The sequence below is a fragment of the Bos taurus genome, chromosome 1 (genome assembly GCF_002263795.3).
Source record: "Bos taurus isolate L1 Dominette 01449 registration number 42190680 breed Hereford chromosome 1, ARS-UCD2.0, whole genome shotgun sequence".
NCBI lineage: Eukaryota > Metazoa > Chordata > Mammalia > Artiodactyla > Bovidae > Bos > Bos taurus.
Genome location: NC_037328.1, coordinates 48,219,351 through 48,291,439, shown reverse-complemented (window position 1 = coordinate 48,291,439; position 72,089 = coordinate 48,219,351).

Genomic DNA, 72,089 nt, shown 5'->3' with positions numbered 1-72,089 from the left:
TTTCTCTAGTTGCAGTTAGCAAGGGTACTCTTCGTTGTGGTGTGCGGACTTCTCATTTCAGGGCTTCTGTCTTCGCAAGGTGCAGGCTCTAGAGGTCAGGCTCAGTTGCAGCTCATGGGCTTAGTTTCTCCACTCCACGTGGAATCTTTCCTGACCAGGGACTGAACCAGCATCACCTGTGTTGGCAGGTGGATTCTTAACCACTGTATCACCAGGGAAGTCCCAACTAAGTGGATTTTAAGGGAGAAAACACTTTTATCAAATACTGGCAGCAGAGTTCTAGCTCTACCTACAGGAGAGAAAGTTTGTTTCCAGAAGAGGCAAGGATTCTAGGAACATGTAACAGGGGATTTGTCACTTTAAACAAACTCTAAGTGACAAGTAGGATTTGCACACCTTGATGTAGAGAAAGCCATTCCAGTAATGAGTATATGAGTGATTACTTCATGATGATTAGATTTACCTGAAAGGTAAGGTCCTTGGAATATTGAGTAGTATTGATGAAGAGTAGATTTTTGTCAGGATATTGAAACACTTGATTTAGCCTGAGAATTTCTATTCTAGGTTTAGGACAATGAAACCCCTTCAGATTTTGAACTAAGATGAGCAATGAACACAAATATATTTTTCAGGATATTGAATAGAGCAGTATGTAAGAAATGAACTAAGTCAGGAAGTGACTGAAACTGATGGGATGAGTTGAAAAGCTATTAAAATATCTCAGGTAATAGGTAATAATGGCCTGAACTCTGATAGCAGTAGAGGAAAGGAGAGGTAGGCCAAGGTAAGATAAATTATCCAACAATATATCTCATATTCCAGTCCCATTACTGTCTACCTGCTAAAATGCATGCTGACTTTTTCACACGTCCTCATGTGAAGGCAAATTTGAAGTTAATAACACCCTAACTTTCCATCACTGTTCATTCTTTCATTTTATTATGTGGAAATTATATTGTATTTCTCCATTTTCCTACATGTTAGCAGTTGTAAAACATAAATTGAATAAGAACATTTTACAGCAACCTAAGTATATGCAACAAGCCAAATAGCACAGTTTACAATGATAATGATAAAATGTAGTCTAATTTTTAATCTCCTAATATTGTGGATAGAGGAGACTATGAATTTGTTCTAAATGTTCACAGAATACTTGTCATTTCTAAAATTCACTTTGCATTATATATTTAATGAGATTTATGTTCTATGTGCTCAGTTCAGTTCAGTTCTGTTACTCAGTCATGTCCGACTAGTAGAGACCCCGTGAATCGCAGCATGCCGGGCTTCCCTGTCCATCACCAACTCCTGGAGTTCACTCAGATTCACGTCCATCAAGTCAGTGATGCCACCCAGCCATCTCATTCTCTGTTGTCCCCTTCTCTTCCTGCCCCCAATCCCTCCCAGCATCAGAGTCTTTTCCAATGAGTCAACTCTTCTCATGAGGTGGCCAAAGTACTGGAGTTTCAGCTTTAGCACCATTCTTTCCAAAGAAATCCCAGGGCTGATCTCCTTCAGAATGGACTGGTTGGATCTCCTTGCAGTCCAAGGGACTCTCAAGAGTCTTCTACAACACCACAGTTCAAAAGCATCAATTCTTTGGCTCTCAGCCTTCTTCACAGTCCAACTCTCAGTCATGTCCAACTCTTTGTGGCCCATGGACGGTAGTCTGGCAGGCACCTTTGTCCCTGGAATTTCCCATGCAGGAATACTGGAGTGGATTGCCATTCCATACTCCAGGGAATCTTCCCAACACACATGCAAGAGATTCTACCCACATTTCTTGCATCTCTTACATCTCCTGAATTGGCAGGCAGATTCTTTACCACTAGCACCACCTAGGAAGCCCAATGAGATTTGTCAGTATTGATTGCTTTTTTATTTCCTAGTGTTCTTATTGAAAATATCTATGATTAGCTTCATTTAATTTCCTTGAAAAATAATACCTTGACTCATGCATGCTAAGGGTTTATCATGAACATATAGCACAGACAAATAAAGCAAATGTCAAACTCAAATTGGCAAATAGGTAGAGCTCATTACCCAGATGTGCTCTGGCAACAAACTGTGAAAATTCTTATAAAGATGGGAATACCAGACTACGTTACTTTTTTCCTGAGAAATGTCTATGTGGGTCAAGGAGAAGTAGTTACAGTCTCATATGGAACAACTGACTAGTTTCAAATTGGGAAAGGAATATAACAAGGCTGTATATTGTCACCTTGCTTATTTAACTTATATGTAGAATGTCAGGCTGGATGAATCACAAGTGGGAATCAGGATTGCCAGAAGAAATATCAACAATCTCAAATGAGCAGATGATACCACTCTAATGCCAGAAAGTGAAGAATAACTAAAGAGTCTCTTGATGAGAGTGAAAGAGGAGGGTGAAAAAGCTAGCTTAAACCTCAACATTCAAAAGACTAAGATCATGGCATCTGGTCCCATCACTTCATGGCAAATAGAAGGGGAAAAAGTGGAAACAGTGACAGATTTTATTTTCCTGGGCTCCAGAATCACTGTGGATGATGACTGCAGCCATGAAATTGAAAGATGCTTGCTCCATGGAAGAAAAGCTATGGCAAACCTAGACGTGTGTCAAAAAGCAAAGACATCTCTTTGCTGACAAAAGTCCATATAGTCAGAGCTACGGTTTTTCCAGTGGTCATGTACAGACATGAAAGTTACACAATAAAGAAGCTTAGTGCCAGAGAATTAATGCTTTTGAACTGTGGTGCTGGAGAAGACTCTTGAGAGTCCCTTGGACAGCAAGGAGATTAAACCAGTCAATCCTAAAGGAAATCAACTCTGAATATTCATTGGAAAGACTGATGCTGAAGCTGAAACTCCAATAGTTTGGCCTCCTGATGTGAAGAGGCAGCTCATTGGAAAATATCCTGATGCTGGCAAAGATTGGAAGCACAAGGATAAGAGGGCAGTGGAAGATGAGATATTTAGATAGCATCCTGGACTAAATGGACATTTGATCAAACTCTGGGAGATAATGAAGGACAGGGAAGCCTGGTGTGCAGCAGTCCATGGGGGTCGCAAAGTGTAGGACAGGACCTGACTGATCAACAACAACGACAAATACCCAGATACAAGAGGAATATCATCAAAGTGCACTGCTTATTAAAAATTGTCATGAGAAGATATATTGAGTCTATCTTGATTAATGCCGATGATATATTTGTCCCATCACAGTTTCTGAATTCTTTAATATTTTCAATACAGGCTTTGAAGGTGGCAAAAATGAAAAACAAAACAAAACAGAAGTAACTTGAAAATTGATCTCTCTATGAATATTTTTTAAGTGATTCAGTAACACTTGCCAGTCCAGGTTCGATGCACGATACTGGATGCTTGGGGCTAGAGCACTGGGACGACCCAGAGGGATGGTATGGGGAGGGAGGAGGGAGGAGGGTTCAGGATGGGGAACACGTGTATACCTGTGGTGGATTCATTTTGATATTTGGCAAAACTAATACAATTATGTAAAGTTTAAAAATAAAATAAAATTAAAAAAAAAAAGAAATATACTAATTTGTGGATACCAAGCCTTTTCAAAGTGGCTCATCTACCCTCATTTAACTTTTTTATCCTATACCTTAACTTTTGGCAATAGGTGTAGTGGAGAGTTATTGAAAAGGGAAAGATGGAACATAAAGTTTAAAATGTTTTGCATTTCCTGTTTCTAATTGTTTTAAAATATTTCACAACATTTTTTAGAAATATCTCATCTCAAGAGGGGGCTGAAATGGTTCAGGCGCATTCAGGGATAAAACAGTATAATTTTTTTTAAAAATCAGTATATCCTGAATTTTTGACCATTGGGATAATACTCAATTGAATAATTCCATGAGCAAGAACTGAATTGGGAAGCTTCTGACTCTTTAATTTCTTTATTTTACAGCTATATTTTGCAGCTTCTCATTATGTTTACTTAGCCAAAAAAGGCAGTATGTGTGTGTGTGTGTGTGTGTGTATACATATATATATATGTATATATAAATAAAGATACTCTGTGCAAAAATGTTATTGACGATATCTCTGCCTCAGCCTAAATTGACTCTGAGCATCTTAATAACTATGACAATAAGTTTATGTTGTCATAACTTAAAGTAATAAGCTACTTTAAGTATTGCAAAGTAAAGCATAATGTAGAAATATATAAATCTTTGGTGAATTATATTTTTTTCAAATGTAAAGAAGCTGTGTGAAACATATGTCCTGTTAAAGCAAAATTTAAAATATCATGTCTAAATTTTACATTAAATATTCAGTGAAACCATCAACCCAAAGAAGGCAGGATTTTTGGAGTATTTATTTGCCTCTATATGACTGAAATTTTTAGAAAGCTTATAATGACTATACTTACTGTATTTCCTAGAATATGTTTACCAAGCTTTTTGTTAATTTATTTGAACAGAAATCTCTACTTTATATCTATCCAATGATAATCCAAAGAAAACTCTACATTTAATTATTTTAATTCTACTTCCATTTTTTTCTAACCAATTAAGCCTAAAAATTAACTCATGAAGTCCTTTTAACTTTATTTGTAGGTGGAGGTAATAAAGTCAAATGACTACAAAAAGCAGCTGACAAATAAAATGAAGGATGTACCTGGGATTGTAGAGAAATTAGAGCATAGACACAAGAAGGATAAGTCCCAAATTCATATCTAATTAATTCTTGCTATTTAATATAATTCAGCACTAGTGTTACCAGATACACCATTTTTTTCCAGAATCCAGAAATCCAATCTTTAAAAGTGAAATCTCAAGATTGTATTTTATTTATTTATTTATTTTTAGTCCAAACAAACCTGTTGGGTCAATTTTGTTTTCTCTTGGACAGGCATCTAATCCCCTAGAATATGCAGTGAGTTACTAAAATTTCTGGGTATAAAATTCATGATTAATTAAGTAATGAAGGCTATTGGATATCCAAAACGACAGATACTCCTATTAAAGTGTGGTACAAGGTCAATTAATTCTTACTAGGAAGCCTCTTTACTGAGATTATTAAAGTATTAAATTAGATTTTTTTTTCTTATCTGAAGGATATTAAAGAACTTGGACTTAAAAAGAAATAAAGCAGAGGAAGAAGGTTGTAAGCATAGGGCAGAGCTGTAAAGATTCAGTCCTGCTGTGGTGGTAATGATGATGTGAGACGTTAGGTGGTTGTGAGAAGGAGAGAGGGGGCAAGATTTTGACAGGTGGGGAATGACTGCTGGTGCTTTTATTTTGCTTTACTTTTCCTCGTTTCAGTTTCACAACTATCCATCAGCTAAACATTATATAATCATCATGTGTCTGACTAAATGTTAAGGACTAAAACTATCAATATATAAGTGAACTAGCAAGGATATATGCTACTGGAGATATCTAATATGCTACTGGAGATCAGTGGAGAAATAACTCCAGAAAGAAAGAAGGGATGGAGCCAAAGCAAAAACAATACCCAGCTGTGGATGTGACTGGTGATAGAAGCAAGGGCCAATGCTGTAAAGAGCAATATTGCATAGAAACCTGGAATGTCAGGTCCATGAATCAAGGCAAATTGGAAGTGGTCAAACAAGAAATGGCAAGAGTGAATGTCGACATTCTAGGAATCAGTGAACTAAAATGGACTGGAATGGGTGAATTTAACTCAGATGACCATTATATCTACTACTGTGGGCAGGATTCCCTCAGAAGAAATGGAGTAGCCATCATGGTCAACAAAAGAGTCCGAAATGCAGTACTTGGATGCAGTCTCAAAAACGACAGACTGATCTCTCTTCGTTTCCAAGGCAAACCATTCAATATCACAGTAATCGAAGTCTATGCCCCAACCAGTAATGCTAAAGTAGCTGAAGTTGAACGGTTCTATGAAGACTTACAAGATCTTTTAGAATTAACACCTAAAAAAGATGTCCTTTTCATTATAGGGGACTGGAATGCAAAAGTAGGAGGTCAAGAAACACCTGGAGTAACAGGCAAATTTGGCCTTGGAATATGGAATGAAGCATGGCAAAGTCTAATAGAGTTTTGCCAAGAAAATGCACTGATCATAACAAACACCCTCTTCCAACAACACAAGAGAAGACTCTACACATGGACATCACCAGATGGTCAACACCGAAATCAGATTGATTATATTCTTTGCAGCCAAAGATGGAGAAGCTCTATACAGACAGCAAAAACAAGACCAGGAGCTGACTGTGGCTCAGACCATGAACTCCTTATTGCCAAATTCAGACTTAAATTGAAGAAATTAGGGAAAACCACTAGACCATATAGGTATGACCTAAATCAAATCCCTTATGATTATACAGTGGAAGTGAGAAATAGATTTAAGGGCCTAGATCTGATGGAGTGCCTGATGAACTATGGAATGAGTTTCGTGACATTGTACAAGAGACAGGGATCAAGACCATCCCCATGGAAAAGAAATGCAAAAAAGCAAAATGGCTGTCTGGGGAGGCCTTACAAATAGCTGTGAAAATAAGAGAAGTGAAAAGCAAAGGATAAAAGGAAAGATATAAGCATCTGAATTCAGAGTTCCAAAGAATAGCAAGAAGAAATAGGAAAGCCTTCTTCAGTGATCAATGCAAAGAAATAGACGAAAACAACAGAATGGGAAAGACTAGATATCTCTTCAAGAAAATTAGAGATACCAAGGGAACATTTCATGCAAAGATGAGCTCGATAAAGGACAGAAATGGTATGGACCTAACGGAAGCAGAAGATATTAAGAAGAGGTGGCAAGAATACACAGAAGAACTGTACAAAAAAGATGCTCATGACCCAGATAATCACGATGGTGTGATCACTCACCTAGAGCCAGACATCCTGGAATGTGAAATCAAGTGGGCCTTAGAAAGCTCACTATGAACAAAGCTAGTGGAGGTGATGAAATTCCAATTGAGCTCTTTCAAATCCTGAAAGATGATGCTGTGAAAGTGCTGCACTCAATATGCCAGCAAATTTGGAAAACTCAGCAGTGGCCACAGGACTGGAAAAGGTCAGTTTTCATTCCAGTCCCTAAGAAAGGCATTGCCAAAGAATGCTCAAACTACCACACAATTGCACTCATCTCACATGCTAGTAAAGTAATGCTCAAAATTCTCCAAGCCAGGCTTCAGCAATATGTGAATCGTGAACTTCCTGATGTTCAAGTTGGTTTTAGAAAAGGCAGAGGAACCAGAGATCAAATTGCCAACCTCCACTGGATCATGGAAAAAGCAAGAGAGTCCCAGAAAAACATATATTTTTGTTTTATTGACTATGCCAAAGCCTTTGACTGTGTGGATCACAATAAACTGTGGAAAATTCTTCAAGAGATGGGAATACCAGACCACTTGATCTGCCTTTTGAGAAATCTATATGCAGGTCAGGAAGCAACAGTTAGAACTGGACATGGAACAACAGACTGGTTCCAAAGTGGAAAAGGAGTAGGTCACAGCTGTATATTGTGACCCTGCTTATTTAACTTATATGCGGACTACATCATGAGAAACGCTGGACTGGAAGAAACACAATCTGGAATCAAGAGTGCCGGGAGAAATATCAATAACCTCAGATACGCAGATGACACCACCCTTATGGCAGAAAGTGAAGAGGAACTAAAAAGCCTCTTGATGAAAGTGAAAGTGGAGAGTGAAAAAGTTGGCTTAAAGCTCAACATTCAGAAAACGAAGATCATGGCATCTGGTCCCATCACTTCATGGGAAATAGATGGGGAAACAGTGGAAACAGTGTCAGACTTTATTTTTGAGGGCTCCAAAATCACTGCAGATGTTGATTGCAGCCATGAAATTAAAAGACGCTTACTCCTTGGAAGGAAAGTTATGACCAACCTAGATAGCATATTCAAAAGCAGACATTACTTTGCCAACAAAGGTCCATCTAGTCAAGGCTATGGTTTTTCCAGTGGTCACGTATGGATGTGAGAGTTGGACTGTGAAGAAGGCTGAGCACTGAGGAATTGATGCTTTTGAAGTGTGGTGTTGGAGAAGACTCTTGAGAGTCCCTTGAACTGCAAGGAGATCCCACCAGTCCATTCTGAAGGAGATCAGCCCTGAGATTTCTTTGGAAGGAATGATGCTAAAGCTGAAACTCCAGTACTTTGGCCACCTCATGCGAAGAGTTGACTCATTGAAAAGACTCTGATGGTGGGAGGGACTGGGGGCAGGAGGAGAAGGGGACGACAAAGGATGAGATGGCTAGATGGCATCACTGAGTCAATGGACGTGAGTCTGGGTGAACCCCGGGAGTTGGTGATGGACAGGGAGGCCTGGCGTGCTGTGATTCATGGGGTCGCAAAGAGTCGGACACGACTGAGTGACTGAACTGAATTGAGCAAGGATATAGCTTAGTGTTTTTTAAAGACAGTAGGCACTAAAGAAGTCATGAAAACCATGGGAGGCATTGAGAAAAGAGATCTATTAACTTCTATCACCTTCTCCTACTGTGTCCTGTGGATTATTGTTTGCTATATTTTTCTGGAAATTTGTTGTTACTGTTTTTATGTGTATGTGAAATTTTCTAATTAAAATTAAATAAAGTATAGGCATTTCCACTTGTAATTCTGAATGTAATACTGCTCAAAAACACCCAGCAATCTTTTAAATTTAGTTCAATATCTCAGTATTAGAAGGTTTTTTACAAATTCTGGAAAACTTAATCTTGTTGGTGGGATCATATATGAATCATAAAGCATTTGCTTGGAAGATAATGAGACTTGTTTTCTAAGTTATTTGGAGAGAGAGTAAGATAATTCCCAACCTGATTCTGTTGTGAGTGAGCTCAATCATGTCCAACTCTGTGACCCCATGGACTGTAGCACACCAGGCTCCTCCATGGGATTTTCCAGGCAAGAATACTGGTGTAGGATACCATTTCCTTCTCCAGGGGATCTCCCCAACCCAAGGTTCAAACCCAAGTCTCTTGCATCTCCTGAATTGGCAGGCAGATTCTTTCCCACTGAACAACCAGGAAAGCCCTCAGTAGTCCTCATTTTTAAAACATGTTATCAGATTGTTTCTCCTTACTTTCAGTTTTAAGTGCTTGAACAAAATAGTTCACTAACAAAGTATTTGTAGAATATTTGATTTAACTGAGATTCACTTATGTCTCCAGGCAAAAGCTCTTCTAAGAAGGTGGGTAGGCAAATTAGTTCTGTTTGATTCTCTTTTCTAATACCTTATAGACTTTGCCATATTCTATAAGGACCAGCTGCTTCTTCAACATTTCTTTGCTGTTCTGAAATGTTTACTTCCACCAAAAACTTGATGGAGGCTTAGAACTGCTGCACATTACATTATCTTTCTCAAGTCTAAATCCTTACAAGCCCAGGATTGATGTCGAGTTGAAGCCTTCTGCTCTTCTTATGAAATGTGAGTGGTTCAGTATGTTTTTCCAAAACACTCTCTGCCAGTCCTCTTCTCTTTACTGCTCTGCCTCATCGGAAAAATTTTAACACAGTTTAAGTTGCTTTAAATGATCACTCCTAAGGATGCCCAAGAAGAATCTGTGTATCCTCAAGTCTCTCATTTTGGAGGTATACATTGTTCTTTAACTAGGGGAACAAGCATACAAACATACTAAAGAGTATCCCTACAGAAAGTAAGGAGTGTGTTGGCAGTTACAGGCCACTAGGTATCTTGGTTAAATTCTCTAATGAATCTTACTTTTCTTCTCTGTAAAATTAAAACAGTAAAATATGTTGGGGTGTTGAAGTTGATGCCATTTTAAAATGTGTGGAAATATTTTTATTAAAATACTGTGTCTGTATCATGGAACATTGAAATATTATTGTGACTTTTTATCATCTCATTTACTCTCTGATAATGATGGCTTTGTTATTGAGCAATTGAGGAGCCTTGTTGAATACATATCCCCATTAAAAAAGGCAGTAAGAATTCCAAAAGCAATAGCAATGATACTGGGGTTAAGTGTAATTTGCTTTCCCATCTCACATATTCAGTCCTGTCTTTAGAGGGATGATATGGGGAGGGAGGAGGGAGGAGGGTACAGGATGGGGAACACATGTATACCTGTGGCGGATTCATTTTGATATTTGGCAAAACCAGTACAATATTGTAAAGTTTAAAAATAAAATAAAATTTAAAAAAAAAGGATCTTCTGACATAAGCTAGTTTAGTGTGAAAATTTTGGTAGTTTTTCTTCTTAATTTTGATTCATAGGGATTTGAGAAGTATAATTCCAATGGCATTTGGAGGAAGCCCTATAGACACTGAGTATCATTTAAGATGATAGCATAGCTATTCTGCCTGAATTTTAAAATGTCAACCCACATATATTTCATCAGTATATATTCAGGACCACTTGCTGCCCTTTAAAAAAAATAGACTGGAGCTAGAAATATTGGCAGATCTTGGTATCATATACAACAGCAGAGCACCTCTTATATAATACACATTCACTTGATTGGCTCTTACTCTCTGACGACATTGTGGAGACCTTCAGGCTTTCAGATTTGCTCTACAGAGAAGGCAGTCAGGCCTCCCCCAGCATAAGAACTCTTTGTTTTCTCACTGTACCTTGCTGCTTCTTCAGTTAAGACTGGGAGACCTCATTAGGAGCCATCCTTAAAGCTTCAAAGTACCTGATTCCATTCTTACTCATAACCAGCCATTTCTGAATTAATTATTTATATTTTTTCAAAGGGATGTTTTTCCTCAGTGGTTTATACACAGCAGTTCTATCCTGAATAGCATAGCCACGCTCTGCTATAAACACCAACAGAGGAAATGTTAGAAGTATTTAGTTTACTGTGGTATCATATTCAGCTTTGTCAATTCAACATTTTAGAAAGTTGTACAGCTTCAATTTTCAGAGTACAAATAAAATCTTTAAAAAAAAGGAATCACTATATAATATATGTGAATTGTTCTACTGGTTTTTTTTGCTGTTATTTTGTGGGATTTTTGTGAAGTATTCTTCCAGAGTTTAATCTGCACCCAGTCCAGGACTCAATGCTATGGTAGATCTAAGAGAGACAGTAATAAAAAAAAAAAAAAAAAGAAGAAGAAGAAGAAGAAACAAACACAGAAATAAAAGAAGAAGAAAGAAAGCAAGCAGAGTCTGGCCTAGAAAAAGTTTATCATTTAGTAAAAGAATCCTCAACTTGAGAAAAACCTATCAATGGCTTCTGATTTTTTTTTCCCCCCTGATGTTGGTTTCTTTATTTTCTTCTTGCCTCACTCAAAACTAGACTTTTTGAATTACCATTTTGGAGGGTGGAGTAAAATAAGGAAAGGAACAGAAAGTGGTATTTCAGAAAAAAAGTGTGGCAATAACAGAGATAGGCTAAGTGGAGACAAGTGCTTATTTATAAATGTAATATTTTGTTAATGTATTTTTAAAGTTTGAGATACTGTTATTGTGCAATTATGGTCATTCACTATGTAGGGGGTGTGTGTGTGTGTGCATGTGCATATGTTCATTATATTAACCTTCAATAATAAGAAATATCTTCACAGCACCAAGTAATAGTCTTTGAGTTACTGGTGTTTTCCTTCCCTTGGATGTGTCCAGTCATTCAGGAACAATACAAAATTTTAGCTGCTGGAGTACCCTAGCTATCACTTCTTCAGCAGAGTATCTGCATGCAAAACAAGCTCACTGCTCTCTAATTTTCAGTGACCTCCACCTCCTCCTTTGTCTCTTTATCTGATGTAAGATCTGACTAACAAACTTTATTATTTAGAAAAAGAAGAAGCAATTAACTAAACATATAGACAGTTGTTCAAATGCTATGGAAAAAGATAATCATGATCTTCTCAGGCACTTAAAAGAGTAATTATCAGGATAAGTGCAGCCCTGAGGTGTGGAGGTTTTGCAGAAGCCAGTGTAAATACTCAGGGCCATGGACCAGACAGGAACCAAATCTAAATCCACATCTATTGTAAATATTTTTAGCTAGCCTGCCCCTAATGAGTGTCCTGAATCTCATCTTCAGTGGCCTTGGGCAACTTTTTGTTATTCAATTGGCTGAATGGAATTTAAATAACCCACTAAATAAATAAGGGTTTGTAGTGCTTTGAAAGTCTATAAAAATAAACTAGTCTATTCCCAGCATGAGTCCTAATAATTTTCTTTTCCTGTTTTTGTGATCTTTTGTTTATCAAAATTATCCTTTATTTCTTATAGCCTTTCCTCCATGCCTCAGATGGGTGCAAATCAATCAGTGTATGAATTCAGTGAAAGTGAGTGGGATTTGTATCTATTTTTCTTACTATTATTTCTTCATAATGATTGATTTATTACTTAAATAGGAAAATGGGATTGGAGCACTGATAGCTAGGAGCTAAAGAAAGAGCCAGTAAAGATGATTACAAGATATGGAATTGTCTCCACTGGGTAAAAATTATAAAAGAAACCTAGGTTGGTAAGAACATATGAATGAGACAGTATAGTATGATGGTCTTGGGCTGCCCTGCACAATCCTGAGACCAAAGAAAGAATCCAAAGTCAGTGACAGAAACTTCAATGATTCACAGGACAGGGACTCTTACAAGTCAGAGGCAAGGATCCTGGAGCTACACCCCGTCGTATACTACAGATGGCAGGTAGGACACAGTTGAAATATTTTGTACACATGGGAGGAGGAAGCTGTATGTTACAGAGGGCATAAACTTTCATGCTTTGGAGAAGGAAATGGCAACCCACTTTAGTGTTCTTGCCTGGAGAATCCCAGAGATGGGGAGCCTGGTAGGCTGCCGTCTATGGGGTTGCAGAGTTGGACACGACTGACGTGACCTAGCAGCAGAAGCAACGTCAGAAGACTCCTTGGTTGCCCAGGGGAACTGTGGGAACAGGTTCCACACAACTCTTTTGGGTTAGCAACTGTTGCAAGGTCTACTGTCTCCAGTTGATGACTGAATATACTGGAGCCAATCTGGTCTGAGAGCTAGAACAGTAGCTGGGGATCTGGCCTAACACACAGAAAGTTACTGATTAAACTTTCAGCTTAGAGAGGGGTGTGGGGGGGTGGGGGGGAGGGCGTGGTGTGGGAGCAATCATTCACTTAAGCCTGATGCAGGGCCTGATCAGGCTCTATGCAAGAGGATGCATAGAGAGTGATAGAACAGCCATCTTATGAGGACTGATAAGGCTTTTACTAGAAGAAAAAGAACAGGTCTGAAGGAAACCTTGAATTCTATTATTTTTTAAATCTAAGAATGAAGTGACCTTAGGCAAAACATTTGACTTAGAGACTTGCTTTCTCTTGGCTGCTAACATGTGCCCAACCAGTCTCAATGGTTTATAATAATCAAATGAGATAATGAGGATTGTGTAGTAATTCCCACTATGCCTACACGTTTACTTGCTATTTGTAAGGTTAGAATTGCTTTGAGAAGGTAAGAATAAGGAATTTTGCAGAGAGAGATATGCCTTTTCTTTTTTTAAGTAATGCAGTTTTCTTCACTTGAATCGTGGATAAAAGAAGCTCTTACTCTTTTAAATCCAAGAAAAGTACTGTGGTCATTTTTGCCCTAGTTGTTAATTTCTTATGGCTTCAGCCTAAGTAGTTAGTAGAGAAGGAAAATTCTTTAAAACAATAAAATAGAATTGAGAAGATAAGACATGGATATAACAATTTAACAAAATATTTATGAAAGTTTGTTCTTAAAATTTAGTTTGAAAATTCACATGGACTTCTTTCTCCCCCTTCTTCCTAGAATATCCTTTTTTAACATTGTTCATGTGATCTAGTCACTTTTCCACTGTATATGTAGGCCATATTTCAAAACAAGACTGACAGATTTCTGCAGCATGTAGGCAGAGTTTAAAAGTCCATGAATTCTTTTTGGAAGACTCTCCTGTTATCCATTCCTGCCAGGCACTTATGCCCTGTGTAATTCCCATGGAATTACAGTCTTAGCTTGTTATCCTCCCTGTATTTTCAGATATCACTTTTAAGATTCCTCATAATTTAATAAATAATTCTTGGAGATGGACAATTTATTGAGAGAGACCCGATGAATTCCCAAAGGTGAAATCTGAAGCTCAGTTATAGTAGTTTGAAAAATATTTGGGGAGCAGAAATCATCTCATATACAAAATCTCCAAACTATATCACAAATATCCTAAGGCTTCCCTGCACACGCTGACAGCTGGCTTGTAATTCCTTGTTTATAAGAACATGGTATTTTATCAAGGAAATTAATATTCTTGAGATGATTCCTTTATATAACAATAGATATTTATTGTTGACATTCACATAAATTATAAAGAATGCTGGTGCTTAAGAAATATAATTTATTATTTAATGCAAATTTCATTTAATCTCAGACTAATATCACACATCAAAGTTGCATTTCAGTTGAGATTTAATCTTATTATTTATAACACCTCACATTTGTTCTTGCCCAGTTGCTTGCTTTTATAATATGGCTTCTCCCTGCACTAAGCAAATGTGCAATGTACATACAGAAACTAAATATCCTGATTGGATTCATGTAATGATTTTTGTCCCGTAAACTCTCGAGGACATTATCCATATTAAAGATACCCTGACTACCAATATAAACTACTCTCAGTAGAAAGTCAGCTGGCTATTCGCCTTTAAAGTAGGATAGAGCTCTGTCTGTGACCTTGAATTCCCAATTGACAGTATAATTATTTCAATTAATTTCTTCCTCTCCTTCTTATTCTTTTGTGGTAATTGGATACACGAGGTGGTAGAGACTGCTTTATTTACTTGATAGAAGCTGTTTTTCTTTCATGGTTAAATGTGTATTTAAGATGTTCCATCAAATACTACTTCCTCAGGCTTTAATACACATTGCAGTATATATTTGAAAAGTTTATTTAAAACCACATCATGGTTTCTAACTTACCACATGCTTCTGGCTAAAGAAAATCATTGGGTGCTGACTTCTCTTGAAAATTAACACAATTTCTCTTATAATTTCTGACAATTCATGAACTATGTAGAATTTTTTTAATTTTACTTTATTTTTAAACTTTACAATATTGTATTGGTTCTGCCATATATCGAAATGAATCCGCCACAGGCATACACGTGTTCCCCATCCTGAACCCTCCTCCCTCCTCTCTCCCCATACCATCCCTCTGGGTTGTCCCAGTGCACCAGCCCCAAGCATCCAGTATTATGCATCGAACCTGGACAGCTGACTCATTTCATATATGATATTATACATATTTCAATGCCATTCTCCCAAATCATCTCACCCTCTCCCTCTCCCACAGAGTCCAAAGGACTGTTTTATACATCAGTGTCTCTTGCTGTCTCGTATACAGGGACTATGTAGAATTTTTATGTTATCTTTAGAGATGGAAATCTGGTTGGAGGAAGAGGGTGAAATTTTATCTTGAAGTTATGTTTACATGGAAAAACACATTATTTTTACTTAGAACATATATATAGCTCACTTTAAAACTAGCAACATTTTCTAAAGATACTTTTATTATCACTTTTCAAAAGACTACTCATTAAATGTATTATTTCATTAGGGGTAGCTGTAGCAAAAATGATCAGAACTGGGGGAGGAATAACTAGAGTTTTCTCTCAGTCACCCATCCCCAACCACAAACGGATATGATTTCACTGAAATCCAAATTTTATGTATCTAGCTGATAACCTACTATGCCTTAGCAATTAGGAGATTTGACTCAAAAGGTATGTTGAAAAAGATCTCTTATGAGAGGAAAGAAGTTGTTATTTTTTGATAATATATTTGTATATGTATATATAATAGGTTCTTACTTTTCATTTAATAGTTCATTATGTGACACATGGACATGAGACAATTATATTTTTATTTATGTGAACTATTAAGAGTGTTTTTAATTAGCCAACTAATAGCCTGCAGAGATAGTTCACATAATCTGCATACTTAAAATGAACAATTTAAAGGAAAGTCAATAAAGTCAGTTTGGGGATACTTTTAAATAATATATATAACTTAACTAAATAATAATTTAATTTGTAATTAGTATTGATTTTAGAATGATAATACAGGTGATGCTAGACCTTTTCAATAAATTTTGAAAAGTTCTTTTCCATTAAGTTTTTCTTTTCTAGTAAACTAATCCTTTGGAATACAGTTGATTCTAAGTTCCCAAAGTCCATATTTGTGAATTAGCCCATTTGCTAAAATTTACTTATATCCTCAACAACAATACTCTTAAGGTCTTTTGAGGACATGCACATATGTAGAGTGGTAAAAAGTTTGAGTTGCTACACAAGTGTGAATGAGGCAAAGCTCTGCCTTCTTGCATCAGCTCTCATACTATAAGTAGTGTCCTTTCTGAAGTCTGTTTAGTGCTCCATTGTTTTTATTTTTGTGCACTATGTTGGTGATATTTTGCTGTTTACAGTGCCTTGACAAGTGTAGTGCTGAAATGCTATCTAGTTTTCCAAAGCTCAAGAAGACTGTGGCATGTCTTATAAAGTAATTACACAGTAAGATGAGCTTCTCTCAAGCAGGAGCTATAGTACTATCGACTATGATTTTAATGTTCATGGATCAACAGTATATTAAAATAATTTGTCATTAAACAGAAACACACATGATATAAAGTTTTGTATTGATCATTTGACACTGTGACCCAACAAGGACCTAACTTTCTTTTTCCTAGGGGTAGTGATTCATACAGAGTAGGCAATGGCACCCCACTCCAGTACTCTTGCCTGGAAAATCCCATGGATGGAGGAGCCTGGTAGGCTGCAGTCCATGGGGTCTCGAAGAGTCAGACATGACTGAACGACTTCCTTTTCACTTTTCACTTTCATGCGTTGGAGAAGGATATGGCAACCCCCTCCAGTGTTATTGCCTAGAGAATCCCAGGGATGGCGGAGCCTGGAGGGCTGCTGTCTATGGGGTCGCACAGAGTCGGACACGACTGAGGCGACTTAGCAGCAGCAGTGATTCATATTCCCTAGTTCAGAATTCCATGCAACTTCATAAATCATAACTATGCAAATAATGAGAATCGACTGTCTGTGGCTCACGCTTCTAAGCACCAGTGACTTACATTGGAAGTAGTGCTTTACACAGCTCCCCATACAAGGTCTTTTGTAGAAACATGTTTGGCTTAATCTAACCAAGACATGTAGCTTTACCATTTTTTTCAGGGAAAATAAATGAAAGGAGTTAGTCTATTTTATCTTTCACATCTCTTCACGTTGATCTTTTGTCTTTAAATGTTTCATCATAGGTCAGACTGTAGCTACAAAGTCAAAGAATGGCCTCAATCCTATAAAAATTAGCTGTAGTTTCACCTGGTAGAATAGCTCTTCTGCTGGATTTGGACCAATCCATCACCTAGGAGAAGGCAATGGCACCCCACTCCAGTACTCTTGCCTGGAAAATCCCATGGACCGAGGAGCCTGGTAGGCTGCAGCCCATGGGGTCATGAAGAGTTGGACACGACTGAGTGACTTCACTTTCACTTTTCACTTTCATGGATTGGAGAAAGAAATGCAACCCACTCCAGTGTGCTTGCTTGGAGAATCCCAGGGATGGGGGAGCCTGGTGGGCTGCCGTCTGTGGGGTCGCATAGAGTTGGACACGACTGAAGCGACTTAGCAGGCAGGATGAAAAAGGTCCTTGCTTCTGTTTCACTTCATGATATACCTTGAATGTTTTTATCTGCATGGGGGTTTTCTTCTTTATTTGAGGAATTTTTTTTTTATCAGATTGTAGTTGTGATGAAATTAAAGAATTTCTCCCCACATGGTCAACGTGAAGATTATGTTTACTATATTTTTTCTTTTTTTCCTTCCTTGCATGGCATTGCCTACAGAAAAATTCTCTCTGTAGCTACCTTTTACCATGGAAAAGGAATGAAAAATCATGCCTCTCACTTAAGACTCAGCAATATAAAGCTTATGAAATACAAACCTTAGAAACTCTTTATTAGCTTTGCTTTGGTGATGGAAGCCAACCACCATCAGAAAGAAACCTTTTGTTATTGCTACAAATGATTCATAACTGTAGATCTAAAGGCAGATTTGTGTTTGCGGAGCCATATATGCAGTCAGATTTTATGCTTCCTTTATTGGTACCCACAGATTGGTTTTCAATTTACTGCTACCTTTGCTCTCTTGTGTTAGATGTCTGGAGAGAGGAAATAAGGAGCTTGAGTCATGATTTCTTCTCTAAGATTTTGGAAACAGTTTACATATCCAATATCCTTTTGTTTGACTATAGCACCCATAAAACTGTGAAAAAAAGAGATTATAGAAAAACTGCTGATGTGGCCTCAACCTAAGCAGTATGTGCATAATAACATCCATGCAGCTAGTAAAGCACTCTTCTTTTTTTTTTTTTTGTAAGTTCAATTGTTTCATTCCACAGCCTGGTGGCCCGGTATGGCCCGGGCCCCACGATGTGGTGCTCCATGGGCCCGCACGCCACGGCAGCGACCGGCGCCCATAAAGCACTCTTCTAACAATCATCGGACATATTCTGGTGAAATAAGAAGTTAAGTTATCTGAAATGGCTACATTCTTTTTGAATGAATACTGTCTTCTCAGTTGTTTCTAGATAAAAATTCAATGAGTTATAATTATTTATATTTCCAAGTTCAATAGTGCATTGAACTATACTGTATGATTTTTAAAGAAAGACCCTTTTTAATAGAAGTTAGGATTATTTATTCTAAAATTTTGATTTGTCAATACAAAAATCCAAGGGCAGAGTAGGACTAGGGTAGGAGTCCAATAGATAGCATCTTTTTTTTTTTTTTAATGATTTTTTTACAGATATGTCCCCAAGATGCCAATATGTACAGTAGAGATGCTGACAGTTTCAAAGTAATTCTACCTATAACCATTTTAAAAGTAAATATTCTGCTTTTTAGTTGTCTTTGGCATTCACAAAGCACAGTGAAACTGAATCTTTTATTGACTTCCTTTTGGGGGCAAATATGTATAGTCATCACAGTTGACAACCATGTCCAAAATTTTACCTGTGTATTCAGGGCTTCTCTTGTGGCTCAGCTGGTAAAGAATCTGCCTGCAAGGCGAGTTACCTGGGTTCAATCCCTGGTTGTGAAGATTCCCTGGAGAAGGGAAACGCTACCCACTCCAGTATTCTTGCCTGGAGAATTCCATGGACCATGGGGTCACATGAATGAGCAACTTTCACTTTCATTTTCACTTCAGGTAATTAGAACAAGAGTTTATGAAAGAAGGGGACATATGGACAGTGTATGAAAAGCTATGGATGTTTTAAACAAAAATTGCTATTATTTACACTTCCGTAAAGGTTCGTCTAGTCAAGGCTATGGTTTTTCCAGTGGTCATGTATGGATGTGAGAGTTGGACTGTGAAGAAGGCTGAGCGCCGAAGAATTGATGCTTTTGAACAGTGGTGTTGGAGAAGATTCTTGAGAGTCCCTTGGACTGCAAGGAGATCCAACCAGTCCATTCTGAAGGAGATCAGCCCTGGGATTTCTTTGGAAGGAATGATGCTGAAGCTGAAACTCCAGTACTTTGGCCACCTCATGCGAAGAGTTGACTCACTGGAAAAGACTCTGATGCTGGGAAGGATTGCGGGCAAGAGGAGAAGGGGACGACAGAGGATGAGATGGCTGGATGGCATCACTGACTCTATGGACGTGAGTCTGGGTAAACTCCAGGAGTTGGTGATGGACAGGGAGGCCTGGCATGCTGCGATTCATGGGGTCGCAAAGAGTCGGACACGACTGAGCCACTGATCTGATCTGATCTGAGTGCAGTGTTTTACAAATTTACATCTCTACTTTCTTTCAAACACATGCCCTGTAGGCTGTGATGAGCCTCATTTAAATCCTTTTGCTGAAGCTCTCAGCCAGCAAGACTTCATATTCCTTAAAAATAAGACCTGACTTCAAAATCACAAAGATACCTGGCAAGTCAACTCCCACCTGCAGGGTCTGTGAGTGATTTTTCATCTTCTACTCGAGACTTCAGCCTTTCATACCAGGAGATTTGATGAGGGCTTTGTGTTCTTTGCTCTATAGTTTTGTTTGACATGAGAATAAAGTTCAGTGTTACTGTGCTCCACAAGCCTCAGTGTTTATTGTAGCTCCTGGCTACTTCTTTATCATACTGCTGCTACTGCTGCTAAGTCACTTCAGTCGTGTCTGACTCTGTGCGACCCCATAGACAGCAGCCCACCAGGAGCCCCTGTCCCTGGGATTCTCCAGGTAAGAACACTGGAGTGGGTTGCCATTTCCTGCTCCAATGCATGAAAGTGAAAAGTGAAAGTGAAGTTGGTCAGTTGTGTCCAACTGTCAGCGACCCCGTGGACTATAGCCTTCCAGGCTCCTCCGTCCATGGCATTTTCCAGGCAAGAGTACTGGAGTGGGGTGCCATTGCCTCCTCCATCTTTATCATAAGGTCTTATTAATTTAAACTGTCTTCTTTCTTCAAAGTGTCTTCCTTATTATTCCTTATAGCTTTTGTACCTGTTCTTCCCTCTGTCAAGAAATTCTGCAGATATTTTCATGATTTACTGACTTCATGTGACATCTTTCAGAGGCTTTTTCTTTGACCACCTGTTACTAGCTCTCAATACTCATATAGAATTTTATGTTATTTATTCACAGCAATTTTTGCTACCTCAAAAATATTATTTATCTCTTTGAACATTAGAATATCTCATAAAAGTAGGGACCTAGTTTTTTTTTCCCCCCACTGTGTCCCAAGCACCAAAAATGTGCTTAGTACAACACAGTAGGCACACAATAAATATTTGTTGAATAGATTAAACAATTTCATTCTTATATTTTTCTTTTTATCCTTTCTCTTCATTTTCATCAACAAGTAGGTTAAAGACATTAAAAACTAGGATAAGTAAAGGTGGTTTAAATTGAAAAGGCAGCAGGAATGTAGAGTTTAGACAGCAAACTGCTGAGAGCATATGAGAACCGCACCAGGTTCATCAGTCAGTCAATCAGTTCAGTCACTCAGTCATGTCCGACTCTTTGCGACCCCATGAACTGCAGCATGCCAGGCCTCCCTGTCCATCACCAAATCCCGGAGTTCACTCAAACTCATGTCTATCGAGTCGGTGATGCCATCCAGCCATCTCATCCTCTGTCGTCCCATTTTCCTCCTGCCCCCAATCCCTCCCAGCATCAGAGTCTTTTCCAATAAGTCAACTCTTCGCGTGAGGTGGCCAAAGTATTGGAGTTCAGCTTTATTTATTATTTAAAAAATTTTTTTTAAATATAAATTTATTTATTTTAGTTGGAGGCTAATTATTTTACAATATTGTATTGGTTTTGCCATACATCAACATGAATCTGCCACGGGTGTAAATGTGTTCCCCATCCTGAACCCCTCTTCCACCTCTTTCCCAATACCATCCCCCTGGGTCATCCCAGTGCACCAGCCCCGAGCATCCTGTATCATGCATCAAACCTGGACTGGTGATTCGTTTCACGTATGATATTATACATGTTTCAATGACATTCTCCCAAATCATCCCACCCTTGCCCTCTCCCACGGAGTTTCAGCTTTAGCATCAGTCCTTCCAATGTACACCCAGGACTGATCTCCTTTAGAATGGACTGGTTGGATCTCCCTGCAGTCCAAGGGACTCTCAAGAGTCTTCTCCAACACCACAGTTCAAAAGCATCAATTCTTCGGCTCTCAGCTTTCTTCACAGTCCAACTCTCACATCCATACATGACCACTGGAAAAACCATAGCCTTGACTAGACAGACCTTTGTTGGCAAAGTAATGTCTCTGCTTTTGAATATGCTATCTATGTTGGTCATAACTTTCCTTCCAAGGAGTAAGTGTCTTTTAATTTCACGGCTGCAGTCACCATCTGCAGTGATTTTGGAGCCCCCAAAATAAAGGCATATCCTTGCTTTTATGCTTGCTAACTGAAAATGTGGGTAAATTACTCAATCTCTCTGAACCTCAGTTTCTTTACCTATGAAACACAGTAATCATATGACATGTATCTACCCCACTGAATTATTTTTTTAAACGAGTGGATTAATTTATATAAAGCTTTCCAACAAGTACCCTAGTATATAATCAGGCATTTAGTGGCTTATATACTGGCCACTGGATATGGAGCCTCAGAAAGTAAAGAATCCACTTGTAACGCATGAGACAGGAATTGGATCCCTGTGTCAGGAAGATTCCCTGGGGAAGGGAATGACTACCCATGCCAGTTTTCTTACCTGGGAAATCCAATAGACAGGGGAACCTGGGTGGCTAGAGTCCATGGGGTCACAAAGGGTCAGAAACGACTGAGCAAATAACACTATTTCACTATTGTTAGTATCTGGGTCAAAATATTCAGAAAGGCAAAAAGACCTCATTTATATACACTGCTGGATATGGGATGCTATGGATTGAAAGGAGTTTGATCAAAATATATAGTTAGTTCTTTGCATTTGCTAGTCAGTGAGCTAACAAATGCAGTGAATTTTATTCCAGATCTTCCAAATGCTGCTTCTTATTGAGATGAACCAGTAACTCTAAAATGTCAAAATCTGTCAGCATAAGTTTAGCATTTTTCAGTTCACCTGCACAAATTAGTCATTTATAATGCTTTATCTAGGGATATTTTTCCCCTACTTCAATTTTGGAAGCTAGGATAAATGTAACATATTTACAAGTAGGAAATAAATGAGAGGAGAAATTTCAGAACTTGTTACTCTTTATTTGTGAATAAGCAAGTGCCAATCAATATCTCTGGTGAGACCTAGCTCCCAGCAAAACACAGACATGATGCACAGGTAGACATACAGGTATGTTTCCTGTGTGTGTCGCTGATGTTGCTAAAGATCATGGCTCATCCCATCTGGAGACCTAATTTGGCTCTAGGATTCTTCCTAGAATAGCATTCTAGCCAGTCAGAACTGATTATCTTCTTAATTTATTGCTATATCACCAGAACCTAGAACACTCTTGGCAGAGTAGATGCTCAGCCAATATTTGTTGACTAGGTAAATAAATGAATTTTTCTATTCTTATTTACTTCTGTTGAATTTCAGATAATAAGATCATATTTTTAAGGCTAATGTTGATGCCTCCATATATACATAAGAATCGGGCAGAGGAGGTAACACCCCATGTTCTATTTTATGCCAGACTTTTTAACTCATATATAAAGTTGTTTATAGGACCAATTCACCTCTTACCCTAATCTGCTCACTATTCTGTTTTGTGACAGACTGTTAACAATGCTCAGCTTACATCAATGGAAGTCATTGAAAACCTTTTCTCAGGTCTCTACTTTAGCCCATAATTTCCCATGACCCACATCTCTATTCTGACATGCAAACTCAAGTTTATTTAGCTTTCCTAGTCATTCTCATTCATATCTTTATTTCTCCTTTGTTGCCTCATTCTTATAGATCTGCAAAATCATCCTGGCTCTGATCTAGGGCTTTACTTTCTCTTTTCTCCAGTTTAACTCCCTCTGCTTCCGGAATCTAAGGCCACCTTGCTGAAAGCCGAGTGACCTTGTATATGGACCCGGTCATTCTATCCCAGGAATGTCTCAGCTTTCTTTCTGCATATGACCTGATGTTAGAGTGAGTAAAGTCATCCTCATTGGATACACACACAGATTTTGTTTTCCATATTTGTATTCACCTAAGGCACTTGAGACCAGTACTGTTGCCTGGAGAATCCCATGGACAGAGAAGCCTGGTAGGCTACAGTCCACGGGGTCGCAAAAAGTCAGACACGACTGAGCGACTTCGTTTTCACTAAGGCTCTTGAGAGTCCCTTGGACTGCAAGGAGCTCTAACCAGTCCATTCTAAAGGAGATCAGTCCTGGGTGGTCTTTGGAAGGAATGATGCTAAAGCTGAAACTCCAGTACTTTGGCCACCTCATGCGAAGAGTTGACTCATTTGGAAAAGACTCTGACGCTGGGAGGGATTGGGGACAGGAGGAGAAGGGGACGACAGAGGATGAGATGGCTGGATGGCATCACCGACTCGATGGACATGAGTTTGAGTGAACTCCAGGAGTTGGTGATGGACAGGGAGGCCTGGCGTGCAGCAATTCATGGGGTCGCAAAGAGTCAAACACAACTGAGCGACTGAACTGAATTGACTGAACTGAACTGAAGGGTTAATAATGGCAGTGACATAAGTGTTAAGCTTATGGAGCTCAATTAGTGTACATTTCAATTTGATGCTTTGAGAATTATCCCTTATTAAGAACATTAATATATTTAAAGTGTCACACACTGCAGATACTTCACTCTTTAGTCCCCAAATGGCCCTTTATTTCAAATAGTCCTCGAGTGCTAATAACCCATATTGAGGCATGCTATTCTATAGTAACATTAATTCAATAAATTATTAAAAATATTAACATAGGACATCAAGATATGGTGCTTAGATCTTGCTGTAGTTGATTATGGGTATTTGACATACTTTTGTTCTGAGTAATAAACTATATGGTGCTATATTGAGCAGACATAAGCAGGCACAAAAGAGTGTAAATGAGTTAGTAGTTTTATTGATTAAAAAACCAGAGTGTTTGAAAATTTTCTGTTTATATTCTACCTATTAACACTTAGTAATACTGAATGTAGTTTTCATGTCTCCTCTGTGAAATGAATAACTCTAGGTGTCAGGTCAAGTGATTGTACTTCTTGGTGATTTGGTATCATTATCTAAAATGTTTTGTGAAGATCTAGAAATTGATACAGGTAAAGCACTTAGAAAACTTCCTGACAAACAATAAATATAAATACATATTGGATATTTTTGTAATCATAGTTCTCCTTACTGTATATACATTTTAATCCATATTTAATCCTTGGTTGGCTCTCTGGAATTAAATTTATATAATACAGGTTTGCAGGAGGTAATTTTCTCTAAATTATAATATATAATTCTGTTTCTTAGGGTATAACGAGTATGAATTGAGAGGGAACAAAAAAGGACTGAAAACTGTTTTAAGAGGTACTCTAATTCTTCTCTAAACATATAATTTTGAAAAGATAAAAATCTTATTTTCCATAATTATGCTTAACACAGAAGGGAAAACAAAGGATAAAAGAAGTTCTGTAGCTTGAAATGTAGGAGTGACACTCCTAATATGGTTTTTCTTAGTATATTTTAAGTATGAGAAATGAGCTGTGCCATAAACGTGTGGTTAAAACATTCTAAAATAGTTGATAAAAATAAAGAAAGATTCTTTAGCACTGAGCCACTTGGGAAAAAGATATTTAAAAAAAAAAAAAAGAAAGAAAGAGGGTTATGCCAGATTTACCTGATGGCTTTTAAAACCAGGGTTTATTATTCGTCTTTGTGTAGGAGAAAAAATAAGGCTTCCCTGGTGGTTCAGATGGTAAAGAATCTGCTTGCAATGCAGGAGACCCAGGTTCAATCCCTGGTTTGAGAACATGCCCTGGAGAAGGGAATGGCAACCCATTCCAGTACCCTTGTCTTGAGAATTCCATGGACAGAGGAGCCTGGCAGGCTACAATATATGGGGTTGCAAAGAGTATACGTGACTGAACCACTAACACTATTATGTAAAAAACACACAGAAGACTACATAACTCTTCAGCTACACTTTCCCTATCATCAGTGACAATGAAACATGAAGGGTAACTCCTGTCATAGAGGCTTTTATTCAACTCTGTTTCTGAGCCTGAAAACATAAATGAAACCCAAAGGAAGTATAGAAGTCTTTCTAATAAGTCATAAATTTAGTTTGGCACCCAGAAGTAGTTACATAATTTTCAGGGCCCAGTGCAAAGTGAAGATGAGAGCTCTTTGTTAAAAAATCATGAAGCATTTCAAAATAACAATAACAGTGCTTTAAACCAAGGGTTGCAACCTTTTTCGTGCAGAGTAACTGTGCAGCATATATATACCTGAGACGCCAGCCATGTTTCTACCATAGTGATAAGAAAACTGTATGTAAACTAAACAAAAATCCCAGCATGAAAGACATAACATATGAACTATCTTTGCATAATAAAGCAATGCACTGTATAATTTATTAAATGCATAAAACTGGGACATCATACAATCATGGGAAAAAAATGTGTCTGGATCACTGCAGTTATGATTTTAAAAGGAGAGCACAAAGTCAGTATCTACCCTCCTAACATGCTTCAAACTCATTAGATAATGCCTGCATACATAGTCCCCTAGATGTGAATATCCCTCCATGTATACATCCATTAGTGAAAGTAGATCTCAAAAAGTATGTATGTTCTTAGTACTCTAATCTCAGAGTTAAGTACTTGTAAGTTTTCAGATTTCTGGGCTTTACCTCAAATTTAGAAAGATAAGATCTCTGGAGATGGGTCTAAAACACTCAACTTTACACACATTTCACTGGTGGAACTTATCTATTAAACACACACACGCACATATCTGGGGACTCAGAAACATGGCTAGGAGAGAGGGGGAAAAAAAGCAATAGCTGAAGAAGTCTTAGTACTGATAGAGAATCTGAGGTACCCACTATAGTAATCTGCTAGAGCTGCCATAGCAAAATACCAAGGATGAGTGGCTCAAACAATAACAATTTATCATCTCACCGTTCTGAGGGCTAGAATCCAACATCAGGGTGTAAGTAGGTTTGGTTTCTCCCTCAGCTGCTCTTCTTGGCTTGCAAAAAGCTGTTTTCTCCCTGTGTCCTCACACAATGTTTCCTCTGTGTGCAAGTATCCCCCATGTTTTTCTCATGTGTACAAATTTCCTTTTTCTGTAAAGATATCAGTGACATTGGAGCATGGCTCACTGTAATGGTCTCATTTTAATTTAACTACTACTTTACATGCCCTCGCTCCCAATATGGTTCTATTCTGAGGGTCCTGGAAATTGAGACTTCAACATATGAATTTTGAGGAGAATATGAATCAGTTACCGGGCTTCCCTGGTGGCTCACATGGTAAAAAATCCACTTGCAATGCAGGAGACCAGATTTGATACCTGGGTCGGGAAGATCCTCTGCAGAAGGGAATGGCAACCCATTCCACTATTCTTGCCTGGAGAATCCCATGGACAGAGAAACCTGGTGGACTACAGTCCATGAAATCACAAAGAGCTGGTCACGACAGAACGACTAAGCACAAATTAGCCCTTAACATCAGACACTCCAATTTCTGCAGATGCTGTCAGGTTAGAAAGACTTGATCCTTTCTTACTTCACTGATACCATCCCTCTTAGAGTTCTTCTTTCATCTGGTATTCAGATCTTTTTAATATTCAATTAAAGTCTGTTTATCCAGTTTTTATGAAACTATCCTAGGGTTGAACATGTCTATTTTCAAAACTATTATGCCTTTGCTCTAGCATAAGAATAATGATAGTGATTTCAGGAACCTCTTTGTAAACAAGTTATGCCTATTGGGATTGAGTGGGCAGATATATTGTAACAGAATGTTTGGTCAGGGTTTTGTTCCAATCAACATCATTACTCTAGTTCACTAGAATAATATTGTAATCCAACCTTCATTGATCTGTTTTTTTCTTTTGCTTGGATAATCCATCTTCCCATAGCTTAGTATCCTATTTTTTCACTCCTGCCTTTTTCTTCCTCTGCTTATGGATTTAATGGAACTATATCTGTTAAGTATCTAACTTCTATTGGCTAGCCCTATTTCTAGCCAAATTTTAATTTTGCTTTGCATTCCCAAATGATATGACCTTGGTAAATTTCTTAACTTCCCTATTTTCTCTCTAAAATAAGAATGTAGAAAGTTAAGATCTTTCTGCAGCCAATTTTCTTAACAAACTCTAGATCACAGAAGGTATTTTTCACAACCTTATTCTTAGGCTGCTTCTTCTAGAACTGAGAATGCTTAACAGATCTTGTAAATGCACTTTCCTGCACATAGACCAATCTTTCGAAGAAGTGATGACAATTAACTAATATTCATAGAATATCTCTCTCTTCCCACACACAACACTCCCTCTTTCTCTTTTCCTTTTCACCTGCTTAATTGTTTGAGTTTACAACATTTCTGTAAAATATCAGAAATCTAAAGCAATATGATTTTTCCTAATGTATCTTCTGGCCTAGTAGATGTAAAACTTTCCATTTTCTTGATTGCTGTCTGGTGTTCTTATGCAGGATCTCTGAAAAAATGTGGAGATTACATCCTCCACTTTCCCCAAGATAGACAGTACTTTCACTTCTGGGACCAGGGGACTTGGCAAGGTTACTGAACGCCAGAGGTCTTTGTCATCTCCTCTTTCCAAGTTTCTTCCATCCAGAGTCTGAGCTAAATCCTGGTCTATATTTACTATTTGCCTTGTTTTGTTTGAGCACTGAAAAAGAGTAATTAATTAATGCCATTTGACCTGGTGATAATGGGCTTTCCCAGTAACTCAGATGGTAAATTGTCTGCCTGCAATGTGGGAGACCTGGGTTGGAGACTTGGGTTGGGAAGATCCCCTGGAGAAGGAAATGGCAGCCCACTCCAGTACTCTTGCCTGGAAAATTCCATGGATGGAGGAGCCTGGTAGGCTACAGTCCATGGGATCTCAAAGAGTTGGACACAACTGAGCAATTTCACTGGTTCCCTGGCCTGGTGATATTATTTATGATTTCCTCTTCCTTTCTTCTATTTCTTAGAACTCTTAAACTCAGTATAACCTGAGAGATAGCATTTGAGAGATCTGATTCTTTATCTCTCAGCTTCTATAGAAGCTGCTGGGAGCACATGGTTTTCTGATATATCTCCTGGCTAGCATCTGGTTTTATGCATACTTATTTGTCATGGAACTAATAGTACCAAATATTTGAACTTGGGTATAATCTCACTGAGAAAAATCAGGAACCACATCTTAGAAAAAAATTATAAATAAATAAATATCATGCTGCTGCTACTGCTGCTAAGTCGCTTCAGTCGTGTCCAACTCTGGGTGACCCCATAGACGGAAGCCCACCAGGCTCCCCTGCCCCTGGGAATTCTCCAGGCAAGAGCACTGGAGTGGGTTGCCATTTCCTTCTCCAATAAATAAATATCATATATAGTTACAAATAATATATATGAGCACATTTTGTCTATTTGAAAAACTTTTTAATATGAGAACCCTTCCCTCTCACTTCAGTCTATTACACTTCCTAGATTAATGAACAATGCCCTTTTAATCTTCTGGCTTGATAACATGGTCAAAGCTGCAGGTCATTGTTTAAGCTAGCTATAATTAGTTATTTCTGTGTTTCTCTCTACCTTTCTGTATCTCTTCTCTCCCCTCCATATATATCTATACTTATCTATCTCCATCTTTCCCTATCCCTGTCCTTCAATTGTATTTCCTTTTATCATTTATTGGAAAAGTTTGAAAATTAATCAAATAAAATGCTACTAATATTTTTCATACTATAATTGTAGAGATAGATGCTAAGAATTTCTAAAAGGAACAAGAACAATTAGTTTTGTTTCTTGAACTTTAGAAATGTTAGCTCTTTAAGGACATCTAGATTGCTTCCATGTCCTGGCTATTGTAAATAATATTGCAGTGAACATTGGGGTACATGTATCTTTTTGAATTTTAGTTTTCTTAGGGTATATGTTCAGTATTGGGATTACAGGATTTTCTAAGTTAGAACATTTTTATATAATTAGATGTGATAAATATATGCATCTTTGAAAATTTAAAGTGAGTTAGTGATTCTGATTTAAAGACTATTGTTTGTCTTTTCAGGCTTCCCAGGCGGTTCTAGTGGTAAAGAACCCACCTGCCAATGCAGGAGACGTGAGTTTGATCCCTGGGTGGGAAAGATACCCTGGATGAGGACATGGTGACCCATTCCAGTATATTTTGCCCGGAGAATCCCATGGACAGAGGAGCCTGGCAGGTTACAGTCCATGATTTCCCTAAGAGTAGAACACGACGGAAGTGACTTATGGGCACACATTTGTCTTCACTCATTGATCCAGGAATCGAACCCAAATCTCCTGCATTGGCAAGCAGATCCATTACCATTGAACCACCAGGGGAGCCCTAAATTAGCTCTTACACATTTTTAAATGCCAGGGATCATCAAATGGTTAAATGAATTCAGATAATGTTGGTTGTGAAGGAGTTTTTGCAATTTTTAAATTTCTAAAGGTGATATGAAACATGTTTATGAATAAAAACTTTATAACTGTCAGCTGATTGTCTTTTCTTTGTACCAAGAAGAAACAAAAATTAATTATTCTTTTAAGATCAGATCAGATCAGATCAGTTGCTCAGTCGTGTCCAACTCTTTGTGACCCCATGAATCACAGCACGCCAGGCCTCCCTGTCCATCACCAACTCCCGGAGTTCACTCAGACTCACGTCCATCGAGTCAGTGATGCCATCCAGCCATCTCATCCTCTGTCGTCCCCTTCTCCTCCTGCCCCCAATCCCTCCCAGCATCAGAGTCTTTTCCAATGAGTCAACTCTTCGCATGAGGTGGCCAACGTACTGGAGTTTCAGCTTCTGCATCATTCCTTCCAAAGAAATCCCAGGGCTGATCTCCTTCAGAAAGGACTGGTTGGGTCTCCTTGCAGTCCCAGGGACTCTCAAGAGTCTTCTCCAACACCACAGTTCAAAAGCATCAATTCTTCGGTGCTCAGCCTTCTTCACAGTCCAGCTCTCACATCCATACATGACCACAGGAAAAACCATAGCCTTGACTAGATGAACCTTTGTTGGCAAAGTAATGTCTCTGCTTTTGAATATGCTATCTAGGTTATTAATATAATGATTGTGAGTATACTATGTATAATAACTACAGAAAGATATGAATATTTATATTAGTAAATGAATGTGGCATGGCAGTTTAGAGAATTGTTATACTCAAGTTTATATAGTTAAATATATATTATTTTGTTTACTGTGTCAGTAAGTTAAGTAAACTTATAAATCTAAATATATAAGCTCTAATATTATTATATATTTATGTAAATATAAATATATTTGTATATGTTTAGCCATATACATAAAATGATCTTAAGATTATTTTAAAAGCTTATAAATATCAATATAAAAATGAAATTAAAAAACAATACAATGTCTTAAAATATTAAACACAATTAGCTGCTTATTAGTGGGTTTATGTGTAAGTATGAATTTATTAATAATTTTTCTCTAAATTTTTACATGGATGATAAACAAAATGGGAAAGAAAATGGATTTTCCTTCTGTGAGGCAGCAAAGTTATTCTGTTTCAAGACTGCACAAATTCTTCTTTTCAAAATATTTTGTTAACTCCCTCTATGTGTGAAATTCTTTTATTTCAATTTAATGTTTCTCTATTTTTGAAAAAAGTTAAATTCCTGATAAGTTTTACTTACAATTTGGTTTTTAAATTTTGGCTATAACTGTCTCCTAACCTTGAAAAATTATGATTTATTTTCTCGAGTATGTTCTTCCCTCTCAGTTCTTGATATTTCCTTTCTCAAACTCAGTCCTCATATTCAGAATTACAAAACTGACAAGACATTCCTTATGTCTTAAACTATCTTTGAATTGCATAGAATGGCTGTTAGATAATCCCAACCTTTTGTATTTTGAAATAAAGAAAAACAATAGTAATGCAGTTGATTTGAGCAATCTCTAAATACTAATTATCTAGATGCTACTATAAACTTTTTTATTTGCCAAACTTAGGATAAAAGAAAAAAGCTAACATATGAAAAGGAAGTTTCTATCTTTATAGCTTTACTATATAACATGTATTTTATGTATCATAGTTTAAAGGTATATTCCTTTCAGGTTAAAAAAAGCATTTGCCAGAGTAATCCTAAAGACTGTCTACCATTTAATTTTGTTTCTAGATTTCAGCAACTTGTCACTCAGGGAAAAATCAGGCAGCTGTTACTACATGCTTTTGGTCCTGGAGGTTGTCAAGGGTCCTCACTGTTTATAAATATTCTTTCTGTTATGTCATGAACTATACATATCCTAAGTGTGCATTATACAGCAGGGGAGGATTTCATACTATTTTATTCTGATAACCCTTGTTCACAAACTATATCAGCACTAATTATTCTGGACCCAATGGCCCTGGCTCATTCTCTTCTTTTCAGTCCTTTGACATCAAATGGCTACCAGTGGTTGTTTCATGCACACACTGACACTGAAAAAGAACCATGAACTTGAAAGTGCTTTTTCAGTCACTGTGATAAACTTTCCCTGATGCACATACTGTATTCATTTACTTCTGCATTTCCCCTCTTTAACAGTTGTTAAAAGTTGCTTGTAAATGATAATGTGAAATATGAATAAACATTTTTTTTCTTGTAAAAAGCGTAATGCTTTCCATATACTATTTCCAGCCACATGAAACCCTCTTCAGGACACCTATCAAGCAAGTGGATAAAATAAAATTTTGACTTTTTTTTTTTTTTTTTTTATTTACTAGTTGTCAATGATCACTCAATTCAGAAACCTACAGTATTTTTTTAATTGATTACTAATCTTTTTAAATTTTTGTTCTAGGATGAAACACTGCTCTTAGTCACTAGACATTTAAAGGTCAGAGCTGCTGTTTGTACTCAGCTCCTAAGAACTGAAACATTTTACTCTGTTTTTCTGCAACTTTTAGTTCAGTTCAGTTCAGTCACTCAGTCATGTCTGACTCTGTGACCCATGGACTGCACCAGGCCTCCCTGTCCGTCACCAACTCTCGGAGTTTATTCAAACTCATGTCCACTGAGTCAGTGATACCATCCAACCATCTCATCCTCTATCATGCTTTTCTCCTCTTGTCTTCAATCTTTCCCAGCATTAGGGTCTTTTCAAATGAGTCAGTTCTTTGCATCAGGTGGCCAAAGTATTGGAGTTTCAGCTTTAGCATTAGTCCTTCCAATGAATACTCAGGACTGATCTCCTTTAGGATGGACTGGTTGGATCTCCTCGCTGTCCAAGGGACTCTCAAGAGTTTTCTCCAACACCACAGTTCAAAAGCATCAGTCCTTTGACACTCAGCTTTCTTTATAGTCCAACTCTCACATTCATGCATGACTACTGGAAAAACCATAGCTTTGACTAGATGGACCTTTGTTAGCAAAATAATGTCTCTGCTTTTGAATATGCTGTCTAGGTTGGTCATAACTTTTCTTCATAATAGCAAGCCTCTTTTAATTTTATGGCTGAAATCACCATCTGCAGTGATTTTGTAGCCCAAGAAAACAAAGTCTTTCACTGTTTCCCCATCTATTTGCCTTAAAGTGGTGGGACCAGATGCCATGATCTTAGTTTTCTGAATGCTGAGTTTGAAGCCAACTTTTTCACTTTCTCTTTCACTTTCATCAAGAGGCTCTTTAGTTCCTCTTCACTTTCTGCCATAAGGGTGGTGTCTTCTGCATATCTGAAATTATTGATATTTCTCCCAGCAATCTTGATTCCAGCTTGTGCTTCATCCAGACCAGCATATAAGTTAAATAAGCGTATAAGTTAAATAAGCAGGGTGACTATAACTTTAGCTGTTGTAATCATGCGTTCCTACAGAGTAAAGGATAGGGTGGAGTTTTCAACAGATTAGGTACCCACTGTTACTATACAGCACTGAATGATGTTTTTGTTTGCTTTATTATTTATCTATTTATTTAGGGTGTGTGTGTGTGTGTGTGTGTGTGTATACACATGTGTGTTTTCCCTGAAGGATTATTCAGCAATTCAGCATATCTATATTTGTTACTATTTTCCACCTTTAGTTCACTTTTCCTTTCCAAGGAAGATCCTCTCCAGTAGGGCATGGCAAACCACTCCAGTATTCTTGCCTGGAGAATCCCCATGTACAGAGAAGCCTGGTGGGTTACAGTCCATGTGGTTGCAAAGAGTCAGACACAACTGAGCGACTTTCACTTCACTTCACTTCCCATTCTGGTAACTCGATTACAAATTAACACATGCAACATAGTTCTCTGTTATTTCATCAATGAAAAATTCCACTGCATCATGTAACTTTAAAAGATACTCAAAGATATAGAAACGTTCAAAGTAACTGTTTTGTTTTTGTTTCTTGGCAGAAAATCATGTTGAGAAATCTGCTAGATCTAGATAGGACATATTTTACATTCAAGACAAAGCTACAGTAAAATCTTTGAATTGTTTTAGACACCATCAGTTTGCAAACTGTACTTGTGTAATTTACATTGCTGTCCTACTTTCTCCCTTGGTTTCCTTTTATGGCAGTTTCCTTCTTTATGCACTCAGATATGTTGGTTGATTATGATAGACTTTGAACTCTTTGCTATACTACATCCAGGTTCTTAAATTCTTCATCTTCCAAGAGGAAGACACATAGTAATCAGCAAGCCTTAGAAGAGATGAAAGAAAGGTACCATCTATTTAAAAATAGCCCAGGGGACAATTTAAGAAAAAAAAGAATTAAATCCTTCCTTAGGTACAACCAGCTTCAAATCCTGAATTTTCTCCATTAAGCACGTACTATCTATTTTTGGATTTTTCAAAGGTCCTCACACTGTAGGGGCTCTGATATATTCAAATGAAACCTCATGAAAATAATACTTTGCCCTTTCCCTGATGCACCGTAGAATGACAGCCCCAGGTAGATACATGAGTTATGCAGTAAGAGTTTATAAGTCCTTTAATTTGAACTTGAAACATGTTTCCAACTGAGGGGGTGGGAAAACAAAAGTTCAATACAATGTTTAAATCTCCAGGTTACCTCTTTAGAGCAAAATGTAACTGAAGACAAAGTTGCTCTGTTATTTCATTTCGGTGCCTCTTAACATTAACTAAATCAGGCTTCCTTGGTGACTCAGTGGTAAAGACTCTGCTTGCCAATACAGGAGACATAGGTTTGATCTCTAGGTAGGGAAGATCTCCTGAAGAAGGAAATGGCAAGTCACTCCAATATTCCTACCTGGGAAATCCCAGGGACAGAGGAGCCTGGAAGGCTACGACTGTAAAGAGTGGGACACAACTTAGCAAATAACACTTTCATTTTCACTTTTCAGAGTTAATTAACAGTGCTATGTTAGTTTCAGATATACAGAAAAATGATTTTGTTATATACATATAAATATATGTTATAGTTATAGAAACGCTGGACTGGAAGGAACACAAGCTGGAATCAAGATTGCCGGGAGAAATATCAATAACCTCAGATATGCAGATGACATCACCCTTATGGCAGAAAGTGAAGAGGAATTCAAAAGCCTCTTGATGAAACTGAAAGTGGAGAGTGAAAAAGTTGGCTTAAAGCTCAACATTCAGAAAACGAAAATCATGGCAACTGGTTGCATCACTTCATGGGAAATAGATGGGGAAACAGTGTCAGACTTTATTTTTGGGGGCTCCAAAATCACTGCAGATGATGACTGCAGCCATGAAATTAAAAGATGCTTGCTCCTTGGAAGGAAAGTTATGACCAACCTAGATAGCATATTCAAAAGCAGAGACATTACTTTGCCAACAAAGGTTCATCTAGTCAAGGCTATGGTTTTTCCTGCGGTCATGTATGGATGTGAGAGTTGGACTGTGAAGAAGGCTGAGCGCCAAAGAATTGATGCTTTTGAACTGTGGTGTTGGTGAAGACTCTGGAGAGTCCCTTGGACTGCAAGGAGATCCAACCAGTCCATTCTGAAGGAGATCAGCCCTGGGATTTCTTTGGAAGGAATGATGCTAAAGCTGAAACTCCAGTACTTTGGCCACCTCATGCGAAGAGTTGACTCATTGGAAAAGACTCTGATGCTGGGAGGGATTGAGGGCAGGAGGAGAAGGGGATGACAGAGGATGAGATGGCTGGATGGCATCACTGACTCCATGGACACGAGTCTGAGTGAACTCCGGGAGTTGGTGATGGACAGGGAGGCCTGGCGTGCTGTGATTCATGGGGTCACAAAGAGTCGGACACGACTGAGCGACTGATCTGGTCTGATAGTTATACATGTAATTATACATAATCATATATTCCTTTCAAGATTATTTCCCCACATAGATTATTAGAGAGTACTGAGTAGAGTTCCCTGTGCTACACAGTAGGTCCTTATTCACACTTTATATATGGTAGTGTATATATGTTAATCTCGAACTTGCAATTTATTCCATCCCCCACCTTACCCCGTTAGTAAACTTAAATTTGTTTCCTGAGATGGTGAATCTGTTTCTGTTATGTAAAAAAAGTCCATTTATGTCATTTTTTAGGTTCCACATATAAGTGGTATCAGTTTGTCTGACTCACTTCGCTTAGTATGATACAATTTTGAAACAGGAATCATGGTGATATCAGGTACTCTTTTATTTTCTTTGACCTTTGGAAAGGGTTTGGACCACTGCTGTATGTGTTTTGTTTGTTTTTGCCTTCCTTTAAGGAAATTTCCATTTATTTTTATTTGTTATCGTTTTTGAAATCAGGAAAGAATGTTCAATCATGTCAAATATATTTTAATCTATTTAATCATGATTATTATTCTTTTTAACAAGTGTGATATATTTAAAAAGGAGTATCCTATTTTTTTTTAGTTTTCCTATAGATTAGTCAGTTTTATTTACTAGTATTTTCTTGAAAATTGTTCAGCTTTTCCTACATGTGTTGCTGGCATTTTGACCAGTTAGTCTGGCTTTACTGATGGGATCTAGATTATCATTCCTCAGGTGCCTGAACTCTAAACTTTCTTGACATTATTGAACTCAACCCACCATAATTATTTACGTAAATCTGATCCATTTACATTTTGCAAGTTGACCGTTTCCAGTAGAGAATGATATCACAACTCCAGCCTCCAGGATGGTGACTGATTCCTTTCCCTTGAATGTAAATTCATGGAATGGACAGAATGTGGCACAGAAAGTAGACACTTTATATATTCAAATAAAAAGAATAAGCAAATGTTGGTGCATAAAGAAATAGAAAAGTATTTTTGAGCATACTAAAAGTAGTGAGAAAAGATTTACCTAAGTAGTAGAGGAAAGCTCTAATCTGGTATTTCTTTAAAGAAATGGGGTGTTGAGGTGGTCCAAAGAACTAAATAGACATTTCTCCAAAGAAGACATACAGATGGCTAACAAACACGTGAAAAGATGCTCAACATCACTCATTATCAGAGAAATGCAATTCAAAACCACTATGAGGTACCATTTCACACCAGTCAGAATGGCTGCGATCCAAAAGTCTACAAGAAATAAATGCTGGAGAGGGTGTGCAGAAAAGGGGGACCCTCTTACATTGTTGGTGGGAATGCAAACTAGTACAGCCACTATGGAGAACAGTGTGGAGATTCCTTAAAAAACTGGAAATAGAACTGCCATACGACCCAGCAATCCCACTGCTGGGCATACACACTGAGGAAACCAGAAGGGAAAGAGACATGTGTACCCCAATGTTCATCGCAGCACTGTGTATAATAGCCAGGACATGGAAACAACCTAGATGTCCATCAGCAGATGAATGGATAAGAAAGTAGTGGTACATATACACAATGGAGTATTACTCAGCCATTAAAAAGAATACATTTGAATCAGTTCTACTGAGGTGGATGAAACTGGAGCCAATTATACAGAGTGAAGTAAGCCAGAGAGAAAAACACCAATACAGTATACTAACGCATATATGTGAAATTTAGAAAGATGGTAATGATAACCCTGTATGCGAGACAACAAAAGAGACACAGATGTATAGAACAGTCTTTTGGACTCTGTGGGAGAGGGGGGAGGGGGGTGATTTGGGAGAATGGCATTAAAACATGTATAATATCATATAAGAAATAAATTGCCAGTCCAAGTTTGATGCAGAACACAGGATACTTGGGGCTGGTGTACTGGGATGATCCAGAGGGATGGTATGGGGAGGGAGGTGGGAAGGGGTTTCAGGATTAGGAACACGTGTACACCCATGGTGGATTCATGTTGATGTATGGCAAAACCAATACAATATTGTAAAGTAATTAGCCTCTAATTAAAATAAATAAATTTAAAAAATAATAAAATAAAATAAATAAAATGGGGGCTTCCCAGGTGGTGCTAGTGGTAAAAAAAAAAAAAAAAAAAAAATGTCTGCCAATGCAGGAAACATAGAGATATAAGAGATGTAGGTTTGAGCTCCATAGCTGAAGATGCTGCCTATGGCATAACTCTAAGGTTGGCAAAAATATTGGAAGCATACAAATTGGATTGACTGTCCATTACTTTGTCCTTACATTCCATCTCTATGTATCTTCATGCAGTAGTCACACTTGGTATAGTAAGACAAAGGTGTCAGTATTGTAAAAGAAAAAAATTGGAGAGAAAGAAGCCAAATCTGAGAGGAGAGTTCTTTGTTACTGAGCTGAAGGAACAAACCTTTTTAATGGTCTTCTCACACAAAGAATCCATGAACAAAGAGAGGCAAAGATTGACTTGGTTATACTTTTCACTCACTTCTATTGAATCTTTTTTTTTTTCTTACATATCTCTATATGTAGGCATGTTTGTGTTAATGATGTAAACTAACAACTTTCTCATCAGAAACTAAAAGTGTAATATCAAAAATATATGAAAAAAGTTATTGGCATACCTAAACATCCAAGGATTCAACTCATTGTCAGCAGGTGTTCCCATTTACCTTTAATTTAACTGTGATCAAGGAAAAAGAATTAGGGAGCATGCTGCTGTCATGATTTGACACTTTCTAGAATAGAAAAAAAAAAAAAAAAACAAGAGAAAATTTTAAAAAAATGTTAATTTATAAAATCATCAGTGAATAAAGAAGTCATCTGGCAAAACTACCACTGAATAATAATAAAGCAGGAAAAATGAGGAAAAATACAAAATCAGCTTTATCTGATTACCTTAACAAATAACTATTAAAATGAAACAATTAAAAATGGTATCATACATTGATCAGTTTTGCAACTTCTACAATTTGGTATAGGTAAATCTTTTAAAATTCAATGAAATGGCTTTATTTTATGGCAGTTTCTCTTTTTGTCTTCTATATTTGACTTTTAAATAAGAGAATTTGGATTATTTATATTGTACTGACATCTGGTGGACCTTGGCCTTGATACAGCTAGAAAAAGCAATGATTGGAAACATCCATCAAGGTCCATTGAACAAATCTCTGGCAGCCTTCAAATTACACACTAAATCAAACAGGATGAGAACATTATTTTAGGTTCTATCAACATCCCTTCACTTCATTTAAAGGGAAAATTGAACAGCTCTTGGCCACACAGGGAAGCTACTTTAAAATACCTTGCACTTTAATAATGCCTATCTTTGTGAAGTCCAAAAGTTATGGTATTTAGATTGTCATGTAAGTAACCTGATATCTTATTTATTGAATTTCAGGAACTTTTCATGATAATGTCTCTTATGTTCTAGAATGCTTGGAATACACACACACACATATGGAACTATATTGTGTGTGTGTGTGTGTGTGTGTGTGTGTGTATAAAACTATTGCCAAATTGTGTGTGCTGTGCTAAGACGCTTCTGTCATGTACGACTCTTTATGACCCTATGGACTGTATTCCATCAGGCTCCGCCGTCCGTGGGGTTTCTCCAGGCAAGAATATTGGAGTGGATTGCCATGTCCTCCTGGGGAATCTTCCTGACCCACGGATAGAACCTGCATCTCCTGCATCAGCAGATGGGTTCTTTACCACTAGCACCACCTGGGAACTTGAAAGCAATGCAAGTATGTTGAAAATGAAGGGACATTTACAAGTCACAAAATGAGCTGTCATTGGTTATGTTCACTTGACAAAATTTAGTCTGTATTCATGGGCTCTATCCCCTTGAAAATAGTGAAAAATGCAACCTGAGAAAATGGAGAACTGAGGGTAAAAGAACACTTTTAGTTAACCAAAAGCTATCATGCATGAAGAAATGGCTTTCCTGCAAACATTTCAAAATTATTTGGAATTCTTAAAAGATATTGCAATATGTATTAACCTGTCAATTTTGTAATATATATCTTAGTAAACAACTTTGAATCCAGTTATTTTGTATTTTCTGGGATGGAGTTAATCATACTTATGCTATTGCTCTGAGGAACTATGTTTGTGAATTTAGTGTACAGATTATTAGTTTAAGATTATTATTATTAATGTGAGATTATTAGCTTCATTCCACATAAACAATAGTATGGGACTAGTGAATCAGAGTAAGAATAAAATGTACAGATGAGTTTCTCATTCATAAATTTAAAGTAGTATCTTGGACTATTAATTCAATTATAATGAAATACTAACAGCATTGAAAAAGCATATAAAATGATTATAATTTTACTCTTAATTACCATGTAAAATTTATGCAACTTTGTTCTTCTATGGCTTGTAAACAGCAGAAAAAATCTTTCAAAGTGAAAAAGAATTAAAGGCTTTCTTAAATATGACAGCTTTTAGAATAAATTTACCTGATTCTGTCTCTATCTAGTTCTATCTAGCAGGTCTTTAACAGCACACCGATACAACTCACAATGATGAGAAAAAGTAAATCAGTAGTTCCATGTCTGCAGGAGATTGGGGGGAATAGATAATTTAATTGAGTGAACATATTTAAGCAGGGATTAGACAAATTAAACTATCTGTTATGTTATAAATTAAGTATTGATGTATATATACACATGTATTAATATATGAGCCATTTGTGAATTTCAGTGGCAGACAGCACATACATAAACCCTGAATTTGGAAATTATTTGGTGAATTTCATTAATGGGAAAAAAGCCACTTTGGGCTACATAATAAAATTTAAGACTATAGGTTGACTGTGTTAATTAGGAAACTGCAAATTTACTCCTTCATTATATTGAACTGTAGCTAAAATTTTTTGTGTTAATACACTTACAGTTAATACACTCTACAGTTTTCTTTTATCTCATAATATCACTTCAAAACTATAATGCTATTTGTCTTTCCTGCAACTACCATTTTTATTGTTTTATTGTTTTCCATACTGATGCCTCTAGTTATAACTGACAGTTGTTTTCCTTCTCATTTATATTATTCAATTTTTATGAAAAAAACTTATTATTATACTGTTTTTTCTGCCCTTTATGTTCAAATGTAAAATGCTGAGATATTATGAGAAATGTTAGTATTAGGAAAATAGAATGTGGTGAATGGCTGCATTAACTTTCAAAAGCTATCCCAGGGCAAGAAGGTGTTTAGTCAGTTCAGTTCAGTCACTCAGTAATGTCCGACTCTTTGTAAACCCATGGACTGTAGCACACCAGACTTCCCTGTCCATCACCAAAGCCAGGAGTTTACTCAAACTCATGTCCATTGAGTCGGTGATGCCATCCAGCCATCTCATCCTCTGTCGTCCCCTTCTCCTCCAGCATTCAATCTTTCCAAGCATCAGGGTCTTTTCAAATGAGTCAGTTTTCTGCATCAGGTGGCCAAAGTATTGGAGTTTCAGCTTCAGCATCAGTCCTTCCAATGAATTTTCAAGACTGATTTCCTTTAGGATGGACTGGTTTGATCTCTTTGCTGTCCAAGGGACTCTCAAGAGTCTTCTCCAACACCACAGGTCAAAACCATCAATTCTTTGGCACTCAGCTTTCTTTATAGTCCAATTCTTACATCCATACATGACTATTGGAAAAATCATAGTTTTGACTAGATAGACCTTTGTTGACAAAGTAATGTCTCTGTTTTTGAATATGCTGTCTAGGTTGGTCATAGCTTTTCTTCCAAGAAGCAAGTGTCTTTTAGTCTCAAGGCAGCAGTCACCATCTGCAGTGATTTTGAAGCCCAATAAAATAAAGTCTATCACTGTTTTCATTGTCTCCCCATCTATTTGTCATAAATTGATGGGACCGGATGCCATGATCATAGTTTTCTGAATGTTGAGCTTTCAGCCAAATTTTCACTCTCCTCTTTCTTTTTCATCTTTCTCTTTCATCAAGAGGCTCTTTAGTTCTTCTTCACTTTCTGCCATAAAGGTGGTGTCATCTGCATATCTGAGGCTATTGATATTTCTCCTGGCAATCTTGAGTCCAGCTTGTGCTTCTTCCAGCCTGGCATTTCTCATTATGTACTCTGCATATACATTAAATAAGCAGTGAGACAATATGCAGCCTTGACGTACTCCTTTCCTGATTTGGAACCAGTCTGTTGTTCCATGCCCAGTTCTAACTGTTGCTTCCTGACCTGCATACAGATTTCTCAGGAGGCAGGTCAGGTGGTCTGGTATTCCCATCTCTTGAGGAACTTTCCACAGTTAGTAGTGATCCACACAGTCAAAGGCTTTGGCATAGTCAATAAAGCAGAAGTAAATGTTTTTCTGGAACTCTCTTGCTTTTTTGATGATCCAACACATGTTGGCCATTTGATCTCTGGTTCCTCTGCCTTTTCTAAATCCAGCTTGATCATCTGGAAATTTATGGTTCACGTACTGTTGAAACCTGGCTTGGAGAATTTTGAGCATCACTTTGCTAACATGTGAGATGAGTGCAATTGTGTGGTAGTTTGAGCATTCTTTGGCATTGCCTTTCTTTGGGATTGGAATGAAAACTAACCTTTTCCAGTCCTGTGGCCACTGCTGAGTTTTACAAATTTGCTGACATATTGAGTGCAGCACTTTCACTGCATCATCTTTTAGGATTTGAAATAGCTCAACTGAAATTTCATCACCTCCACTAGCTTTGTTCATAGTGTTGCTTCCTAAGGCCCACTTTACTTCACATTCCCGGATGTCTGGCTCTAGGTGAGTGATAATGCCATTATGGTTATCTAGGTCATGAAGATTTTTTTTTTTTTTTTTTTGTATAGTTCTTTGTATTCTTGCCACCTCTTCTTAGTATCTTCTTCTTTTGTTAGGTCCATACCATTTCTATCTTTTATTGTGCTCTTCTTTGCATGAAATGTTCCCTTGGCATCTCTAATTTTCTTGAAGAGATTTCTAGTCTTTCCCATTCTACTGTTTTCCTCTATTTCTTTGCATTGATCACTGGGGAAGGTGTTCTTATCTCTCCTTGCTATATTTTGAAACTCTGAATTCAAATGGTTATAACTTTTCTCAATTGCCTTTGGCGTCTCTTTTTTTCTCAGCTATTTGTAAGGCCTTCTCAGACAACCATTTTGCCTTTTTGCATTTTTTTACCCTCTTTGGGGATGGTCTTGAGCACTGCCTCCTGTATAATGTCATAAACCTCTGTCCATAGTTCGTTAAGCACTATTTCTATCGGATATAATCCCTGGAATTGACTTTTCACTTTCACTGTATAATCATAAAAGGTTTGATTTAGGTCATACTTGAATGGTCTAGTGGTTTTCCCTACTTTCTTCAATTTAAGTCTGAATTTGGCAATAAGCGGCTCATGATCTGAGCCATAGTCAGCTCCTGGTCTTGTTTTTGCTGACTCTATAGAGCTTCTCCATCTTTGGATGCAAAGAATATAATCAATCTGATTTCAGTATTGACCATCTGGTGATGTCCATGTATAGAATCTTCTCTTGTGTTGTTGGAAACGGTGCTTTCTATGACCAGTGCATTCTCTTGGCAAAACTATTAGCCTTTGACCTGCTTCATTTTGTACTCCAAGGCCAAATTTGCCTGTTACTCTAGCTATCTCTTGATTTCCTACTTTTGCATTCCAGTCCTCTATAATGAAAAGGACATCTTTTTTGGGTTTTAGTTCTAGAAGGTCTTGTAGATCTTCATAAAACTGTTTACCTTGAGCTTTTTCAGCATTACTGATTGGTACATAGACTTAGATTACTGTGATTGAATGGTTTGCCTTGGAAACAAACAAAGATCATTATGCCGTTTTTGAGATTGCATCCAAGTACTGCATTTCAGACTCTTTTGTTGACTATGAGGGCTACTCCATTTCTTCTAAGGGATTCTTGTCCACAGTAGTAGATATAATGGTCATCTGAGTTAAATTCCCTCATTCCAGTCCATTTTAGTTTGCCAATTTCTAAAATGTCGATGTTCAATCTTGCCAGCTCCTGTTTAATCACTTCCAATTTGCCTTGATTCCTGGAGCCAACATTCCAGGTTACTATGCAATATTACTCTTTACAGCATCGAACTTTAGTTCCATCACCAGTCCCCATGCATAACCGGGTGTTGTTTTTGCTTTGTCTCCATCTCTTCATTCTTTCTGGAATTATTTCTCCACTGACCTCCAGTAGCATATTTGGCACCTACTGACCTGGGGAGTTCATCTTTCAGTGTCCTCTCTTTTTGCCTTTCACACTGTTCATGGGATTCTTAAGGCAAGAATACTGAAGTGGTTTGCCATTCCCTTCTCCAGTGGACCACGTTTTGTCAGAACTCTCCACCAAGACTCATCCATCTTGGGTGTTCCTACATGGCCTGGCTCATAGTTTCACTGAATTAGACAAGGCTGTGGTCCATGTGATATGACAGTTACTAAACTACTATTCTTGTGTGAAATGTGCCTAATATGTTTCAATTTTATATAATTTTAACGAATTTAAGTTTAAATACCCAATGTAGCTAATGGTTACCATACTACATCACACAGGTCTAAAACATGTAAGGTACTTGGGAGAAGGTAAATACTCACACAAGGATCAGAGATTATTTAGGAAGGATTATGGGAAGAATGGATAATGGATAGACAATCAATAATATTTGGTAAAATGACTGAAAATGGGTTGTTTCAAACAACTTGACATTAATTAATGATCAATTCAAAAGAACTAAGATATCAATTAACCTGTAGCCACAGTATGCTGCAATTAATGCTTCCATGGACTTCCCTGGTGGCTCAAATGGTAAAGAATCCACCTGCAGTGTGGGAGGCCTGGGTTTGATCCCTGCGTTGGGAAGATCCCCTGGAGGAGGGCATGTATTCCAGTATCCTTGCCTGGAGAATCCCCATGGTCAGAGGAACCTGGCAGGCTACAGTCCATGGGGTCACAGAGTCTGACACAACTGAGTGACTAAGCACACACACAATGCTTCCAAGAATAGATTATATGCATATGCAAATCATCTTCATTTCCATGTAAATACCTATATCTTATCTCCTAACTAGTCAACTATAAATTAACCAAAACATGGATTACTTAACCTCTGTCATTGTAGTTAAATATTAATTCTGGCATAGTAAACTACAGAAAATATTATCAATTACTTGGTAAATTTAAGAAATGAAATCAGGTCCCAACATGTCAGCTCTTTGGATTTATTTAAGTTCACAAATGAGCTTGATAAATGTGAAATTGTTTTTTTCTTTTGTGCTATATTTTAAAAGTCCTGGTAATTACATGCTTCTTGAGGATAGAAACTGTTTTGGTTTGTGCACATATGTTCAATTTTTTTGTGCTGAATTTATTAGAAAATAAATGAGGTATAAATTTGCCTTGGTGGCAGTGGCTATAAAGGTAACTCTGAATTATTTGGCTCAGAACTATTAATGATTAAAAATGTCAACCTTAATGTTGCATTAATGTAGTATTTAAATTGAACTCTATAAGTTTTAACCATGGCATCATGTGGATTGGCAAATTCAAGAACAAAGGGGTCACTTGGAATTTAAACAGATAAATGTTTGACAGGCTATACAATGCTTTTCCAATACATGTTGAATTCTCCTTTAATCTCCAAGTTAACATGTATTTTACTGAAAATTGAGCTTGAATCCCACACAATTTTGTGGAAATAAGGAACTGTTTTAGTTCTAATCTTACAATGACTATAAGACACACATGGGAAGAAGACAGTGACATACAGCCTTACACTGGATTTCTCCTGTCAATGAATTGAGCCCTAGAGGCTCTGAGTACAATTTCCACCTCAACACTCAGCTTCTTAGAATACAGACACAATTGTATGACAGGGTTTTACTCTCTAGACATTATGATCAGAAATGCAAGTTGATAACAGTGAACATAACTTGTAAAGCTGAATCAACAAACACATTTTCTGGTTATATGAGATTGAAAACTTTTCAACTTAAAGATTGCATCTGTTCCAGATAAACCCTGCCAAACAGTTTCCCACAAATAAGATATGATAACTAGTGCAAGATGTGACTTAGGTTTGCTATTTAGGTCCATTCTTTAAAAATCAACTTTTTGAAATATACTAAAAGATCTGGTGAATGTATTTCCAACTGTTAAGACAAGAGATGTCATAATGGCAGTCTTCTGGCACCTTAGAGACAGGCAGTAGGTGTCTATTAAAAACAAACCAAAAATAAACAAACAAACAAACATGTATTTAATTAAGAATTCAACCTCTGCTCCTTTATAAGGGTGATCTTTAATAGTTCTTAATCCTATGAAATAGCTCATACTTTACTAAAATTTGATTACTTCCATTAGTATACTCATTCTTATGGCAAATAAGAGGAAGTAAAAGCCAAGGTCCCTGACCTCCAGTCGCTTATCATATTATTGGTGAATCAAGGCACTCCATCATTTTTTAAAAAATATTCCCTGAATTTTCTTCAACCTTTTAAATCATTCTCTATTTTCTCATCTTACTCAATAAGCAGTGTAGAAAGAGCAATCTCAGAATGCCTCAACTGTGTTTACAAATCCAATACTAACCAGGCTATATAAGCATAAAAGCACTACTTTGTTAGATAAACAAGGGTGCAAATACTTTAAGAGAATCCCTAAACAGAGGAGAACATTCAGATTTACATTTGTATGAAAATCCCAAGGTTTATGAAGTTGTTGAGCAGAAGAAAGGCAAAAGTTCATATAGCAAATATCTTATCAATTTGCAAGTGAGGAACCTGAAGTTCTAAGAAAGTAAATACATGGCTGCCAATCACCCACTGAGTCAAGGACTAGACAGCCTCAGGACTAGACGTCTAACCCCCTGTCACTTGTCCAACATTCATTTTAATGCATTAAATTGCTTCAAAAAGAAGATTTGGATTTTTAACCATATATATGGTTGGGGTTGGTTTTCAATGATTACATACCAAAATAAACAAGGAGTTTGTCTCTTATGTGAGTATATTTCCGTCTGGCACTTAACTGAAATTAGCTTTTGCTAAAATGAACCAGCTGGTCCCTAAGTTAGATGCCATCTTACGACCAATAGCATTTTTCCTCATTCTAATGGGTCACCTGAAAGCATGACAATTAAATGCATAGTTGGAAGCTTGTACTTATGCCAGCTCACTGCATCAATATGTTCTAACTAGCTGGATTATGAATTTGTTGAAACAGAGCTTATTGCATTTCTTGCCCACATTACCTTTAAATCAAGCACAGTGCTAGCATATAGTAGATGTTCACTAAATATGGATAAATGTAGCTTAGTAATATATCTGTATCATTACCACAGTGATTTATGATGAATTGCTTCATCAATAGCTGGGATATGTCCCAAAATTGATATTCAAAATATAAGTCTCTGAGATCTTCTTTTGGACAGAATAAAAGCACAAACTACCATACTTGGGATTAAATATCTTTATTTATCTTTTATTACAAATGGAATATTTGAGTCAAAGAAATTGTTTGAGTTTATAGAAATTATGCAATAGATGGGGATAAAAGGAGATTTATATGTATATCATTTACCTTCTCATGTCTTTACCTAGACCATGTTAGCCACATTGATAAATATGCTGCAATGGCAAACCTGACCCTGGTTCCAGAGAGAAACCATCAGTAAGTGTATATAAATTAATTGAGTGCAGCATTATTTATCACAATAATCATTTACTATGATAATTTACCAGAACAACATCTACTTCTGCTTTATTGACTATGACAAAGTCAATAAAGTGTGAATCACAACAAACTGTGGAAAATCTTTAGAGATGGGAATACCAGACCACCTGACCTGCCTCCTGAGAAATCTGTATGCAGGTCAAGAAGCAACAGTGAGAACTGGACATGGAACAACAGACTGGTTCCAAATCGGGAAAAGAATATGTCAAGGCTGTATATTATCACCCTGTTTATTTAACTTATATGCAGAGTACATCTTGAGAAATGCTGGACCGGATGAAGTACAAGCTGGAATCAAGATTTCTGAGAGAAATATCAATAATCTCAGATTGCAGATGACACCACCTTTATGACAGAAAGCAAAGAACTAAAGAGTCTCTTGATGAAAGAGAAAGAGGAGAGTAAAAAAGTTGACTTAAAGCTCAACATTCAGAAAACTAAGATCATGGCATCTGATCCCATCACATCATGGGAAATAGATGGAGAAACAATGGAAACAGTGATAGACTTTATTATGGGGGGCTTCAAAATCACTGCAGATGGTGACTGTAGCCATAAAATTAAAAGACACTTGCTCTTTCAAAGAAAAGTTATGACTAAACTAGACAGAATACGCAGAAGCAGAGGCATTACTTTGACAACAATGGTCTGTCTAGTCAAAGCTCTATTTTTTCCAGTAGTCACGTATGGATATGAGAGTTGGTCTGTAAAGAAAGCTGAGTGCTGAAGAATTGATGCTTTTCAACTGTGGTGTTGGAGAAGACTCTTGAAAGTCCCTTGGATAGCAAGGAAATCCAACCAGTCCATCCTTTAAAAAAAATCTGTCCTGAATGTTCATTGGAAGGACTGATGTTGAAGCTGAAACTTGAATACTTTGGCCCCCTAATGCGAAGAACTGACTCATTTGAAAATACCCTGATGCTGGGAAAGATTGAAGGCCGGAGGAGAAGGGGATGACAGAGGATGAGATGGTTGAATGACATCACCGACTGAATGGACATGAGTTTGAGTAAGCTCTGGGAGTTGATGATGGGCAGGGAAGCCTGGTGTACTTCAGTCCTTAAGGTCACAAGGAGTTGGACACGACTGAACAACTGAACTGCTGATTATTTACCATGATGATTTCAACATTTCTCAGAGAAGTCTATTGAAAAAATAGATTTTATTGTTTCTAACTTCTACTTTCTTTTTATTTGTCTATTCTGGATCTTTGTTGCAGCCTGTGTTCTTTCCCTAGATGTGGAGAGTAAGGGCTACTCTCTGGTTGTAGTGTACAGCCTTCTGGTTTAGAGCACAGCACAGACTCTAGAGTGTGTGAGCTTCATTGGTTGTGACATGCTTGCTTAGTAGCTGTGGCGCTAAGGATCAGTTGTCGCATGTGGGATATTAGTTCCCAGAATAGGGATTGAACCTATGTCTCCCACATCTGCAGGCAAATTCTTAATCACTGGGCCATCAGGGAAGTAAGTCCCTTTTCATTCTATTTATAATAAAATTCCTGGAAAATCCTGCCCCCTTGGTACCTTTTGAAAGTGTACATAGCTTTCAGTTAAGCCCAATGGTTATGTTTTTCCATTGAGCCCTTTCCATTCATGATGGCTATTGCTTTTTCTTCCTCCTTTCATACTGTAGAACATACTGGCTTATTCTACACATTTCACATCTATTATTGTGGTCATGTATTATTAAGTAACTTTTCAATTTATATATGTCAAATTTTCCTCAACCACCTATAAGCCAATTACACGATTCTGCTTAAGTCTAAGACAAATGAAGTTATTGTTAATTATATCCAGTGTTAAATTCTTTAAGGCATGGAATTATGATTACATAGAACTATATTATTTATGCAAATCAGTGAGATTCTCTTGACAAGTCATTTATATTTAATTTATAGAACTCAAATAAGGCAATATGGAAGAAGGAGAGGTAAACTAGATTGAAAGTGAAGAAACTTGATTTTTTTTTAAAAATCTCTAATTATAGTTGTGGCTTGAACTTTGTTTGAACATCTGCTATTTATCTGAGAACACCCAGATAAAAGACAATAGTTCAGTTCAGTTCAGTTCAGTCGCTCAGTCATGTCTGACTCTTTGTGACCCCATGAATTGCAGCATGCCAGGCCTCCCTGTCCATCACCAACTCCTGGAGTTCACTCAAACTCATGTCCATCGAGTCGGTGATGCTATCCAGCCATCTCATCTTCTGTCATCCCCTTCTCCTCCTGCCCCCAATCCCTCCCAGCATCAGAGTCTTTTCCAATGAGTCAACTCTTCGCATGAGGTGGCCAAAGTACTGGAGTTTCAGCTTTAGCATCATTCCTTCCAAAGAAAGACATTACTGGGGCCAAGTAAAAATGCATCATAAAACATGGTTTTACAGTATAGTAGAATAGCTAAGAGACACCTAATGTTCTACTTAAAAACAGAGAACCAGAAGAACATCCCTGAACTAAGTCCTAAAAAGTACATAGAAATGAATTGGGACAATAATGGGAGGTCAAAGCATTTTGGTTAATGGTGTATATATACATGTATCACCAATAGCTTGGTTACATGAAAAACAAGTAGAATATTTAGAGAATTGCATATGTTTGCATTACCAAATTGAGCCAGATGTTGTGGTAACAAAAGGAGGTATAGTGAGATGAATCTGAAGTGGCTTATAGTGCACTTGGAAAAAGTAACAAAGAAACATTATTTAATTTTATAGGCTATGATGAGTCATATAAGAATTTATAGTCTATTTAAATATTCTAAAATCTATATAACTATTCTAGTACCAATAGAGATGGATAGGTTTAGGGAAGATGTAATTGGAAGTGATTTAGGAATATAAATATAAGGAAGCAACCCCATGGACTATACAGTCCATGGATTTCTCCAGAACAGGATACTGGAGTGGGTAGTCTTTCCCTTCTCCAGGGGATCTTCCCAACCCAGGGATCAAACCCAGGTCTCCCACATTGCAGGCAGTTTCTTTATCAGCTGAGCCAAAAGGGAAGCCCAAGAATACGGGAATGGGTAGCCTATCCCTTCTCCAGGAGATCTTCCCTACCCAAGAATCAACCCGGGGTCTCCTGTATTGCAGGTGGATTCTTTACCAAATGAGCTATCAGGGAAGCCTAAACATAAGGAAAGTCTTCAAAATCCTCTCCATAACTAAGAAGATTTCCTCACCAATTTGTGGGACAAGTACCTCCTTTTCTCCTCTACCTGTATCTGCCTTTGGAAAACCATTTTGTAAAGAATTTTTGTCTTACTCTAAAAGGGAGATCATATCCAGACAAAGTTTACAATCTCATCAAACTCTGTAGGTCTGTTTTCTCACTTGCAAGGTTGGGACTCTGGATTAAATTTCTGATGCCTAGGGAGGCTTTGATTTGCAGAAGTTGTTTCATTCCTTTGCAAATCTTGGACTATACTTTAAGAAATAAGTGCATTTATCACATTTATGAATTATTTTATTCACAGTTCTTGTCAGTGATTAAGCTCTCAGTTGTTTCTCTGTTGGAGTGTGATTTGCTTTATGATAATCTCCTCTATAGCATGCTTTCCAGAAGCCTATCATGAAGAAAAGGAAGAATAGCTGGTAAAATACACAATTTAATTTTATTTTCTAATTATATACCCTACTGTCTGATTTCTAGATAACTTGTAAGCAGCTATTCTGAGGGCACAATAATGAATAATTATGGAGTCATGTACCCAAATTAGGTTATATTGTCTCCAATATTTAATTTGCATTTCTTATAATCTGCTGCTGCTAAGTTGCTTCAGTCGTGTCCAACTCTGTGCGACCCCATAGATGGCAGCCCAGCAGGCTCCCCCATTCCTAGGATTCTTCAGGCAAGAACACTGGAGTGGGTTGCCATTTCCTTCTCCAATGCATGAAAGTGAAAAGTGAAAGTGAAGTCACTCAGTCGTGTTCGACTCTTCGCGACCCCATGGATTGCAGCCCACCAGGCTCCTCCATCCATAGGATTTTCCAGGCAAGAGTACTGGAGTGGGGTGCCATTGCCTTCTTCTTATTTCTTATAATGCTTAATACAATAAAGGATTCTTAATATCATTTTTTCCTAGACTATTTCACTGAATGCCTGTTATGTTCCAGTTGGCTTGACAAGGCTACTTAGGCTCCACAACAAGCTACATGGCCATAATACTCTTATTTTATAAGACAATCAGTCTTAGAGACAACTCACATGACAAAAGCTTAATTGCAAAATCAAGACTTGGAAAAAAATTGTTACCTAAATAGGAGACACATTCATGTAAATTTCTTAAAGTCAGGATAGCCAAACATAGGACAGCAGGGGAGATCCAAGGTCCTAACAACACAGGCTTCTTATACCTTATTTTTCCACTATACTCTAGGACATTGCTTTTCTCTTCATTTTGAATGATGGATCATCTATACCTTTTCTTGGTCCAAATTCAAGCTAACAGGAGAAAGGAAGCAGATGACACATTATTTCTCTTTAAGAAAGCCATGTTTAAGTTATAAACATCACTTCTACCCTACTGGGTAGGATTTAGCCACAGAGCCATTTCTCAGTATGAAGAATGTTGGGAAATGTCTTCTTTAGTTGACAGTAAATGGATTGGATATCTGATGTTAACAAACAGCCTGCTATGAATTTGTGGAGCAAAGATTTAACACTTCCCACCATTCCAAACCTGATACCTTATTTTAGGGGTCTTTAAACTCTGGACTCCTTACTGCAAAATTTGGACTTAAATTGAAGAAAGTAGGGAAAACATTTAGACCATTCAGTTATAACCTAAATATAATGCCTATGACTACACAGTAAAAGAAACAAATAAATTCAGGGGATTAGATCTGATAGAGTACTTGAAGAACTATGGACAGAGGTTCGTACATTGTACAGGAAGTCTAGTGACTAAAACCATCCCAAAGAAAAGGAAATTCAAGAAGGCAGAAGACCTTACAAATAGCTGAGAAAAGAAGAGAAGCAAATGGCAAAGGTGAAAGGGAAAGATATACCCAACTGAATACAGAGCTCCGACTATAGCAAGGAGAGATTAGAAAGCCTTCATGAGTGAACAATGCAAAGAAATAGAGAAAACAATAGAATGGGAAAGACTAGAGATCTCTTCAAGAAAATTAGAGATAACAAGGGAAAATTTCATGCAAAAATGGGCACAATAAGGGACAGAAATGGTAAGGACCTAACAGAAGCAGAAGAGATTAAGAAGAGGTGGATGAATATACAGAAGAACTGTACAAAGAAGTTTTAATGACCTGGATAACCATGGTGGTGTGGTCACTTACCTAGAGCCAGACATCCTAGAGTGTGAATTCAAGTGGGCCTTATGAAACATGACTGTGAACAAAGCTAGTGGAGGTGCTGAAATTCTAGCTGAGCTATCTCAAATCCTAAAAGGTGATGCTGTTAAAATGCTGCACTCAATATGCCAGAAAATTTGGAAAACTCAGCAGTAGCCATAAGACTGGAAAAAGTCAATTTTAATTCTAATCCCAAAGTAGGGCAATGCCAAAAATTGTTCAAACTGCCATAAAATTGTGGTCATTTCACATGCTAGCAAGGTAATGCTCAAAATCTTCCAAGTTAGGCTTGGAACATGAACTGAGAACTTCCAGATGCACAAACTGGATTTAGAAAAGGCAGAGAAACCAGAGATAGAATTGCCAACTTCCGTTGGATCATAGAAAAAGCAAGAGAATTCCAGAAAATTCTACTTCATTGACTATGGTAAAAACTTTGTGTGGATCACAGCAAACTGTGGAAAATTATTAAAGAGACAGGAATACCAGACTACTTTACCTGCCTCCTTAGATACCTGTATGTAGGTCAAGAAACAAGAGTTACAACCTGACATAGAACAACAGACTGGTTCAAAATTGGGAAATGAGTACGTCAAGGCTATATATTTTCACCCTTCTTATTTAACATCTATGCAGGATACATCATGCAAAATACCAGGCTGGATGACTCACAAGCTGGAATCAAGATTGCTGGGAGAAATATCAGCAACCTCAGATAGGCAGATGATACTACCCTAATGGCAGAAAGCGAAGAACTAAAGAGCCTCTTGATGAACGTAAAGAGGAGAGTGAAAAAACTGACTTAAATTCAACATTCAAAAAAATTAAGATCATGGCATCTGGTCCCATCACTTCATGGCAAATGAATGGGAAGAAAATGGAGCCATCCATTTTCTTTGGCAAATTTTCTTTTCTTGGGCACCAAAATCACTGCAGACAGTGACTGCAGCCATGAAATTAAAAGATACTTGCTACTTAGAAGAAAAGGCTACAACAAACCTGGATTATGAATTAAAAAGTAGAGCCAACACTGTGCCAACAGAAGTCTATCTAGTCAAAGCTATGGTTTTTCCAGTGGTCATGTACTGATGTGAGAGTTGGATGATAAAAAAGGCTTAGTACTGAAGAACTGATGCTCTCTAAAGTATTGATGAGGTGCTGAAGAAGACTCTTGAGAGTCTCTTGGACAGCAAGATCAAACTAGTCAATCTTAAAATAAATCAACCCTGCATATTCATTGGATGGACTGATACTGAAACCATAGCTCTGATACTTCGGCCATCTGAGGTGAAGAGTCTGAGTGGAAGAGACCCTGCTGCTGGGAAAAATTGAGGGCAGGAGCAGAAGGGAGTGACAGAGGATGAGATGGTTGGATGGCATGACTGACTCAATAGACATGAGTTTGAGCAAACCCGGTGAAATAGTGAAGCACAAGAAGCTTGGTGTGCTGCAATCCAAGCGGTAGCAAAAAGCTGGATACAACTTAGCAACTGAAGAATACAACAAACTGTGGCCACTGGCCAAATCCACCCAACCTTCTATTTTTGTAACAAAGTTCTTTTGCAACTCAGCCATAGCCATTGTTTATGTATTATCTAGAGTTACTTTCTTCTCTATAGACCCATAGTTCAGTAATTGCAACAGAGACTGTGTAATCCACAAAGGCTAAAATACTTACCCTTTGGCCATGTATAGAAAAGTTTGCCAACCTATCCTCAACTTGGGGTTAACCTTGTTTGTTTCTTTTAGTCCACAACCCTCACATATATCTAATCTCCACCCTCTATTATACTGCACTATTCCTTGGGTAGAGGAGTTTTTGACCTTCATAGTTTCCATTACCTTACTTTCCAATAGCTCTAGTTTTCCACAGGAAGTCTGCCTAGAGAGAAAGGTTGGCAAGATCAGAGTGCTGAAGGAGAGAGATGTGGAGATATTTCTTTTTTCCACTCCCTGACTATGCTGTTATCCTATTTCTGAATGCATTTGTGTTTGACTACAAACACAAATATCAATATATAACTTAGGTTAATTAGCACTTCCCTTCCAGCAATTTCATAATTATTGCTTCCTGTTTAGGCCTAGGTTTTTGTTTGGCTTTTTTTTTTTTTTTTGAGTATAATCATGTTACAATGTTGTATTAGTTTCTGCTGTACAGTGAGGTGAATCAGCTATATTTATACATATATCCCCTCCCTCTTGGATTTCACTCCCAGTCCAGCCCCAACCCACCCTTCTCAGTCATCACAGAGCACCAAACAGAGCTCTTTCTGCTTTATAGCAGCTTCCCACTAGCTGGCTATTTTACACATGGTTATGTAATATGTCAATCCTATTCTCACAATTCGTCCTACTCTCCTGCCCCCACTCCCTGTCATTCCCACTTGTCCATTCTCTATATATGGATCTCTTTTCCTGCCCTGGAAATAGGTCCATCTGGAACAATTGTAGAGTCCTAGAATTTTAATGCTTTCTCATTCTTGCTAAACCTTGACTCGTGGCATCTTGGTTTCCTTCAACAATTTTTCCTCAAAACTCTTTTCTTCGTTCTTTGATTCTAAGTGACACAATCAAGGTTCTCCAGAGCCTGGCAATTCTTGTAAGTCTTTGCGTATGATTACATATATTGTCTTGAAATTAAACTTGTGATGAAAATAAATAGAGCAGAAAAACCTGGGATATTTAAAGAAAGGTTATGAAGTTATCAGGAATTATATTCGCTGGCCCAGTTTAATCACACGAGTCCTTAAAAGCGGAAGAGGAAGGGAGAAAATTAGGTCAGAGAGAAAGAATAATGGAAGAGACAGAATAGACTTGGGGTGTGAGAGAGATTTGAACCACCACTAATGGCTCTTAAGATGAAGGAAGTGTACTGTGTGCAATGGAATGAGGATAACATGTAGAAGCTGGGAACCCCAGCAAGAAAAAGGGAAACTCAGTTCTAAAACTGCAGGAAAATGAATTTTGTCAAAAATATGAATGAGCAAGGAAAGGATTCTCTTCTGGAGCCTCCATAAAGAATGTAGCCTGCTGATACTTGGATTTTAGCCTGGTAAGATCAATGTCAGACTTCTAATCTACAGAACTGTAAGATAATATATTTGGATTGCTTCAATTTGCTAACTTTATGGTAATTTGTTATAGCAGCCATCAAAAACTAATACAGAATTAATTTGTTTAAACTGAATTTTCATGAAATCCCCCTTGTGAGGTTGTTGTTGTTGTTTAGTTGCTAAGTCATGTCCAACTCTTTTGAGGCCCCCTGAACTATAGGCCGCCAGACAGCTCTTTCAGTGGGATTTTTGGACTAAAAAAGATGCACAGTATGAGAGTTGAAAGTTAAGTTTTGTTGCGGCCAAAATGAGGACTGCAGCATAGGAGACAGCACCTCAGATAGCTCTGAGAAACTGTCCTAACGAGGTAGTAGGGGAAGGTCAATATATAAAATTTGGTGACGGGGAGTTCAGTGCAATCAAGCACTTACTTTATAAAAAACTTTCTGCTAATTAAGAAGAGCTGATGTCATCATGAAGGGATTAGAAAAGGCCCTGATGCTGGGAAAGATTGAAGGCAGGAGGAGAAGGGGACAACAGAGGACAAGATGGTTGAATGGCATTACCAACTCGATAGACATGAGTTTGAGCAAGTTCCAGGAGATGGTAAAGGACAGGGAAGCTTGTCATGTTGCAGTCTACGGTGTTTCAAAGAGTTAAACATGACTGAGTGACTGAACAACAACAAAGATATGAAGAGATGAAAGGATTGGAATCATGTAACCAGTTCCTGAAAACACCTAACTATTTAAAGATTTGTTTCACCTTACCTTCTGAGAAATCTGTGTGCAGGTCAAGAAGCAATGGTTAGAACCAGACATGGAACAACAGACGAGTTCCAAATTGGAAAAGGAGTATGTCAAGGCTGTATATTGTCACACTGCTTACTTAACTTATATACAGAGTTCATCATGAAAAATGCTGGACTGGATGAAGCACAAGCTGGAATCAAGATTGCCCAGAGAAATATCAACAACCTCACATGACACCACCCCTTCGCCAGAAAATAAAGAGGAACTAAAGAGCCTCTTGATGAAAATGAAAGAGGAGAATGAAAAAGCTGGCTTAGAACCCAACATTCAGAAAACTAAGATCATGAAATCTGGTCCCATTACTTCATGGCAAATAGATGGGGAAACAATGGAATCAGTAACAGACTTTATTTTATTGGACTCCAAAATCACTGCAGCCATGAAATTAAAAAGAGCTTGGTCCTTGGAAGAAAAGCTATGACATGAAAAGCTATAAAAAGCTATGACCTAGACAACATAATAAAAAGCAGAGACATTTCATTACAAAGGTCTGTATAGTTGGAGCTATGGTTTTTCCAGTAGCCATGTATGGATGTTAGAGTTGGACCATAAAAAAAGCTGAGTGCCGAAAAATTGATGCTTTTAACTGTGGTGTTGGAGAAGACTCTTGCTAGTCCCTTGAACTGCAAGGAGATCAAACCAGTCAATCCTAAAGGAAATCATCCTGAATATTCATTGGAAGAATTGGCCCTGTAGCTGAAGCTCCAATACTTTTGCCACCTGATGCAAATAACTGACTCATTGGAAAAGAACCTGATTCTGGGAAAGATTGAAGGCTAAGAGGAGAAGGGGAAAACAGACGGTGATATGGTTGGGTGGCATCACTTACTCCATGGACATGAGTTTGAGCAAGCTGCGGGAGTTGGTGATGGACAGGGAAGCCTGGCATGCTTCAATCCATGGGGTCACGACATGACTCAGTGACTGAACTGATCTGAAAAGACTTGTTCTTCCAAGTTCCCTGAAGCACAAAATACCTCATTTCTCCACTGTCTTCAGGGAGAGTCAAAGGTCAATAGCTATAGCAGCACAGGATTCAGTCTCAGCAGAGACAGATGGCAAATGCCCTTGATGAGCACCAGTTTTTAGTTTATGATTTCCTAGGCAAGAATACTGGAGTGGGGTTGCCATTTCCTTCTCCAGGGGGTCTTCCTGACCCAGGGATCAAATCCATGTCTCCTGCATTGTCAGGCAGATTCTTTACTGCTGAGCCATCAGACAAGCCAATGTGAAGTTACACATAAACCAACCAACAAACAAAACTAATCATCAAGTTTGTTTACTATGTATTCCTTATGTGAAACTGAAAATTACACTTATAAAGCAGTTGAGTTATAAACATTAAGTTCAAATCAAAGTGTTATTTAAAAATATCCATGTTTGTGAAGAGCTACCATACAACACAAGGGATGGAGGGAAGGACAAGGGAAAGAGAAACAATATAATCAGTGAGTCACAGAGCAGGGTTGGTGGAAAGTAGAGGACAGAATTAACTCTAAATTTGAATAAGGAGAAAGTAGTGCAAAATGTTGAGTGAAAAGCAAATAAAAGGGAGATTTTTAAAAGAACAAAAGAAAAGAGAGAATAAAAAAGAGAAGACTCGAGACAGCAAAAGAGACACTGATGTATAGAACAGGCTTATGGACTCTGTGGGAGAGGGAGAGGGTGGGAAGATTTGGGAGAATGGCATTGAAACATGTGAAATGTCATGTATGAAACGAGATGCCAGTCCAGGTTCAATGCACGATGCTGGATGCTTGGGGCTGGTGCACTGGGATGACCCAGAGGGATGGTATGGGGAGGGAGGAGGGAGGAGGGTTCAGGAAAAAAAAAAAAAAAAAGAGAGAAGACTGAAGACAGGAAGAAGAGATGAATAAAATAATGGAAATAAAGTGAAAGGATAAAATATTGAAGGTTCAAGAGGTGGAACTAATAAAGAAAAATTTTGTGTGTGATTCACCTGCAAAAAACCCTTAATTCCAAACACCTTTATTTAATAATTCCTATACTGACTCTGTAATCTTTCTTTTCAGAACTTACTTCTTTATTAACAGCACAAGAGACCGACCATCCTTGGCCCCTTCCCCCTTCATTTTGGCTCAATCATTGTGTCCTCATTTCAAATTCTCCTTGCTTACTCCCCTCCATACTACCACTTTATTCTTACATCTTATTTGGCAGATTTAGGCTTTCTTTTTTAGCAGCATTGCTTTACCTAGGAGTACTTTCTTACCTAAAAGTACTTACTTTTAGGAATGGAAAGATTTGTTCACCTTCTGCCAATAATCAAATCCTTGTTTTATTGCACTTGGCTTTGTTGCATTTGGCAGAAATCACATTTTTTACAAAGATGTTTGTGGTAACCCTGCATCCAGCAAGTCTGTCTGTGCCATTTTTCCAGCAGCACTTGCTCACTTTGTGTCTCTATCTCACACTCTGGTAATTCTCACAATACTTGAAGCTTTTTTGTTTTGATTATAGTTGTTATGGTGACCTGTGGTCAATGATCTTTGATGTTACTATTTTAATTTTTTTACGGGACCAACCCCACACCATACCTGTATACATGGCAAATTTAATGAATAAATGTGTGTGTTCTGACTACTTGACCCTTCTCTCATCTCTCTCCCTCTCCTCAGGCTTCACTATTGCCTGAGCTATAGCAATGCTGAAATTAAGCCAGTTAATAGCTCTACAATGGCTTTTAAGTGTGAAAGTGAAAGAGTCACACATCTCTTATTATATCAAAAGCTAGAAATGATTAAACTTACTGAGGAAGACATGTCAAAAACCAAGATGTGTCAAAACCTAGGCCTCTTGTACCAAACTGTTAACCAAGCAATGGATGCAAAGGAAAAGTTTTTGAGGGAATTTAACATGCTGCTCTAATGAACACAAGAGTGATAAGAAAGCAAAAAACCCTCATTGCTCACATGGAGAAAGTTGTACTGGTCTGTATAGAAGATCAATATAGACAAAACATACTTTTAAGCTGAAGCCTAATCCTGAGCAAGACCCCCTAACACTCTTCAACTCTGTGAAGGCTGAGAGAATTGCAGAAGAAAATTTGAAGCTAGCAGAAGTTGATTCATGAGGTTAAGGAGAGAAGCCATCTCTATAACATCAAAGAGCAAGATGCAGCTGCAAGTACTGTGTAGAAGCTGCAGCAAGTTGTCAGAAGATTTAACTAAAATAATTAATGAATTATTAATTACTACGCTAAACAACAGATTTTGAATGCAGACAAAGCAACCTTCTTTTGAAAGGTGATGCCATCTAGGACTTTCACAACTAGAGAGGGGAAGTCAATGCCTGGATTCAAAACTCCAAAAAAAAGACTGACTCCTGTTAGGAATTAATGCACAAATGCAACTGGTGACTTTTAAGTGGAAATCACTGATTTTCTAGAACCCTCAAGAATTATGCTGAATCAGCTCTTCCTATGTTCTGTAAATGGACCAAGAAAGCCTGGATGACAACACATCTGTTTACAACATAGTTTACTGAATATGTTAAGCCTACTATTCAGATCTACTAATTAGACAGGAAAATATTTCTTTCAAAATTTTATCAATCATTGATAATGCATCTGTTCACCCAAGAAGTCTGATGAGATGTATGATGAATTAATGCTATTCTCATGCCTTTTCATCTAGTCAAAGCTATGTTTTTTCCAGTAGTCATGTATGGATGTGAGAGTTGGACTATAAAGAAAGCTGAGCACCAAAGAATTGATGATTTTGAACTGTGGTGTTGGAGAAGACTCTTGAGAGTCCCTTGGAGATCCAACCAGTCCATCCTAAAGGAAATCAGTCCTGAATATGCGTTGGAAGGACTGATGCTGAAGTTGAAACTCCAATACCTTGGCCACCTGATGCAAAGAACTGACTCATTTGAAAAGACCCTGGTGCTGGGAAATATTGAAGGCAGAAGGAGAAGGGGACGACAGAGGATGAGATGGTTGGATGGCATCACCGACTCAATCAACATGAGTTTGAATAAACTCCGGGAATTGGTGATGGGCAGTTGCTGCAGTCCATAGGGTCCAAAGAGTTGAATCCGACTGAGCGACTGAACTGAACTGAATTGAACATGCCTGTAAAAACAACATCCATTATGGAGCCCTTAGATCAAGGATTTATTTTGACTTTCAAGTCTTTTTATTTAATAAATAGATTCCTTAAGCCATAGCTACCATAGATAGTGACTCTTCTGATGTATCTAGGTAAAGTAAATTAAAAACTTGGACAGGATTAGTTATTCTAGATGCTATTAAGAACATTTGTGATTCACGGAAAGAGGACAAAATATCAACATTGACAAGAATTTTGAAGAAGTCAATTCCAGTCCTCAGAGATGACTTCAAAAGGTTCAAGATTTCAGTGAAGGAAGTAACTGCAAATGCGTACAATGGAAATAGCCAGAAAAACAGAATTAGAAGTTGAACCTAAGGATGTGACTGATTTGCTTAAATCTCTTGATAAACCTTAAATGGACAAGGAGTTATTTCTTATGGATGAGCAAAGATACCTATTTCTTGAGATGAAATCTACTTTTGGTGAATATCCTGTGAAGATTGTTGAAATGACAACAAAGGATTTAGACTATTACATAAGTTAAGTTTATAAAACAATAACAGGGTTTGATATGATTGACTCCAATTTTGAAAAAAAAGTTCTACAGTGAGTAAAAAGCTGTCAAACAGCATTGAATGCTGCAGAGAAATTGTTTCTGAAAAGAAGAGTAAATTGATGTGGCCAGCTTCATGGTTGTCTTATTTTTAGAAATTTCCAAAGCCACCCAACCTTCAGCAGACATCGACAGAGACACAAGACCAGCAAAAAGATTATGACTTCCTGAAGGCTCCTTCAATGATTAGCATTTTTAGCATTTTTAAATTAAGTATGTACATTTTTTAAGACATAATGCTATTTACACATTTAATAAACCAGTATAGTGCCAACATAACTTTATTTGCACTGGGACCTCCCCCTAAAAAGAAACTTATATGACTGACTTTATTCAATATTCTCTTTATTGAGGTGGTCTGGAAGTAAACCTGCAGTATCTCCTAGGTATTGTCAGGTATTGATCCAAAAATACCAGGGAACTTGATTTTGAAAGTGAAATCCAGAGATGCAGGCAAATGGAGTTTACATGGATCATCAGTTCTCTAAATGGACTAATGATTATAAGTTGTTTTGTTCCTTGGATTCCAAATTCTTAAAGCAATAAACCACCAAGAAAATACACTGTTTGGAGAAAGAAGATAAATAATAGCAGCTCATTTCAGTCAAGAGAGGAAACGCTGAATGTATTAATTGGAGCCGAGTAATTTTGGTGGAGTATTAGTATTGTTGGCATTTTTTTAGTTGGAATTAGGGTCAGGTTGAGTCTTCTTATTTAACAGATAGTGCAGGACTGATGGACTCTAAGTAAGGAATATAATAACTAAAACTCATCCTTGCTATCATTTCCTGATGTGTTGGTAATTTAGAAACCCATGTATAATTTGAGCAGATCCTATATAAACAACTATTTGCATATTATAAGTAGTATAGCAATAGGTGATCCATTTCACAGGCTAAATTATGATCAAGAATGCTTAGAATTAAACAGCATATTTTTATTTTTTTACCAGATCTTCATTTTACACTGACATTCTTTGGACCTCTATTTAATTACCTGTATATTTTGCACGTGTGAATGAAGCACATCTGATTAAGTCTCTTAGAAAATTATTTCCTTAAGCCTGTAAAAGTTCTTAAAGTATGAAACAGGCTTGCATTTTTTTCCTTTTATATTGTGGTAAAATATATACCTAACAAAAAGTTTACCATTTTAACCACTATTAAGTATATAGTTTAGTGATATTAAGTACATTCACACTGGTGTGCAGCCATCCCCATCATCCATTTTTATAACCTTTTTTATGTTCACAAAATGAAACCTTATACATATCAAATAGTAACTCCCCATTCTCCATGCCCACCAGCTACTGGTGACTAACATTCTACTTTCCATTTTTAATGAATTAGACAAATTTAGATACCTCATATTAGTAGAATCAACCCTATGTATGTCCTTTGATCTCTGGCTTGTTTCACTAGCATGATGTCTTCAAGGTTCATCCATAGTGTAGCATATATATTTTCATGTGTTTTTAAGGCTAAATAACATTCCACTGGTGTGTATATACCACATTTTGTTTATCCATTCATCTGTTGATGGATATTTGAATAGATTTCTCCTTTTAGATATTGCCAGTAGTGTTTCTATGAACAGGAATGTACAAATATCTGTTCAGGTTCTCACTTTATGTTATCTTAGGTTTAGATCCAGAAGTAGAATTGCTGGATCATAAGATAATTCTATGTTTAATATTTTGAGCAACCACCATACTGTTTTCCACAAAGGGTGTACCAGCTTTATACGTCTTATCAACAATGCACAAGGGTTCCAATTTCTTCATGTCATCATTGACAAGTACTATTTGTATCTTTTTTGATAGCCATCCTACTGACTATAATTGGTATCTAATTCTGTTTTTAGGATTGCATTTTTAAGAGTATAAAGATATGATAAATTATATTTTCAAACTTTGAGTTCCTCTGTGGAATTAACAACAACATGAGGGGTGTAGACCACCTGATGATGTAGAGAAATAAAATATTATATCCTAAGGGCCAGCTGTAACCTTGTAGGGTACATGTCATTGGTGGTCAAGAATTAGCCCTATAGTCTGCAGTTCCTTAAATTCTGCTTCAGCTAGTTTTGTGGACGTTGTCAAGTCAATTTGTTGTGTTATATGGTGCTCAAACCCTGATACTGGGAAAGATTGAAGGTGGGAGGAGAAGGGGACGACAGAGGATGAGATGATTGGATGGCATCACTGACTCAATCGACATGAGTTTGAGTAAACTCCGGGAGTTGGTGATGGACAGGAAGGCATGGCGTGCTGCAATTCATGGGTTCACAGAGTCGGACACAACTGAGCGATTGAACTGAACTGATGGTGCTCAGAAGGCAGGATGAGGATTGATAAGAGAGAGCTTCAGTTTCATAGATTTCAATATAATAGGCTTCAATAATAGAGTTGTCCAGTAGAATAACAGCTAACAGGTTAACTAGTTAACACATCATCACTGGAATTATTCAAGGATAATTCATGAAGAGGATTTAAGAAATTTCTACGTTGAATTTCTACATAGACCCAATAAAATGCCAAAGCTTCTTTCACTTCTCAAACCCTGCATCTTACTTTGAACCATCCACAGTTATATTCCAAAAGATAAGCCCTAATTTTAAAATAAGTAAATAACTAAAGGTCTACCTTTACATCTGTGACACACATTTAAACATGCTCACTAACATCTGGCTTCACTCCCTTCCAGGCACACCTGAATATTGTATTTTTCCCTCCCTTTGAAATTGTGCTGTGCTGTGCTTAGTTTCTCAGTTGTGTCTGACTCTTGGTGACTCTATGGACTGTATAGCCCGCCAAGCTCCTCTGTCCATGGGGATTCTCCAGGCAAGAATACCGGAGTGGATTGCCGTGTCCTCCTCCAGGGGATCTTTCCAAAGCAGGAATGGAACCGGGATCTCCAACACTGCAGGCGGATTCTTTACCAGCTAAGCTATCAGGGAAGCATCCCCCTCCTTTTTGAAATTAGGTGTGATTAATTGTGGTGAAGCCTCTCCAGTGGCTCAGCAGATAAAGAACCCGCTTGCAATGAAGGAGACGCAGGAGACGCGGGTTCAATCCCTGAGTAGGGAATATGCCCTGGAGGAAGACATGGCAATGGATGTCAGTATCCTTACCTGGAAAATCCCATGGACAGAGGGGCTTGGCAGGTTACAGTCTATGAGATCACAAAGAGTCTGACACGACTGAGCTTGCACGCAATGAACGCAATGAATTCTGGTGAATGAATATGGGATAAAAATAATGTAAAGCACTTCCATGACAAAGTATTTAATCGCAGAATAGAGAGCTTCTAACTATTTTCTTTCTGTGCCATGACAATCATGGAAGTATGTGCTGAGATGAAGCTTCAGTCAGCCCGTATCCCTGGGTGACCACAAAGAATAATTTCCACTAACCCTTCTTCCCTTCCACACAGTCTATTTGCATTTGCAGTTATTTTGTGAATGAGAAATAATCTTTGTTGTTTTCTGTCACTAAGTTTGTGTTTGTTGTTTGTTTGTTTTAACCACAACAAAATCTAACTTATCCTGACCACATTAGTGTATGATTAATTTTTGGTTTCTTTTTTAGTTTTGTGGCCTTATATTCAGATTTACTAGAAATGCTATATCCTAAGTATATTTTAAAATCTAAATACTGATATCTAAAGGTATAATATATAAAAAAATTTGGTTCGGATTACTGCAGATTCAGGTAACTAGCAAAAATTCCTTGAGGTAATCCTAAGTATTACACAAGTATCTGGTTTAAAGTCCAAACATCCTTTATCATCTCATCAGAATGCTCTCGTGAGTGGGATTTAAAAGAGCATCAGAGTGGAGATGCCCTCACTTTGATCTCATCATATAGCTAGGCAGTTTATAAATTTCTCATAGTCTTCAAAGACAAATTTGAAAAAAAAAAAAAAGTGAGTTACAATAATAGTTGCTCTAAAATGTCCTTTCACAGAATGATTGAATGGGTCAAAAGAGATCATATTCTAGCAAAATTCAAGCAATAAAGAAAAAAGAAATATTAGAAAAACTCCACATAAACAGCTATGCAAAAGCAAGTATCTTTCAAAACCTTAGAACTACTCTAGAAGCATGCAATGCAGGGACAGTGGATACAAGAAAACTGACTTCATCATATTTCAATTATCAATAGCATGCACATGTCTATATTATTTCTGTAAAATAAGGACAATGCTATGTGCACAACTTTATTTCCTTAGGAGAAAATCCTTACCAATTTCAGAGCAATAAAATCAATTCAGCGGACACCAGTAAACTTCTAGTCTCAAGTGATGCCTGTGGAAGAATCTATGAAGTTTAAAACAATTATTTTTAAAAATCATACTTTAACTGATATGAAATATAATATGTGTTTTTACTGAAGTACTGCCCAGTAGAGTCCTGTGAAACCATTAAACACTACACTGAATATAAGAAAGATTCCATTTTCATAACATTCACATTGCTGCTTGATTTTGGCTTTATAAATAATATTCCTTGGCTCAAGCTGAATACTTAATCATTCCAAGTTAGAAATGTCCCCTGCCTCTAACCTCACAGATTATGCCTAATGCTATAAATTGTTTTTGAGTTGTAATGTTTACTTACTCTATCTGCTTTATTAGGTAGGAAATGATCATCACTGCTCAGGCTATAATTGGTTTTATCAAATTTGACCACTTGAAACAATTGATGAGAGATCTCTATTGCTTGTAGAATGTAGCAAATTTTATTCAGAAAGTCCTATCTATTCCAGCAGAGCAAAAATTTTATGAGAGGAACAGATGTGAGTTGATACACTCTAAGTATAAGTTGCTTTCTCAGAAGCACGAAAGCAGGTTATTACACACATGGGTTGAAACTGTCTAATGCTCATTTTAAGTTAGGCTTAAAATATCCATTTTTGTGTGCAAAATATGATCATGCATGCCCTATGAACATTTGTTCAATTTTTTAAATATAGTATTTTAGAATATAAAGACAAATGTCATATATTATTTGTAACAGATAAATAACTACGTTTTCTGTAATATGCCCAAATTTTGTCTAGAACTTTGAATTATGTAGATTTTAGCCCAAATAAAAGACAATATTTGGGCAAATATGCAAATGATTTTTGAAAGTATCTTGGGGAAAAAAGAATGATTTATAATTTCTTATAAATTTCCATTTTAAGTAATACCCTTTGTATTTTTCCTAGGGTTGCTATAACAATTTACTAGAAATAAGGTAGTTTAAGCAAAACCACAGAAACTTACTTTCTAATAATTTTGGAGGTCAGAAGTCTGAATCAAGGTGTCAGTAGGGCTATACTCCCTCAGAGGCTCTAGAGGAAAACCCTTTCTCGCCTATTCTAACTTCCACTGACTCCAGATGCCCCTTGGCTTGGGGCTGCATAACTCAAGCTCTGCATCCATTGTCACATGACTTGCTTCAGTGTCTTTGTGTCCAAAATCTCTCTCTACTTTTTTCTTGTAAAGTCTTAGGACAGATGTCACTGGATAGGCCCTAAATCCAGTGAGATTTCATCTCAAGATCTTTAACTTACTTCCATCTGCAAAGTCCCTTTTTCAAATTCAGATTCGCAGGTTCCAGATATTAGAAAATGGACATACCTGTTGTTTGTTTGTTTCTTTGTTTTAGCAGGGATGGAGGCACCCATCAACTCCGACCCAATACCATATTCTTCTAAAATCTTTTAAGAATTATTCCATGTTAGGAATATTATCCCTATAAAAGCACACACTTTTTAAGAAAAAAATCACTTATGTCAGTCTGATTTAGAAGCCTAAAAGAATCAAATCCAATTAGAGATGAGATTTATAAGTTCGGTGAAAAGAATATATGTGAGTCTCTCATTTACTCTTTCATAATAAATGTGAGAGACTCACAAAGAGCTAAAGCATTCAAGTATATAGAGTGGACTTATGTCTACACTTTGTTTGTGATTGTCCCTCTAGCCTGGTAAAAAAAAAAAAAAATAAGGGGACAATAATACTCTGTTAACTATAAAACTCAAATAACTGGCTTATACAAATAGATGAGGTGATGAACTTCATTTAGTATGCATTATATGGGAGTATCATTATTCTTCAATTCCTTAAAGTATTAATAATAGAGTTAGTGTCCATAAGCATTAATTCACACTGTCTACATTAAGTTTTCTCAAATAAAAATAAATGGTTTAATGCTCTTCAACAATTATATTTAAGTTGTCATTAAATTTAAACTATTCTGTAATGTTTTATCACTTGGATAATGAAAAACATATTTTAAAATATTTTTCAAATTGTGCTCTCTTTTTCAAAGACATAGTTTATTTTAGGTTGTATTCTTCTGAGAAACTGTCTAATTGCAGTGATTTGGAAAATGTGTAATTTTTTCTGTATACTATGGCAGCTTACATGGAGCTGCTATGTTCAGAATGATTTTTTGCTCTTAATACATGTAAGTAAAGTTTAAAGAGGTGGGCACCTTCATTAATCAAAAGGAGTGATTTTGTAATCTATACATTTGTATTAATGTATGGACTATAGACAATATTATCTTAATTAAATGGCTTACATGTGTGCTAAGTTGCTTCAGTCTTATCAGACTCTTTGAGACCCTATGGACTGTAGTCCTCCAGGTTCCTCTTTACGTGGGATTCTCCAGGCAAGAATACTAGAGTGGGTTGCCATTTCTTTCTCTAGGGGATCTTCCTGACCCAGGATCTAACCCAGTCTCCTTCATTGCAGACAAAATCTTTACAGATTGACCCACCAGGGAAGCCCTGGTTAAATGGCTTGTTGTTTAATCACTCAGTTCTGTCCAGCAGACTGCAGCACACCAGGCTTCCCTGTCCTTCACCATCTCCCAGAGTTCACTCAAACTCATGTCCATTGAGTTGGTTGTGTCATCCCCCTTTCCTCCTGCCTTCAATCTCTCCCCGCATCAGGATCTTTCTAATGAGTCGGCTCTTCACATCAGGTGGCCAAGATATTGGAGCTTCAGCTTCAGCATCAGCATCAGTCCTTCCAATGAATATTCAGTGTTAATTTCCTTTAAGATTGACTGATTTAATCTCCTTGCAGTTCAAGGCACTCTCAGGAGTTTTCTCCATAGCTACAGTTAAAAAGTATCAACTCTTCAGCGCTCAACCTTATTTGTAAAGTCCATCTCTAGAAGCCTGTATCTGTTTATTTAGTTGACCTTTATTCCTTAAACATTTTGACACTTTTTCCTCCTGTGTTTTCTTACCCAGAGTTTAGAAATCTGCACATTCATAGAGAATAACATCCTTAAATGCTCTCCAAGTCTTTTGCTTCCATTTAGACTCACATTTTGTATTATTTCACATTCCGAATGATTTGATGAACCAAGGCAATAGCAACCCACTCCAGTACTCTTGTCTGGAAAATCCCATGGACAGAGAAGCCTGGTAGGCTGCAGTCCATGTGGTCACTAAGAGTCGGGTACGACTGAGTGACTTCACTTTCCACTTTCATGCATTGGAGAAGGAAATGGCAACCCACTCCAGTATTCTTGCCCTGTCCCAGGGACAGAGGAGCCTAGTGGGCTGCCATCTATGGGGTCACACAGAGTTGGACACGACTGAAGCAACTTAGCAGCAGCAGCAGCAGCAGCAGCAGCATGCCCTGCTTTTAAAAGACTCTTACTCCTTGGAAAGAAAGTTATGACCAACCTAGACAGCATATTAAAAAGTAGAGGCACATGTATACCTGTGGCGGATCCATTTTGATATTTGGCAAAACTAATACAATATTGTAAAGTTTAAAAATAAAATAAAATTTAAAAAAAAGTAGAGACATTACTTTGTCAACAAAGGTCCATCTAGTCAAGGCTATGGTTTTTCCAGTACTCATGTATGGATATGAGAGTTGGACTATAAAGAAAGCTGAGCACCAAAGAATTGATGCTTTTGAACTGCGGTGTTGGAAAAGATTCTTGAGCGTCCCTTGGACTGCAGGGAGATCCAACCAGTCCATCCTAAAGGAGATCGGTCCTGAGTGTTCATTGGAAGGACTGATGTTGAAACTTAAGCTCCAATATTTTGGCCAGCTGATGAGAAGAGCTGACTCATTTGAAAAGACCTGGATGCTGGGAAATACTGAGGGCAGGAAGAGAAGGGGACAACAGAAGATGAGATGGTTGGATGGCATCACCGACTCAGTGGATGAGTTTGGGTAAACCCTGGGAGTTGGTGATGGACAGGGAGGCCTGGCGTTCTGCAGTTCATGGGGTCACAAAGAGTCGGACACAACTGGGCAACTGAACTGAACTGATGCCCTGCTTTTATGGTAATCAACCCTATTCAGTGTGAAATGCCAGCAGACATAATGATTTCCTCTCACTCTCTTTTTCTCTCTCTCTCCCTTCTTCCCTCTCTTCCTGCCCCCCTGCCTGGAAGTTCATGCCTTTTTTTTCTACTTCTGGTACTCTAAACCATTGAGGTCTGACAGAGAATTTAATGATTCTCCAAAATATTCCCCATTATATATCATGTTGTAAAAAAGCACAGTAACTAGAAAAAAGACAATAGTAATGTTTGTGTATTTATGTATCAGTGTGTGTGTAATTCACTTTCATACATTCAAAGGCCAAGTGCAACCCTACAGGCTGATATAGGGATTGGTTGGATAATCATATTGCCTATTACCTCCCAATTTTTCTGTGAAGTTTCCTTTGGGTGGCAAAGTCCTTACTGAAAAATAAAATACAGTTAGTACAGTTAATTAGAGATGATCTAGTTCAACTTCTTTTGAAAACTAAGTATGGGGCTAAAAGATAAGAGGATATATATGACCCCAGTATTTTAAACCATTGCTTCTAAATCACATTAATAAAGTAAATGAATATGTTAATGACCATCTCCTTTCTTCTTATCATCTCTATATATCAAAAACATAGAGAAGGAAGAAAAAAGATACCAGCATCCTCCAATAGCACTATTGATAAATGACCATTCTTTATTCTGATTCTTGTTCCCATGTGCTTATAAATTAAGGTTACATCATTTTGAAATATCCAAATATGCAATACTTTAATTTCAGAAATCATTTTGTTGTTCAGTCTGTCAGTCATGTCCAACTCTTTGTGACCCCATGAACTGCAGAGCGATCAGGCAATGAAAACAGATACTTCTACAGATATAAAACTTACGTGTCATTTTTTTTTCAGTCACTTTGGCAGCTGATATCCTATTTCATTGTCTATTCTTTATTATGCTCCAGGAAATATGAATTGTATCAAGGCTGAACTATGTGGTTGTCTCCTCACCTAACTTATTAGTTGAACTATAAAGGATGTAGCTATAATTTGAACATAAGTTTTATGACTGTAACACAATAAGCTGGGTTTGGTTTCCATTAATGATCTCCTGAATTTAGATCTATGTCTCTTTGAAGCTTTCTCAAATGATGACAAAATCAAATAGAGTGCACACAGAAGCAGGCATCACTGAAGCTAGTGGATATCTCTAACACCTTCCTGAAGAAATCTATCATATTGGAAAGACACATAAAAATTTATTTTTAAGTGTATATCGATGAAATCTGCCTAATATTTAAATATGAAATAATAGTAACTGGACAAAATAAATTCAGTAGATTGATTTTTGTGCTTATTAAAAGTAAACAATTTAAAACCTCAAGGTCGTAAGTGAGACTATATAATCTCCATTCATAATGAGATCATCTTGCTCAAATAGTACATTTAAAACTTAACTTTATGCTGCTGCATTCTTGTAACTCTTTTCTTTCTTCCTTTTTTTTTTTAGACTCAAAAATCTATAGCACTTTTATTTTTGAAAAAAATATATTTATTTTTGTTTTTATTATGCTGTCTTCCTTTCCTTTCTCCCTTTCACTAACAAATATTTGTAGAATGGTGTTGTAGGTCGGATACACTGTTAGGCTTTTTGGAAACTATATAGTATGGTCCTTACTATTAGGAAGTCATCCACTGACAACCTAGAGAGGGAGTATGTAAACACCAGTCATCATTCTAGTTTTTATCAACAGAACACACACACACACATGCACAGAGGGACACACTACTTTGGGGATAGGGATTCTAATTCTTGGAGTAATGTAAAATTATAAACACAAAATTAAGTACCGTGACTTGAAAAGATGTGAGCACATGACAGCCTTGAAGCCTAACATTTTTATCAACAGCTTTCAGGTCAATCCATCTCTACTTGTATGAGCCAGGGTGAGTGAGTGACGGAGTATGTGTGTGTGGATTGGTAAATCCAGATCTTCTTAGTAGAAACCATGATGATAATAGTGTTGAAATTCTCTTAAATGTGATATAATATGTTGAATGAACTCTCAGTAACTGTAGGCTATACTGTGCTTTAAATATAGTTCCTGAGCAAATAGTTCCAGAGTAAGCACACTTAAAGCTATGTTAAAGCTATGGTTTTTCCATTAGTCATGTACAGATGCAAGAGGAGGGCCATAAAGAATACTGAACACTGAAAAACTGATGCTTTCAAAATGTGGTGCTGGAGAAGACTTGTGAGCATCACTTGGACTGCAAGGAGATAAAAGCAGTCAATTCTGAGGGAAATCAACCTTCAGAAAGACTTGGAAAGACTTGCTGAACCTGAAGGTCCAATACTTTGGCCATTTGATGGGAAGAGTGGACTCATTGGAAAAGGCCTTGATGCTAGGAAAG